The following is a 72,089-nucleotide window of genomic DNA, read 5'->3' as shown; positions in this document are numbered from 1 at the left end:
TCTACAACACTACAATGAGGTAAGTGTTATAGGTACTGTTTCTTCCATTTTTACACATGATTAAACAAAGGCTCAGAGAGTCTCATGGTCTCACAGTTAATGAGAGGGTTAAGATTCAAATCCAAGGCTTTTTTTCTTTTTGACTCCAATAGAGCCCTTTTATCATTATCCCATAGTGCCACTCAGGACCAGCTCTAGTTGCTGTCCATTCATCTGCACATCATAATCCAGACATTTTTCATTCACTTAAATTTTTATTTCATGTCATTTCATTTTTATTTTTTCTATGTGGATAGTTAAAGTTGAAATGGTTTTAATGCTTAAGTACCTCATTTAGAAGGTTCTAAAATGTGCCAAGGCTTAATATGACTAGTACAAGGCCATTTGCAAACAAATCCTTACTAAAAACATGTAAAACATGGAATATGTGATGTGAGCACAATCTTAATTCCTGATGGCTGTAGAAATTCTTAAAATTATAGTTCCACTGGACAATATATATATCAATGGTTTCTCTGATAATAAATTTGATGGAATTTTTTAAAATGATAAGAGTACTATAGTTTTTAATTACTTTTAGTTTCCTAAACTCGTTTCCAGGTCATTTACTCACTTCGATGGAATTTACTGTTTAAAGCTGTTAGTAACACAAATAAAATAATATAACATTATTTCATAATCTTAATACCTATTACCTGGGCAGAATTGTGTCATAATGTAAAATATGACTTTTGACAGAATAACATTCCCATTATGTGTCTTTCAAATATGTATCAAATGTTACTTGTTCAGTCATTTTAGTCATCTATGACATTTAGTGACAGCATTTAGGATTTTCTTGGCAAAATACTGGAATGTTTAGCTATATTCTTCTTTAGCTCATTTTATTGTAGAACTGAGGCAAATAGGGTTAAGTGAGTCATAGATCTAGTAAGTGTCTGAGGCCAGATTTGAATTTAGGAAGATGAGTCTTTGATTCTAAACCTCCCAGGTCACCTAACTGACTAGATTTGACCTAAAGTTTCTGTTTGATAAGGATGGTATTGAAAACAATGAAAACCTTGTCCTGATCTTTAGTATCTTATATTGTTGATATTTAATTTAATATATGTTATTATATATAAAATATAGTACATATAAATATTAATTTAAATAAATAATTTTAAAATACTATATAAATATCAGGTATAATGATATGGATTACAACAAGTCTTTTTCTAAATATGCATATTACAATTTTTCTTTTTTGGGGGAGGGCAAGGCAATCAATGATATTGACTTGCTCAGGATCATACAATTAGTAATTATCAAGTGTCTAAGGCTGGATTTTTACTTCAATTTTCCTGACTCTAGGACCAGTGCTCTATCTACTGGGTCATCTAGCTACCTCCATACCATGTTTAAAATAATTTTATAAATCACTTTTCTTTTCTATAATAGAATCTTCTGCTGTCAGAGAGAGCTCTGCTACTTACTTTTACATATTATTTATTCATTTCCTGCAAGGGATGTAGCAATACATGAGAATTATTCCAGCAATATAACCTATGTGATTACTGCCAAATCTGTTTATCTATGCTTTCCCTCCATCTCTGTTGATAACATGTAGATCTATGCTTAATATGAGCAAACTAAGCCTCTAAGAAAGATACAATAAGCCATGGCAACTTCTCTTACTATCTAATTATAGAATATGATGGGCAAATAAATAAAAGGTAGAATGTGATCAATGGAAAAATAATTTTGAGGAGGGAGAGATCACTGTTTGCTGTGGGGCTCAGGAGAATTCTTCACCAAAAGATGATAATAAATAATGGCCTTGACAAAATTCTGACATATTTTTAAAAAAATGTTTGGAGACCTGCAAAGTTTGTCTTTGTCAGGAATGCTAAATAAAACTCAGCAACATTCAAGATATGAAATATAAAAGAAGAAATTTAGACTCAAACTCATTAGGTAGATAATAAAAGCCTGGCAAACTTCACTTATTCTTTGTTCTCTGTTACAAGTTTATTCACTAGGAACATAATTACTGGGAACATGAAGAAAGCTTTGTTGTCTTAGCTTCCTAAAAATTTATTGAGTGGAATTCCCCCAAAAGGTTTTAGAACTCAGACTGATAATCTGGGATTTGACAATAGTTAAAAAGAATTTTCAAAACCCGAATCAGATTGTTTCTAGGATCCAGAGATTTTTGAGTAAGAGCAAGTATTAGTTTACCCGAGACAATCTCAGCTGAAGTTTTTGCTCAATGCCTGGGTATGGCTGTCATGATATTTGTCTGTATGAACTAAAGGAACTACTCTTCTTTGTGAGAGCATCTTATTATCTCCTGGTCCCAACAGATGATAGCAGGGAATACAGAAGGTACTATTACCTAAGAACAAGCATAACTCTATCATATCACTTGTCTGTGTACAAACATGCAAAAAAAAATGCATGTTTGCCTTTCCATGCTTTTCCCTAGCCATACATATTCTCTGTATTACCTTATCAATTATTCAGTCATAAAGTGAACATTTATGAAGGGCCTACTAAGTGTCAGGCATTGTGCTAGGATGTAAAAATACAAAGACAAAAATGAATTGCTGATGTCAGGAAACTTAAGATTTAGTCTTCCTTTCTATATCACCTTCTATAGAATCTTTATTCTATTAGGAGAAACACTAATGCAGATCACCATTATGGAGATCACAATCCAACCTTGCTTACTAATCCTCTGCACTTTTTATCAATATTGTCTCAAGATTTTGCCAAAGGAAGATTATTCTAGTTGCTGGAGACTTTCTTCAAATTTTACATTAAGGTATACCAGTGAAGTCTTTGTGTTGTTCATCTCTTGTTCTTCATCTTTATCATATGTCCCCATCTTTTTTTCTCACTTTTATTTTGTACTAATTTTGAACTTTGCTACAAATGAGGGGTTTTAAATATTTTTGTGTGTGCAATGGACTCTTCTGGCAGTTTGATAGTGTCTATACAGCATTTAAATCATATTTTTAAAGGCATAAAATAAAATACATATGATTTCTAAGTAAAAAAAAATATTGAAAATAGCCCACAAAATACTTTTAAAGTAAGTTCACAGCCCTAGGTTAGAAACTCTTGATATTAAAGTCTAACTGTACACAGATGACAGATTCAAGATTGATATATTGGTAAAAATATTTTTCCAGCTTGCTTAAATATTATGTATGTGTATATGAGAAAGAAAAAGAGAGAGAGAGAGGAAGAAAGGGATGTTATTCAGTGTTTATTATATCCAGCGTTTATTATATCCAGCATAGAGACAAGAGACAAAAGATTTAGATATGATCCACAATGTTTTGTTTTTTCTCCTTCCTTTGGCCAATCAACATATGTACTAGACATTATGCTAAAGCTGAGAATATAAAAAGAGGCAACTCTTTCTCCCAGTTCCTGCCGTCAAGGAGTTTACAATCGAATTATGGAGACAATATGCAAACAGATAGAAAATTCTATATTATAAATATATATCAAATCACATATATTAAGGTTCATAAAGGATAAATAAGATATAAATAACATAGAAAAGACACTATAGGTAAGATGGGGCAGGTTTTTTTGTAGGAGATAAGATTTTAGTTTGAACTTAAAGAAAGTCAGGTAAGTCTAGGTTTTCTCATTTATTTCTTATTAACCTTATCTAATTCCACCCTTTCATCATTAAAGTCAATGAATATCAAAATATATCTTATTTACTTTTTAGAGTCTAGCCATTTAGCTAGAGAATTTCTCTTCTCTTTTTATGACACAATTCTGCCTAGGTAACATGTCTTAAGATTATAAAATGACCAATTATCCCATAAAGTAGTATTTCTTGTTACTTTGGATATAGGATCCAATCGTTTCTGTCAATCCAATAATCTCCAAGAACTTTTAAGATATTCTCCCCATTTAGGAGAAACTTCTCTTTTTCAATTTATTTTTATCAAAAATATCAAATTTCATATAATGACTTTCTGGTAGCGTATCATTGGTCAAATATTTAATATTTAGAGTGCTGACAGAAAAAGAATACAAATGCAGCAAAAACTATGTGATTCATATCACACTCTCTCCTTTTTTCTGTTTCTCTGGTACTGGCATTTCAGAAACTGAAGGACGCCATACTATATTAATGATGATCTTAGATCTTACTTTGTTTTTTAGGTTGTTATCATCAGAGAATTCAAATGGTCACTATACTAATTTCTGCTCATTTAGGCTGGTTCTTGGAAAACAAACTCAGTCTATTGCCATGATACATAAAAAAAATACGACTTTTTTTTTCTTTTTAGAGGGAGGGAGCAAATGAGGGTGTAAGCAAAGATCTCCTGTAGGAGATAGCACTTGTTTTGAGCTTTAAAATAAGATTATGTACTCTGTAATTGCATTACACCTATGAGGGAGAGAGACTGGGTAAAACCAGGAAGGTTAAATATGGAATATTATATATGCAGAATTGCAAGTAGACCGATTTGTTTGGAATATTGAGTTTGAAGTGTAGTAATGTTTGACAAGTCAGACTGTTAAGGACTTCACATAGTAAAAAGGAGAGTTTTTATTTAATACTAGAAGCAATTGTGAGCTACCATCACATTCTGAGCAATGGATGTATATGGTTATATCTGTATTTTAGGAATATAACTTTGGAATATATGGATGATGAATTAGGAAGAAAATAGGTTTGAATAGGGATACCAGTTAGTAGACTACTTAAATAATTAAAATAAAAGATAATGAGGGACTGAGATAAAATAACAGCCATGGGAATGAAGAGAAAGATCAAAATGGATAAGAGATACCTAGATAAAATTGACCAGACATGGTAAATGTGTGAATATGGTGATTGAGGGAGAGCAAAAATATACTATGACTGAGACTATGAATAGAATGATTATAAAAACAATATTCCCATCAACAGAAATGTAAACTTAGAAAGAGAGATGCATTTTGAGGGAAAGAACATAAATTCTATTTTTCTATGTATGAGTTCTATATAAGTTTGAGATGTTTATGAAATATTTAAATAGAGATGTCTAACATCCACATTGTTAGACTTCTGGAGCTTCTGATAGAAACCAGAGCAGGGTCAGACAATCTGAAAAAACATAAATCTGGGTGAGCAATAATGTTAAGTACTGCAGAGAGCTAAAGAGAGATGAATGTTGAAAAAAGACCATCAAATTTGGAAATTTGGTAATATGAAAGAGAATATTATAAATTGAGCAATGAGAGGTGGGGGAAAACTAGATTAGAGTAAATTTAGGAATGTAAAGGCAGGCAGTGGGTAGGGTAGAAAAAATTTTCTAGAAGTTTGAGAATACATAAGACAGTAACTTGAAGATATAATAGAATCAAGTGAAAACTTATTTATGGAGGGAAAACTGTAGGCAATAGGAAAGGAGTCAAGAGAGAAGAAGCAATTATTGATTAAAGAGAGAGAGAGAGAGAGAGAGAGAGAGAGAATAAGAATAATTGTGGGAGTAGTCTTTCAAAATAAATGAGAGAGTTGGCAATAAATGATATAAGTAGAGAGTGAGATAGACATATTTTTCACCTGATACTGGAGTAAAGAATGAGAGAATGGTGAGTGATGACAACTTGTTTTGACATATAAAGGAAGAGAGAAGAGAGGTCCTGGTAAATGCCCATTTTTCTCAATTAAATTTTTAGTGACGTTCTTTACTAAAATGGAGGTAATGGGTAGTGGTGTGAGAGGTTTGTAAAGAGAAGAGAAAATCGGAAACAGCCATTGCAGGAAATGTGATAATTAATTGGGAAAGATTAAAAAGAAAATCTTTTGACAATAAAGGTGTAATTTTTTGTGATTAATATAAAATTTTCTGTATCCAGTTCAGCTTTTTTTTGCTCAGGGATCTAGAGTGTCCTGAGAAAAGATAGATGTAGACTACCTGCCCTTGAGAGATTAGCCAAAGAATACACATTACACTTTTCAAACTCACAAAGTGAAAATAAAAGATTATAAATGTCTATCTCAGGATTACTATACCATCTCATATGATTAGACAAAGAAATCCCAAAACAAAGAGGCAGTCGAGTCTCTTAAATCCATTCTCAGCCTCTCTTAAGAAGAACACATGCTTTAGCTTCTCAACATTCACAGCCACACAAGACCAGTCAGAATAGGGAGGGGGAAAAAGTGGTCTCTCACCCCATCCTTCCTGGAAGAATCAAGTTGTTCCTAGCAGGTGAAAATTAGAAAAAGGATAGAAACTTGAAACAATATGCTGCCTTACAGTGATTGTCATGGGAAGGTGAGTAGTCAAAGCTCCCAAGAATTTATTGCATCATTCTAAACCATTCCACGCTGAACTATATATTTCCCTAGTCTTCAAAATTTGCTGAAAGAATTAAGCCATGTTCTTTGAGATGGTAACTATAGACACATTTCTAAATATGTTCCATAGGTGCTACCTTACTATAAATTTATGACTTGCATAATCTTATACTCTGAAAATCTCATCAGAATTGTTAGAAGGAAAAAAGTAATATTGTTGCTCATTGCACACATAAGTAATGAAAGCTGTTATCCAAGAAAGCATTTTATGCTTTAATCTGTGGACTAGTACTGTAGGTAACTTGTTTTGGCTGGCAGCCAGCAGGCACTAATTATTGTGCAGCAATGACGAATTGAAAATGCTTTAGTAAAATTTCCTCTTTTTCATGGGATTTTCAATCTGTTAAGAGAAGTTCTGGAATTTGCTTCTTTCTCTAGTCCCTGAGAAAGGTTGGGAAAGCTTAAACTGCTAGAATTTTTCTTTTCAGAATTATAATTTTGATTAAATTCAGAATACCAAATGTGGTAAATATTTTAAAGTTTAAAAAAGAAGAAAAATGGCATATTTGCTCTCTGAAATGCCTACATTTAAATAAATTCAGACAAGAGGAAGCAACAATGGAGAATGAGAATAATGAACAAAGGTTTCATGGGGTGAAAATCCCTGAACCTTTTTAAAAGATAAAAGATATGAGAATAGTTGTGAATTAGAGATCACTACTTAAAAGGTGTTAAAACTGTCCAAGAGATTTAACTAGCTGAGGAAGGTAGGGTCTGGCATTGATGTAGCTTCCTAGTTGCCAAAATACTGAAACAGTTAGAATAAGAGGGACAGGAACTCCTTCATCAAGGTTCTGACTTCAGACTAGCAGCATGAGCCACACTGAGAAGCTATGTTCAATAAGATTAATGTTTTATCCTCATTGAATACAATTTCTTACCCTGAATATTATTCCTTTGCTATAACTAAGTGACTTCTCTGTTGACTGTTAAAGGGGCACCTGAGTGGTAGGATGAGTAGAGTAGTGGGCCTGGAATCAGGAAAACTCGAGTATCTGTCCTCAAATACTTCCTTACTGTGTGACCCTGAGCAAGTTATTTAAACTGTTTGACTTAGTTTCCCTGTCAAATGGGGATAATAATAGTACCTAGGTTGTTGTAAGGATGAAATGAGATAATAATTATAAAGCACCTGGCACATAGAAAACTCTTGTAATATTGGTTCCTATTATTAAGTGGATTATGAGTGTCTCATTTCATTTCATTTCATTACTGAACCAGAGTTATCATTCCAGCTTGGGCCACATTTAGCCTACCAAATGATTTAGCCTCTTCTACTCTGTTTCACATTTAAAAAATGAAAATTTTGCACTAGGTTGCTTCTGAGTTCCCTTTTAACTTTAAATCTATGTTCCTATAAACATCTACTTGAATCCCAGAGAAGCAGGACAGCTTTGAAAGTTACATGGTTGAATTTATTATATTTTTAAAAAGAAAAATAAGCTATTGATAAGAGATTAGTAGTTTTATGTACACTCCTTTTTTTTTTTTATTCTGTATGTATATGGAAAGGCCTATTTTGTTATGTGTATAAGTTCACAAAATTTTTTTTTCATTGTTAGATTTCTTTCTTTTATTCTTTTTTAAATCAATCATTCAATCAGTTAATTATTTTCCCCAATTAAATTTAAAATAATTTTAAAACATGTCTTTCAAACTTTTGAAGTTAAGACTCTCTTTCCCTTATCCCCAATCCCTAATCCCATATGAAGTTATGCAAAACATTTGCATAAAAGTTATGTTGTGAAAGAAAACATAAACTCTTACCCTAAAAAAACTCCCAAAAGCAAAAAATCAAATCCTCAAGAAAAATAGAATAGAAAAAAGAGAGAGAGAGTATATTTCAATCTATATTCAGATGCAATAAATTCCTTCTCTGGTATGGATAAGATTTTTCATCATAACTCCTTCAGGGTTGTTGTGGATCATTATACTGTTGACAATAGCAAAGACATTTACATCTGATGATCCCAGAACATTGCTATTACTTTGTACACAATACATTTCACTTTGAGTTCATGGAGGACTTCCCATGTTTTTCTGAGAACATTCTGTTTATAATTTCACATAGTACAATAATATAGCATCATAATTACAGACAACAATTTATTTAGTCATTTCCCAGTGGATGGATGGCCTCTCAATTTCCAAATTTTTTGCCTTAAGAAGAGTGCTGCTATAAATATTTTTGTATATATAGGTCCTTTTCCTTTTTAAAAAATCTTAGAATTCATGACTACTAGTGGTATTGGTAGATCAAAGGATATGCATGAATTTATAGCTCTTGGCACATAGATAATTTCTTTTGATCATTTATCAATTGAAAAATAGCTCTTGTTTTATTTTATTTTTTTTTATAAATTTTATTCAGTTTCCTCTATGTTTGAGAAATGAAGCCTTAACAGAGAAATTTGCTTTAAAATTCTTTTTACAATTGCTATCGCAAATTATATTCCCCTTGTTTGTTGTAGTCTCTTTTTTACCCTTTCTCTCCTCAAAAGTATTTTACTATTAGCTACTTCCTCCTTCAATATGCTCTTACTTTTATCATCCTCCCCATTCCTGTATCCTATTCTCCCCCTACATTACTTCAGGATAAAATAGATTTCTGTACCCATATTGAATGTGTATATTATTTCCTCTTAGAGCCAATTCTGATGGGAGTAAGGTTCATTCACTCCCCTTCTATTCTCCCTCTTCCCTTCCACTATAAAACTTTTTGCTTGCTTCTTTTTGTGGTAGATAATTTATATTATTCCACTTTTCTATTTTTCTCAGAATATTCCTCTTTCACCCCTTAATTTCATTGATTTTTTTTTTTTTAGATATCATTCCTTCATATTCAACTCACATCCGTGCTCTCTGTCTTTATGTATTACTTCTAACTGCCATAATAATGAGGAAGTTCTAATGAGTTTGAAGTGTCATATTCCCATGTAGGAATGTAGACAGAAAAAAACTTATTAAGTCCCTTATTATATCACTTTCCTGATTTTCTCCTTATGCTTCTCGTCAGTCCTGTATTCGAAAATCAAATTTCCTGTTCAGCTCTGATCTTTTCATCACTAATGCTTAAAAAATCTTCTATTTCACTGAATTTTCACCTTTTTTCCCTGAAGAACTGCACTTAGTTTTGCTGGGTAAGTGATTGTTGGCTTACTCCTAGCTCTATTGCTCTCCAGAATATCATATTCCAAGCTCTCTGATCCTTTAATGTAGAAACTGCTAAAGCTTGTGTTATCCTGACTGTGACTCCGCTATACCTGAATTATTTCTTTCGGATGTTTGCAATACTTTCTCCTTGATTTGGGAGTATAATTTTGGCTATAATATTCCTGAGAGTCTTCTTTCTCAGACCTCTTTCAGGAGGTGATCAGTGGATGCTTTCAATTTTTATTTTACCTTCTAATTCTAGAATATTAGGACATTTTCCTTGATAATTTTTTGAAAGATGAAGTGCAAACTCATTTTTTCATCATGACTTTTCAGGTAGACTAATAATTTTAAAATTATCTCTCCTGGATCTATTTTCCAAGTCAGTTGTTTTTCCAGTGAGATATTCCATAATTTCCCCCTATTTTTTTTCTTTTTTGGAGATTTAGTTTTATTGTATTTTGATTTTTTATAAAGTCATGAGTTTCATTCTCTTAATTTTATTTTTAAAAAATTATTTTCCTCAGTAAGCTTTTTACCTCCTTCCTCATTTGACCAATTTTGCTTTTTAAAGACATTCTTCTCTTCATTAGCTTTTTGTATTTCCTTTTGCACCACTCTCAATTATTTTCCTAGTTTTTCCTTCACTTCTTTTATTGGTTTTCAAAATTCCTTTTGAAACTTTCATGGCTTGAGCCCAATTCTTATTTTTCTTGGAGGCTTTGAATGTAGGAGCTTTGACTTTGTTATCTTCTTCTGAGTGTGTGTTTTGATTCTTTTGTTACTATAGTGACTTTCTATGGTCAGATATTTTTTCAGTTGTCAATTTTCATAGCATATTACTGGGTTTTTAACTCTTTCATAAAGTAGGGCTCTGTTTCCAGGGTGGATGGGTGCAGCTATTTTTGGAGATTCTTCTAGGTTCCTGACCACATGTACTCTTTTCTGCTCTGATATTGTTAGGAGTGTCCCTGCCCCACTGTGGTTATAAGATTTGAGGTGCTAAAGCAAGAGAGTCCTTCTTCAGTATTAATAAAGATATCTCCTGTGAGCTGAGACTTCTGGAAGCTGCTTCCATCTCTATTGCCTATGCCTACTCTTGATATATGGGTTTTCTAAGATCCTCTTACCCTATCAACAAATCTTCCCTATCGACCTTTGTTTTTGGTGTTTTGGGGCTGAGAGATCTAGAAACCATCAATACTGATGGTAATTCCGAGATCCTGCTTTTCTGGGGCTGGGGCTGGGGCTGCACCTGCTGCTGGTCTTCTACCTTGTTGCCACTATTGACCTTCCAAGTCCTCTGGTGTCTTGGGCTGAGAGGTCTGCAAACTAATATAGTATCTCCACTGATTTAGAGGTCCTTAGGCCAGTTTGTGCTTTGCTGGGTTTAGGGTCGGGGCTGGCACTGGGGCTGCATTGTCATGGCTTGCACCAAAATTTCATGCTGGGCTCCCACCCTAGTGCTCCAGACCTTTTTTGCTGATCTTCTAAATTATCTTTGGCTGGCAAATGTTCTATTCTGTCTTTTGTATATTCTGACACTTTAAAATCTCTGAGAAATTTTTTTTGAAAGAAATACTGGTCCACAAAATATCTTGCAGTTTCCCATAACTTGTAATACTCAAAATTCTTAGGTTCATTAAGTAAAATGGAGGAAAGTTAGAAAAGAAATTGATCCAGGACTTGTCTTTTCCTATGGTAGGTGAACCTAGTATTAGCTCTTCCAGGAATAAGATAATTCCTGGTAGTTTGTTAGTTTACTTGGATTATGGTGCCTGTGGATAGCAAAAGTTAAATAAAAATCTAATTATCTTCAAGAACAGAAGAAAGCTTTTCTGATTGCAGTTTATTTCTCTGAAATTATCTCTCATATGGGAGCAGAAGAGCCAACCAGGAGATACTATATGAGCCTATAGGGTATCTGATACCAACTACATCTTTTTGTTTCTTAGTTGTTATTTATGCCATTTGAATTATAATCACTTTTTGTATTGTTTTACAGGCTTTGTTTATTTCACTCTGCATTAGTTTATATTTCTTCCCATACTTTATATTTATAATTTTTGGCATTGTAATATCACACTACATTGATGTTCCATATTCTTTTTTTATTTTTTATTTTTTGCCATTTTCCAATGTTTTGTTTCTTTGATATTTTCTATCTCAAAAATATTGCTAAAATATTTTGGTATATATGGAACATTTCTTTTCTTAATTTTTGTCCTCCTTGCCTAAAAGTGGAAATTCTATATATAGAGTATAGACATTTTAATCACTTTAGTATAAGACCAAGTTTATTTTCTAGAAATTGTGGACTGCAATATACGATAACACCAACAATGTATTAGATATGCCAATATTAGCCCCTTCAACATGGATGATATTTATTTTTTGATCATCTCAAATTTATTTGGCATATGTTAACAGATGTTTTGACTTTATTTCTCTTATTTTTAATTCATGGAACAATCTTTCATCTAAGATTGCAATCAGTGCAATTCTATGAGATAACAAACCCTTTTCAGTGATATTTGATGCAATTTTTTTTTCCAAATGATGACTTCTACTTTGTTTTCGTTTGTGCAAAAGCTTTGTAATAGAAAATTCACCAATTTTGTCTTTTGTGTGTTCCACCAAGCTTTTTGTGAAAAGGTACATGATCATTTTCTCTTTGGACTTTTTTAAGGACACAACATTTTATACTTGGGTTGAAAAAATCTAATAGGCATGTCCATGTTCAGTGACAAAAAAATAAGAGGTGATGCAGTTCCATAAAAAGAACAATAGACTTAATTAAAGAGAAAACTGGGTTCAAATTCTAGCTTAGACAACTATGAATATGGCTTAGATAAGTCATTAAGTATTTCTGAGCCTCTGTTTCCTCATTAGAAAATGTGTATAATAATCCTGAGTCTACCTATCTCTGATTTGTTATGAAAAATCTACTTTTTAAGCTTTAATGTGCTATATAAATTTATGCTATTCTCTCTAATTTTTCTCTTCCTATGTTATATTTCAGCATGAGATATTTGCATAAAGATAATATAGAAATGATTAGCAAATTGAGGTATATTGTATAATAGAGCTTCATTATAGTATGACTGAAATATACCACAATAAAACTACAGCTTCTGAGAAATATCAACTAGACGTGCTAAATGTAGTTAGTTAGGCTATTTGTTACCTAACTCCCAAAACATTGCAATAGTGTTCTGATATATAATATGGCAGAGTTTATAAGCTTTAACAATCAAGCTGCTTCTGTGAAATGAATAGTCTAGGTAACAAGTTATTTCTTTTCTCATTGTATGTGAATATTTTTCTAAAAAACATATATTTAAAATTTTAGTGCCCTTTATGTGGGTACAAATAGGTACTTGGCTAATACAGAATGAATACTGTATTATATTTTTAAAAGTAAATATGTAAAGTCTTTTGTGCAAATAAACCTAGTTTTCTATACTGTAAAGGATCATTGGTTCTTGTAGTGTTATTTAAGTTTCTCATTCTTTTTAGATAGGTAGTTTTAAACATTGGTAATATACTATAAAACATTACCACTACCACCACCACCACAACTATCACCATCACCACTCCTCTTCCTCCTCCTCCTCCTTTTCTTCTTTCTCCTTCTGCTCCTCCTATTATCATCATCAATATTATCATAGCTTTACTTGGGGAAGGTCCAAAAAGTGTGTATGTTTGTGTGTATGTATGTATGTATGTATGTTTTTAAAGAGATATTTTTTTCATAAGGCTTTTAAAGAAAAGGGCTCTTGTGTCTTAAAGAGAAACTGTGTTTTCAGTTCAACAAACTGCAACATATCCACATGTCTACTTTTAACTTATAAATTAGAAAATTTGCTAGTTGTGTTATCATGCTAGTATTTTGTATTCTGAAGCATCAAGAGCAGATGCTGAAAAAGTAGCATTTTTCAATTGGTTTGTGTTTGAATCTGAAATAGAGTATATCTGAAAGGAAATGTAACCACTAGGTGGTGCTCAGTGCCTAAGGCATCAATGAAATGATAAAAGAAAACAGAATCCTCAACTTTATAGAAATGGAGATCTTAAATTAATTTCATTTTCCCCTCTGAATTTGATAAACACCAACAAATATAAACACTTGCATACACGAAGAAAGGTGGAAAAAGAGAATTGGATATGTAATTTAGATTTTGTCAAAGTATATATTAAATTCAATATACTAGTTTCAAAGCTATCCTGCTTATCCATGTCTCCCTCCTTTCTTTATGTTCATTTTATTTTAATTAAAATGCTTTCTATACTATCTTTTCCTTTTTTTTTTTTTGTTTCTTGTTTCCTTTCACTTTCTTTCTTTCATTCTTCATTTCTCTTTGGAAGGAGGAGACATAATTATTAGTAATCTATCTTTTGTGCTTCCACCTTGCCTTCCCACTACCCTTTTATTAGTGTCACATAAGATTTTATCATAATTATTGAAATCTTAGATTGATTTCTATTAATAACATCCATTTATCTGCTGAGAATTGTTACCTTTCTTCCTACTTGTTTGTATGAATTATGTATTCTCTTGGAAATCAAAACTTTATCAGAGAAATTTACTGGAAAGAATGTTCCCTCCTCTGCCTTAAGTGTTCTCCAAATTTTAACTTCATTATTCTTGGTTTTTTCATACTATTTCCTATTTTGTGTCATCAAATTTGCCAATTTTATCTTTTCTGATCCATTTCTTTATTGATGCAGACACATAGACAAATCTCTTCTTTTTAGTTTTACTTATAACTCTATATACCTGTATTTGGAAGAGAAGTGTAAAAGTAGAAATATTTCTCTTGGAACAAAAAAAAATCATTTGAGGTGGGGAAAATGGTAATATTGCAAAAATTGGTTCAGCCACAATTGCACATGCACTAAAAGATGGGGCTATCCAAAGTTTATGACAATGTGGACTTCTGGGGATCAGAGAGCCCATAAGATGGGAACCATGGTGATGTGATCTAGGGAGAATAGATTGGGCGGTGGTTTTGTCATATGACATTGAAGTCTAAAGAAAGACAGTAAAAAAAGATTTGGGGAGGGTAGTCACTGGGAAAGATTTATTCTCTAACTTTTTAAGTTTTAAAAGGAAGCAGTTCTCCCCAGCACATCTCCAAAGATGTCATCAGTACCCTGTTGTAAAGTCTTGTTTCTCTCCATGCTAATTATGGGTCTGGTTTGAAGGATTAACCATGAAGCAAATACCAGCTGGCACTTCTGTACCAATACCATGTTTTGTACTATAGGACCTCCTAGCACTGAAAGCCACTAATAACATATTTATTCTTTATCCATATGACAAACAAATTCCAAATTCCTGCTATTTTTGTCCCTTTGATTCAAAATCACAGGCAAGAGTGCCTTCTTTAGGATAACTTTATAATTTCATCACCACCCACACAGAGTCCATATCTTCCTCAAATTCTATTGTGTCCTCTGGAATTTCTCCTTTACTATTAGTAAACTGTACTAAATCCTAGATTATTATGCCTCATACATTATATTTTCTAACTCTAATGGAAATCTGGCTTTCTCCAGAAGTTCCTATCTTCCTGGCCACTCTCTTCAAATTGGTCTTCTTTCTCTAATATCCTAGATATATTGTAACAGGGTGGCAAGGCCTAGGCTTGTTCCCTGTTCCTCATTGTAAAGTCCTTTGCTACTCTTATTATTTTGAGTTTCATGATATTTGTTATCACACTGTCCAGATCCTTCTTTTAGTCACCCATCAATCTCAGGATTATTATCTCTCCTTTATGAAAGATTCATATCAACCTTCTTCTCAATCCCAGTCCTTGCATTCATATTTAGTTACTTAAATATTCATGTTAAGGTTCCCTTGAACACAATAACTTTTTAGTCTATTGTTTTCTTCAATTCCAATAACCTTCAAATTCATTCTAACTCAGCAACTGATGAGAATGGTCCTATTTTAATCTTATCTTTGCTCTTAAATGTGATATTTCAATGATTTATGATCAAAATTTCCGTTTTCTTTTTATAACTAAGTATTCTCTGTCCTTATGCTTCTGTGACACTGTTCTTCCTCCTTTTATCCTCCTACTGGTGATTATTCTTTCTCGGTATCTTTTGAAGTATCAATATCAATCTTCCATCCAATAAGCCAATCAATCAACAAATATGTGTTAAGCACTATATCCAGGCACTGTACTAAGTATCAGTGTGCGTATGCCTTAACGTTCTGCCATAGGTTTTCTTATTTCCTATTTCTTTATTCAGTATCTACCTCAAAAACTTCATCTACTCTCATGAGTTCAATATCATCTCTATACAGATGACCCTGAAGTCTATATATCCAATCTAAATTTCTCCTGAACTCAATTTTTTTATATCACTGTGTGATTAATATTTCTACCTGATTGTCTTGCTTATATCTATAACTCAATTTGTTAAAAAATAAATTTATGATCTTTCCCCATAGACATATCCTTTCCCCAAGCTTTCTATTTCTGTTATTCCTTCCATTCAATCAGATTAACTTATCTCTTCCTTTTTCCTCATCTTTTTCCTTCAATCAATTGTAAAAGGCAATTTTCACAGTTGTCCTCTTGTCTGTTCACAATTAATATAATTCAAGACCTCAGTGTCTTTCATCTAATTATTCTCTCTACTTTTATTCTCTCTCTTCTCTAATCCATCCTGTAATGATAAATTAATATTTCTGAAACAGCAGCACACATTACTACTCTGCTCTAAAGTGTCCAGTGGATTCTTATTTCCTCTAAAATAAAATGTGGAATCTACAGTTAGGAATTTAAAACTCCTTCCTATCTTGTTAACTTGTGTCTTACTAGTAATCTATCTGCATATGACTTTTTAAAAACTAAACTGGCTTATTTACTATTCTACCAAACTAGTCTATCTATTGCTATGCATCAAATGCACTTTCTTCTCAGAATTCCCAGCTGTCTAAAAGTTTCAACTCAGTTGCTATTTCCTATAAGAACATTTTCCTAATCCTTCTTATTGACTGTATTCTTTTTTCTTCCAAATTAGTTTATCAATATAACAACCACCATCTCCTTGGAGTTCACAGTACTAACTTATATTGCTCTTAGAAGGGTTGATCCCCAGAAAAGTAGTTTCTACTACTTTCAGGGGTTTAGGAGGAACATTGAAGATGGTTTTCCTCCTAAATATCACTTGAAAAGCCTGAATCAGTGTTCTTTTCCTTCAAAATTCACCAAATAAACTCAGTAAATCCTTAAATAAAGGAGTTCATTCTAATGAGATAGAAGAATAGTAAGCCCAAAGCATACCCATTAATACTAGGAGGACCCTTTCCGACAAATACACCAAAATCTAAGAGCAGGGAAGAATGGATATAAAGACAAAGTGCAATGATAATAAGGCACTATAAGGAACCCATAAAACTGGGGAACTGACCATGTGGGAACTGCAGGATCTTGATTTCTTTTCTCTCTCCAGAGGTCCTTCATAACATCTGTTTCAGGCCATGATGTCAGTGCTGGAAAAACACTAGTTTTTCTCAGATTACAATGTGTTCTCAGGACTGATGACTCAGTTTACCTTTTTCCTTCTTGGATGCTGTGTCTCATCTAGATGGACTTAGCTTAAGGTGGGCTAAGTCAAAGGAAGATTCATTTGTGAAAGTCAAACATTAAATATTTATTAAACACTAAACGCTGTGTGAAGTTCTAGGAATACAAAGAAAGGCAAAGGAGCCTCCCTGGCCTTGAGAACTTCATAGTTTAATGGGAGGAGACAACCAATAAGTAAATGTATACAAACATCTATAATACAAGATAAACAGGAAATATTTAACAGAGAAAAGGCACTAGGAAATGTTTCCTGTGCTGGCCTCTAAGCAGAATGCTACTTTTGTTCTGAGCCAGACATTCCCTAGGTAGTAGTTCTTAGATAGGACTTGGAAGGCTGTTGTGGGATGATATTATTGCTATATAATATTGAGCAGACCAACTACTCCTAAGAGTAGCTACCAAATAGGACTAAATAAGTTGTTCTGCTGTTGGGCAGCTGCTGTCAGTCTAGTCCAAGCAGATTGCTTGGCTCCTAGGACCTTCTAGGACCAAGTGAAAGTTCTCTAGGTGGAGAGAGTTCCCTGTTCCTTCATTTTAATATGAAAAGAAAAGATTACCTTAGGAATAGGGACTGATTATGGTAAAAGCAATGATAAAAATAAGATTAAATTTTTAGAACCCAAAATGACTTCAAATTTACAAAACAGTTTTTATCCATTATTGCTTACCTCATAAATTTCTATTTCCAAGGATGGATCCCCACAGAAATCAGGGCAGAAGGGATAAGAAATACAAAGGCTAACCATTGCAAACAAGTGTATCATTTCATAAATGTTCCATTCATGGGAGATGGAGCCTAGATGGCAGAGTACAGGTAGGGATGTACCTAAGCTCTCCTCCAAATCCTTTCATATTCTTTAAATTATGACTGCACAAAATCAGTATCAGAACCCAAAAAAAAGATGTAGTGGAACATTTTTCCAGCTGTAGACAATTTAGAAGGTTAGCAGGAAAGGTCTGTTGGATCAGAATGATTGTCCAATGCAGTTCTGGTGCAGGCCCTGATACTACAGTTCTGACTAGCAAAGCTGGAGGAGGTGTTGAAACCTCTGACTCAGTGGCAGTGGTTTGTAGATCTCCCGTCTAAAGACATCAAAGTTGATTTGGAGGATCAGCAAGAAAGACTTGTTTCCCTAGGAATGAGAGGGCCTTTTGAGACCAGTAAACCAGGAGTCAGCCTTGAGAGTCATAGGATTGGCAAAGGCTGCTAGAGCAGTGGCTGTGGCAGCTTTGGTTGGTAGCAGTGGTGGTGACTTCTGGAGGTCTCAGCCCCCAGACTAAAGAGTAAAATGGTCAGACAGCTGGTCAAAAGGAGATCACTCTACTAACATTGAGGAAGGGCTCTGTTGCTTTAGCACACTAGAATTTATGAACAAGTGGAATGGGGGCCTTCCTCACAGTTCCAGGGCAGGAATGAGTGCTTGTGGTCACTCAAAAATATTTCTTCTTAGATCATAACAGATGACACCTAGAAAGATTTTTGAGAACAGTTGCACAAAACCTCTGAAGCTTTGGACATTACACACTCCCCCCTGGAAACAGAGCCCTACTTTACAAAGAGTAAAAAGTTAAGAAAAATGAGCAAAATCCAGAAAAAGATTCTGAGCACAAAAAGTTGCTATGGTGACAAGAGAGTTCAAAACCCATATTCAGAAGATATAAAAAGTCAAAGCTCCAACATCCAAAACCTCCCCAAAAATAAGAATTTGTCTCAGGCTATGGAGTAACTCAAAAAGGATTTTGAAAATCAAGTAAGACAGGTAGAGGAAAAATTGGGAAGAGAAATGAAAGTGATGCAAAAGAAAATTTAAAAATAATTATTGAAGAGAAGAATTCCTTCAAAAGTAAAATTGGTCAAATGGAGAAAGAGGTACAAAGTTCTGCTTACTGAGGAAAGTAATTCCTTAAAAATGTATATTGAATGGAAGCTAATGATTTCAAAAAATAGAAAACATTATGAAGTACTTTGTTGGGGAAAAAAACAAAACAAAAACAAAACAACTGACCTGGAAAATAGAACCAAGAGAGATAAGATAAAAAATATTAGTCTACCTGAAAGTCATGATTTTAAAAAGAGGTTGGATATCATCTTTCAAGAAACTGTCAAGGAAATTGTCCTGATGTTCTGGAATTGTAAAATATAAATTGATAGAATCTACCAATCACCTTCTGCAAGAGATCCGCAGATGAAAACTCCCAGGAATATTATAGCCAAATTCTGGAACTTCTAAACTAAGGAGAAAGTATTGCAATCACCCAGAAAGAAACAATTCAAGTACAATGAAGTTACAGTCAAGATAATACAAGATTTAGCAGCTTTTACATTAAAAGATTGGAAGACTTTGAATATGATATTCTGAAGAGCAATGAAGAGCTAGGATTACAACCAAGAATCACCTACCTAGCAAAACTGAGGATAATCCTTTAGGGATAAAGGTTAATATTTAATGAAATAAAGGCCTTTCAAGTATTTGTTTTGAAAAGACCAGAGCTGAATAGAAAATCTGACTTTCAATACTGGATTCAGGAGAAGCATACGGAAGTAATCAAGAAAGGGAAATTATAAGGAACTTGATAAGGCTTAACTGTTTACATTCCTACATGGGAATATGATACTTGTAACTCATAAGAATTTTCTCATTATTAGAGCAGAAAAAAAGTGTATATACATAAACATATATATATATATATATATATTATATATATATATATATATATATATACACACACACACACACACACACATACACACATGTATATATTCAAAGGGCATAGATGTGAGTTGAATATGAAGGCATAATTTAGAAAAATGAAATTAAGGGATGAGAGAGGAATATACTGGGAGAAAGCGATAGGGAGAGTTGGAATGGCATAAATTATCTGCCCTAAAAGAGGCAAGAAAAAGTTTTTACAGGAAGAAGGGTAGTGAAGGAGACTGAGTGAACCTTATTCTCATCAGAGTTGGCTCAAAGAGGAAATAACACACACTCAATATAGGTTTAGAAATCTGTGCTATCCTGTAGGAAAGTAGAACAATAGGATATGCAAAGGGCATAAAGGTGATAAAAGAAAGGGCATATTGGTGGAGGGACTGATCAGAAGCAAAACACTTTTGAGGGACAGATTAAAAGGAGAGAGAAAGAAGAGCAAACAGATGTGAATGCAGTTAACAAAACTAATTGTGAAAAAAAAAATTGAAGCAAGTGTCTCTGATGAAGTCCTCATTTCTCAAATGTATAGGGAATTGAGTCAAATTTATAAAAAATAAGAGCCATTGTTCAATTGATATACAATAAAAAGATTTGAACTATGCTCAGCCGACTATAAAATCATGTATATCCTTTGCCCTAACAATATCACCACTAGGCATGGATACCAAAAGAGTTTTTTTTTTTTTTTTTTTTTTTTAAAGGAAAAGGACTTATATGTACAAAAATATTTATAGCTGCACTTTTCTCATAGTAAAGAATGGAAATTGAGGGGATATCTATCCACCAATTGGGGAATGGCTGAATAAATTGTGGTATGGGATTGTGATAGATTATTGTTGTATAATAAAAATTATGAACAGGATAGTCTCAGAAAAACTTGGAAAATCCTCTGTGAATTCAAGCAAAATGAAACGTACTGTATATTTTTCTACAAATGTACTGTGTAGCAATGTTGTGGGATGATCAACTGTGAATGACTTTACTATTCTCAACATTACAATGATTCAAGACTATTCTGAAAGATTTATGATGAATAATGCTATCCATATCTTGAGAAAGAACTGATTGCAGCTGAATATAGATTGAAACATAATTTGTTATTTTTTACTTTTTTCCTGAGGGTTGTGTGTGTGTGTGTGTGTGTGTGTGTGTGTGTGTGTGTGTGCAGAGATTTATGTTTTCTTTTTCCCATAACATGACTTTTATGGAAATGTTTTGCATAACTTCACATGTGCCTTCCCAAAGAGGCAGGGTGGGAAGAAAGGAGGACATTCTGGAACTTAAAGTTTTAAAAACAAATGTAAAAATTTGCTTTACATATTAGTAATTCTAAAAACATTAAATCAAAATTGCAAACTAAAAAAATACCACATCAATATAATAATAAAGAAAATCAACTTGCTAAATATCTGAAGGCTATGAAACCTAGTATTGTTTCTGTTATGAGTGAATAAAGGTCTTCTGAAAAAAGTTATATTCATGAAAGACACAGACTTGCAAGAAGAAAAATGCCCGCAACTAGGAAAATAAAATTCAGAATAGCCTTGAAGAAAAGAGAAATAATGGAGATCAAAGAAAAGGACACTTCTTGGAAAAAAGCTGCAATAAAAGAATGTTGCTAAAAATAAAAGGTTGGAATGTAAATGGAAGGGAAAACTTTACATCTTTCAATTAACCTGGCAAAGAAAGACAGAAGTAAAAAAACAAAGAGATGAAAAATAGATAAAAGCAAGGAAAAAGGGAAGAAAGAAAGGGAGAGAAGGATGAACTAAAGGAAGGGAAAAAGAAGAAAGGGAAGGAGGAAGAAAGGAATGAATAAACAAAGAAATGAGATCTAAGAGAGGGAAGGTAAACAGAATTGAGCAATGGGCAGGTTGAAGTTTATGAGAACTAATTAAGTAGAATTTAATTTAAGTAGAATTGATTATGGACAGCAGACTAAGTTAAAAAAAGTAAAGAAAAATCAATTTGAAAGAAAGAGAAGAAAATGTACTCACAACAATTATAACTTTAAATATAAATATATTAAATGACACAACAAAATGAAATAAAGTAGCTAATGGAATTAAACAATTCTTTATGTTTCTTGTACATGAAACACATCTGAAAAATAATGTTATTTGCAGAATGAAAATGAAAAGCTAGAATAAAATTTATTATGCATCCATCATTGATTAAAAACATGTGACATTTCAAATTATGCTCTTAGATAAGATAAAAATTAAAAATGATAATGTTAAATATATGTGCACCAAATGTTATTTAATCTAAAACCATAAAGGAAAAATAATTGAAATTTTAAAAGACATATTTTTCCAACAATTTTAGGAGACTTTTTCAAAGCCGAACAAAGCTAACAAAAGTGTGTGTGTGTGTGTGTGTGTGTGTGTGTGTGTGTGTGTGTATGAGCTGAAAGACATATGGACTTTTCAAAATGAGAATGTTAAAGAATATTCAATACTCATGATCACATCAAACCTTTATAAAAATAGATCATGCTTTGAAGCATAGAGAAATGATGAATACATGTAAAAATCAGAAACAAAAAATATTTTATAAATAATAATGAAAACAAAAAATTATGATAGGAACACAAGGAAAAGTTACTGATCTAAATGTTACAAATAATATCCTAAATAATGAGTAGAACAATAAAAAAAAAATCAGATAAATACTAAATAAATTCATGAAAGATTGATCACTGTCACACACACAAAAGAAAAAAAACATTATGAGACTTTCTTACAGTCTATGGTAATAATCAATATAACCATAATGTAAAAGTTATATTCAAACAGGAGAGACAAACACAACACAAAGAAATAGTTAATAATTATTGATAATTGATAAAAATATGAGTTTGTAGCAATAAGAGAGTCCAGGAATTTTGAGTAGGTACATAGAAATAATAATATTTGGGCTATATGTCACAGGGCTCAGCACTTGAGTAATGGGGAAGGTCCTATCACACTTTTTTCAGACATTGAATTTAGCTTTCAATGTATACTGTTTGAAAACACAAACAGACCTGATCCCATTCACCTAAGAATCTCCTGATGGTTCAATTCTGGCCAGTCTATATATGTGTACTGTTTTGCATGTCCACAATACATTACAAATTGAAATGCCTAATAAGTCATCACCTGTAGGAACCAGAATATGTTGGGTGAAAGTAGGGAAAAATAGGCAGGAAAAGCATAATTATTATGAAACTGATCAGTGTTTTCTGTATGTTTGTGTGTGTGTGTGTAAATCGTTTTTTGGCAGACTTTCTGATTGTAGGTATAGTGTGTGATTTTCCATTATAGGATCCAATTTATGAATATTATGACATAATTTTGCATTCAATTGGGTAGAAAAAAAAGCTAGGAAAAATACCTGTAATGTTATAAATAATAAGAACAGTCAATACCTACTCTAATGTTTCTGGAAGCTACTTGATGAGAGACCATTGGGAAGTTATCTCATCCCTATAATAGTTTTGGATGCTTAGGACAAAATAAAGAGCCCTAAGAACCGTTGGATAGAATATTCAGTCCAAGGAAGGCCATTCTACTAGATCAGTCCTGCCTCTCTTCACCAGTCACAACAAAGGATGTGTTGGAGTGAGGGTGGGGACAGGAATCAATCCTTTTGAAAGTACCTCCATCAGAAAATTATCAGGAACCTTGGGAGGCCTCAAAGTAAAAAGCCACATTTCAGTCATTTTAATCCTATAGGCATTTGGTGGATGTGGTGAACTTTTCCCAGGAATGTAGGTTATTCTAATATGATAAAAATGTTTTACTAAACCTACTTTTGGCTCTGATTAGATTTTTACGTCTGTTGATTCCTTAAGATCCCTACTGAATTAAGTTTTTTTTTTTCTGCTTCGTATAATTCCATCTGTAATTCAGCTGCTTCCACCAAAGAAGGTTACAAAAGTAATCTCAGCAAGGTGATTTATTTTTAATTTACAATAAGACCTACAGGGTGTATCTGAAGCAGCATGTAAAGATTTTGAGTGTTTTCAAAGTCATTTAGTAGACAGAAGAGAAAATATGATTCTTATATTTGGGGACCACTGTTCATATTTGTTTTTGTTTTTTACTGCTAAGAGTGTGATGGGAAAGAAGGAACTAGAAGGTTGGTTATTAGGGATGGTTCATTGCTACTTTTTATTGAATTGTAGTTGCTTAGCTTGTAAATTGAAAAGGCATTATTTATTTGAGCATGAGAACACACTTGAAACACCTGCCTTCCTGTCAGAGGCCTACCCTTTTTTAATTTCTTTTTTTATTTTTTTTTTTAAAGCAAACAACTTGAATAGCTTTTGGTGAGGAGATGCTGCCAACAGGGAACAAGTGAGATGTCTGTTTCAGGCTGTCTACCAGCTTTTCTTGAGGGATTTACATTAACAGTCACTTGGCAGTGTTGTTTTTGAAAAGTAATTTGAGAAAATGAAATATATGTTTTGAAAATTTTAAAGTTTTTCCTAGTACGAGGACATAATGTGAATTTTTCTTAAATCATTTGACTAAAATATAGATATCTGACACATAGTGTTTCAATTAATATCAGATGATTATTTATTTATCCATTTATTAACTTACTTGAAAATTAGCTTCTTTTCTCCCTAAATTAAAGAACATTTTATAAAGGTCTCTTGTGACATAAGCACTATGAAAGATGCAGTTTACTACAACATTCTTACTGTTCTCATGGAGCTTGTTATTTACCAGTGTTATATGAATATAGAAATTATGACAGTATAAAGTATTGCTGTATTACAAGGTCAGTAAGTTTCTGACAAATATTGAACATTTTGAATAACTTTTTAAAAACATTTCTAGTACTCTTAACATGAAATTAAGGTAAGAACATTGACAGTTGTCTCTTCAAGTCACTGCTTTAGTGACCATTAGCAAAAATCATAGGGCAGCTAAGTGGCTAAATGCATAGAGTACTGTGCTTAAAATCTGAGGGCTGAGGGAGAGAAATCAGGGTCACTTGGCTGCAGGATGAGGAGGAGAGAGGATGGAGACTCTGGACTCCAGAATCCAGGAGGGATCTTTGGCAACAAACCTTGCCTGCCTCCTTCACTTCTCACCCTAGAAGATCAAGAACTTTGATTGTTCCGGACTCTGATTGATAATGAGGCCTTCCATAAAACTAATCTGGACATTATATTTGGAGCCCTATTGTGGACTAAGGACTGTAATTTCAGTGAAGAAGACCTGTGACCAGGAAATAGGGTGAGTATTAAAATAGACAAGCAAGAAACTTTATTAAGGAATAAACTAGTAACTTTTGTTTTCTAGATGAAATGGGGCAGATATTAGGAAAAGAGCCTCCCCCCACCCCAAAGGAGCTCTAGAAAGCATACTTAGACTAATAAAGAGGCAAAGTTTGCTTGTAATCTGGGAGCAGATTGGTGGACTCTTGGAAACATTAGAATGCACGTCCCCTTGGTTCTCCAGGGAAGAAGAAATAGAGGCAGATAATCGGAAACTAGTAGGAGAGCAACTAAATGAATATTACAATGGTAATGGTCCTGATTCAATTTCTAAGGAAACATTCTATATGGACAATTTAATACAATTGGCTTTAAAGAATCCCACTAGTTCTAAAAAAAAAAAAAAGAAAAGAAAAGAAAGAAAAGAAAAGAAAAAAAGAAAGAAAGAAAGAAAAAAAGAAAAGAAAAAAAGAAAAGGAGAACAACCAAACAAGGAAGCATGAGGAGAAAGAAGAGAAGGGGAAAGGGTAATGAAAAAAATGCCAAAAGGCATTGGGAGTTAAGTGAACTTAAAGGGTGTGGTGATTCTCACTCTCACAGCCCAGCTTCAATTCTGCCTATCCTATACCTCTTGGAGGCTCTTGATCCTCACCATCAATTTCACCTTCCTTGGTGGAAGGAGGAGGAGGAATGGGAAGGGCAGTGATATTGCCAGCACCTCCCCCTCCCCCAACCCCCCCAGCAATCACCCTGCCTCCCCTCTCCCACACCTGCCATGACTCAAATGCAAAAGGCATTACTTAAAGCCAAAGAGGAAGGGTAGAATACAGCTGATTTGAGAATAGAAATTTATCCTGTGATTGACCAGCTTAAGGTCAATCTTCAGGTCAAGAAAAAAGAAGATACACTCCTTTTAATCTAGAAATTATCAAAGATATGAAAAAGGCTTGCACTCTTTACAGGTCTACATCATCTTATGTTAAAATGTTATTAGAGAATTTGGCTTTTGAAATTTTAACCCCTAGTGATTGGAAATGTATAGCAGGGACATGTTTAGAACCTGGACTACAAAATTTGTAGTAGCTTTCTGAATATAGTGAACTCTATAGGATGCAAGCCCAGTGAAATAGGAGTTAATATACCAATCACCTGTGACCAACTAACAGGTGTAGGTTCTTATGCAGAAATTTTAGCACAGGTTAATTACCCTTTAGCAGTATATGAGCAAATAGCTTCTGCTACTATTAAAGCATGGGGCACCCTCCCAGGAAGACAAGATAGAGAGGAAGTCTTCAGCAAAATAGAGCAAGGTCCAAATGAACCTTTTGCTGATTTTGTGGGACCTCTGCAAACAGTTGTCATATGAATTATTGATGAAAATGCAGCAACAGAAATTATGATAAGACAACTTGCTAAAGAAAATGCTAATGAGGTTTGTAGAAGAATTATATTATGACTACACAAGGATGCTACTTTAGAGGAGATCATAAGATACTGTGCCACAGTGGGCACAAATACCTTTTATAGCCAGGCTATGATGCAGACTTTCCAAGATCCAAACATGGGAAGACAGGGTCCCTTTTGGCAAGGGACATTCAGAGAGACTCATCAATGCTTTCAATGTGGTAAAATAGGGCATCTGAAAGCTCAATGTTGGCATAGAGACAGAGTGAGAAAACAGGGTGGGAGAACAAGACCCCAAATCCCATATCCAAAATGCAACAGTGGTTTCCATTGGGCATCAAAATGTAGATTGATTCAGGGAAATGAAATGCAGGACCCAACCCCAGGGCCCAATGCAAAAAATACTTGGGGCATGATGGCAGTTGAGTTTACACCAAGAGAGACTTTAGAAGTTCAGTACTCAGACACGACCAATCAGCCATGAAGCAACCTGATGGGAGAAAAGGATTACAATTGGGGAGAATAGAGTTGTATGCAGCTGGGACTACTGAGATACCCTCTGGAGAGATAAAATCTGTCCCTATCTGACCTATGGATCCCTTGCCTCCAGGCACAGTAGGCTTGACCATTTCACCTCCTGAAAGCACTTACAAAACAGTGTTCATTCATAAACTAATGTGGAAAACTGGGGAATGTGTAGCTAATATCCCAGTCACTAATACAGGTAGACAATGTGTGATTTATCCAGGAGAAATAATAGCATCAGGTTTACTGATATAGACTCCTAATAAGCAATCTGGTGATAGTTGCTCAGATTCTGACTCCAAGCAGCAAAATCCAGGAATATTCTAGACAGCAGCTACGACAGCTGACTGACCTATGCTCACTCTCTATATAAATGGCATAACAGTAGAAGGATTGGTAGACATTGGTGCAGATCGTAGTCATTAGAGGTGAAGAAAGGGGGAACTGCAGGTAACCCTTCAGAACTTCTAAATTTAGCTCTTCATACAATTAACTTCTTGATTTTTGATAAAGATGCACTGGCTCTGGTAGACAGCTTTTATAACCCACCAGAAGGGCAATGTCCAGTGTGAGCAGCTCCACTATCTTTAGATAATTGCCAGGTGATGTGGAGAGACCCAGAAAGTGGTGAATGGAAGGGACCAGATAGGTTAACTGCTTGAGGAGAGGGTTTGCTTGTATCTCTACAGATGGAGAAGTAATCAGATGGGTGCCAATGAGACATATTTTTCTTGTCCATCAGAGAGAGACTGAGCAGACTCTTGAAATGAAGAAGAAGACCCAAGAAACATTGGGTATTTCCATCTCTGATTGTGCCCACCACTGAAAGAGCATGGCAATTATGACAATTGACTCATGGACTTCAAAAATTATTAATGAGACTGATACAGGACTTCAAAACCTTCAGGAATCATTGGAATCCCTGAGACATGATAAAATTGTTGCAGGACTTCAAAAACTTTCAGGAATCATTGTATTTCCTGACATGTGAAGAAATGGACAATAGATTGGTTTTGGACTATCTCTTGGTTGTGGAAGGAGGTATATGTGTGATTGTTATTTATATAACCTCCTTCTAGGACTTCTGGAAATCTCTTACATTACCATGTTGATTCATATTGTTTGTTTTATCACTACTTGCATGTACAATTCATGTTTGTTATACCACACTGGGCCTGCACTAGCTGTGGGGAGAATCACTACTAGCCTGTGCTTTATTGCTATGTGCTTGTGTAATACTGCCCATGCTGATAGGTTTGTGTATACCTGTTTCTAGTAATACACTCAGTCTAGAAATCCACTAGCAATAACTAGCTTGACTCCCCGCTTCCCTTTGGTATTTTTCATCTCCCTTTCTGAGAAATTAAGGAGAGCATGATCACCTCCTTTTTGGGGTTCTCAACTCCCTGAGAATTCAGAGAGGGCATGACCACCTCTGTTACAAAACAAAAGAAAGTGGGAGATGTAAAGGGCTGAAACTTTGAAAAGGTGTGTTTTGGAATCATAGGAAATCTATATTATGCAAAAGAAAGAATTGGTCTGGCTTTGACAAGAAATGCTTTTGCAGAATCTATCACTAATATAGGAGCCACATAGTTTCTCATCAGGAAGTTAACAGTGATTCAGAGAATATAATTATGTTCCACCAAGTGTTTATATCCCAATCTCCCCCACTCTCGTGGACTGAATATTTTCCTAAGATTGCTATAATGGAAGATTTGTGAAGAATTATTACTATCCCCCACTATATGTCAATAAATTTAATAATCTAAGTGAAATGGAGGGATATCTATAAAAATATGGATTGCCAAGTTACCAGAAGAAGAAATAAATTATTTAAATAGTCCCTTAAATAAATTTTAGAAAAATAAATAAAACAAGCTACTAATAAACTCCCTAAGAAAAAAATCTCCAGGGCCATATGGATTTACATGTGAATTCTACCAAACATTTAAAGAACAATTAATTCCAATATTACATAAACTACTTGAAAAAATAGGGAAAAAGGTATCCTACCAAAGTCCTTTTATGACACAGATATGGTGCTGATAACTAAACCAGGTAGTGTGAAAATAGAGAAAGAAAATCATTGACCAATTTCCCTAATGAATATTGATGCAATATTCTTTAATAAAATATTAGCAAAAAGATTACAGAAAATCAACCCCAGGATAAAACACTATGACCAAGTAAGATATATATCAGGAATATAGGGCTGGTTCAATATTGGGAAAAGTATTAACATAATTGACTATATCAATAATCAAACTAACAAAAATCATATGATTTTCTCAATAGATGCAGAAAAAGCATTTGATAGAATCCAAAATCCATTTTTATTAAAAACACTAGAGAATACAGGAATAAATGGACTTTTCCTTAAAATGATCAGTAGCATCTATTTAAAACCATCAACAAACAACCTATGTAATGGGGACAAACTAGAACCATTCCCAATAAGATCAGGAGTGAAACAAGGCTGCCCACTATCACCATACTATTCAATTGTATTAGAAATGTTAGCTTTGGCAATAAGAGAAGAAAAAGAGATTAAAGGAATTAGAGTAGGTAATGAGGAGACCAAATTATTACACTTTGAAGATGACATGATGGTATGCTTGGAAAACCCTAGACAATCAACTAAAAAACTACCAGAAATACTTCTCAACTTTAGCAAAGTTGCAGGATACAAAATAAACCCATATAAATCATTAGCATTTTTATATATTACTAAAAAAGTTCAGCAGCAAGAGATACAAAAAGAAATTCCATTCAAATTAATTGTTGATAGTATAAAATATTTGGGAATCTATCTGCCAAGAGAAAGTCGGGAACTATATAAACACAACTACAAACACTTTCCACAAAAATAAAAGTGAAATCTAATCAGTTGGAAAAATATCAAGTGCTCATGAGTAGGCCAAGAAAATATAATAAAAATGACAACACTATCTAAATTAATCTACTTATTTAGTGCCATATCAATCAAACTCCTAAGAAATTATTTTACAGACCTAGAAAAAATAACAAAGTTCATCTGGAAGAACAAAAGGTCAATAATTTCAAGGGAATTAATGAAAAAAAATTCCAATGAAGGTGGCCTAGTTGTGTCAGACCTAAAACTATATAATAAAGCAGCGGCCTTCAAAACCATTTGGCACTAGCTGAGAAATAGAGTTGTCAATAAGTGGAATAGGTTAGGATCAAAGGACAAAACAGTCAACAACTATAGCAATCTATAGTTAGACAAACCCAAAGACCCCAGTTTTGGAAATAAGAACTCACTATTTGACAAAAACTGCTGGGAAAATTGGAAACTAGTGTGGAAGAAATTTGGATTTGGCATACTTAACACCACATATCAAGATAAGATCTAAATGGGCTCATGATTTAGACATAGAGAATGATTTTATAAGCAAATTAGAGAACATAGGATAGTTTACTTCTCAGATTTGTGGAGAAGGAAGAAATTTGTGTCCAAAGAAGAGCTGGAATTCATAATTGAACACCAGATAGATAATTCGGATTATATTAAGTTAAAAAGTTTTTGTACAACCAAACTAATGCAGACAAGATCAGAAGGGAAGCAATAAATTGGGAACTCATTTTTACATTTAAGGGTTCTGATAAAGACCTCATTTCTAAAATATATAGAAAATTGATTCAACTTTATAAAAATTCAAGCCATTCTCCATTTGATAAATAGTCAAAGGATATAAACAATTTGCAGATGAAGAAATTAAAACCATTTCTAATCATGTGAAAAGTTGCTCTAAATTACTATTGATCAGAGAAATGCAAATTAAGACAATTCTGAGACACCACTACACAATGCTGAGATTGATTAAGATGACAGGAAAAGAAAATGATGAACATTGGAGGGAACGTGGGAAAACTGGAACACTAATTCTTTGTTGGTAGACTTGTGAATGGATCCAGCCATTCAGGAAAGCAATTTGAATGTGACTCTTTCCAATAATCTTTCCATGATTAATGCCAGTTCCAATGATTTTGTGATGAAAAGAGCCATCTACACCCAGAGAAATGACTGTGGAAACTGAGTGTGGATCACAACATAACATCCTCACTCTTTTTGCTGTTGTTAGCTTACATTATGTTTTCTTACTCATTTTCTTTCCTTTTTGATCTGATTTTTCTTGTGCAGAATGTTTACACATATTGGATTTAACATATTTTAACATGTATGACATATATTGGATTGCTTGCCATCTGGGAAGGGGATGAGAGGAAGAATGGGCAAATCTGAAACACAAGGCTATGCAATGTTGAGAATTATCCATGTATTTGTTTTGAAAATGAAAAGCTTTAAAATAAATAAAAACAAAAAATAAAAACTATATGGAGAACTATAACAATGTCAAAGAAGAATACAACCAAAAAAAGAAAAAAATATATTGTGAAACTTTTAAAAAATTTTTTCTCCAAATAAGAAGAATGAGAAGCTACTCACTTTTTGGAGGTAGACTGTGTATTCTTACAGGGGATTTTTCACAGACATTGAACATAAAGTTGGATTTTTTGAGTTACTAATGTATTTTGTTCTTTATCTTCTTATTTTTATCTGAAATGGTGATAAAAATGCAACTCTCTAGAAGTAGATTAAGGAAAAAATCTAGGCAATACCAAATTAAAGTTCTCAATAAAATATATTAAAATTAAAAAAAAATTATAGCTATCAATGATCATATTCATGAACATTTCTTTGGGAAAATCCAAAAATAGAAGAATAAGAAAAGGATAAACTATCTTGAAAAATTGATCACCATTTGGAGATCATTGAGTTAAAATATATGATGAAGTTTTTAACAACTTTTTGTTAAAATGTGCTTCACACATCCCTCATCATTGCTTATACAAATCAGAGAAAAACTTTGGTTCTGGACACTGATACTAGTCTAGAAAGATTGAAAACTGTCTCATATGAAGAGAGTGAGGGTCATCAGAACCACTTTGTGTTCGTCAAATAATTAGTTATTTGACAAATATTAAGTGTCTACCATGAATGTACCATAAAGAAATTTTCCCCCGAAACCAGATTTGAATTTATGAAGATGTCTTCTTGATTCCAAGTCCAATTTTCTGCCCATTGAGCCACTTAGGTGCTGTAAATACACATACACACATACGTGTAAAATTCAGATAAAATACATACAAATAAATCTGAGGGAAAAGGGAAACACTGTTGAGGTATCAGAAAAGATCTAATATACTAGAGTTCTGAGAGATGAAAGTAAGGAAAGAATGCATTCTGAGCATTAAGAACAAACAAGACAAACACAGAAATGGGAGATGGGATGCTACATATAAGGAATAATAATGTCAATTTAACTAGAGTATAGTGTGGGGGAAAAGTAAAAAAACCTAAAAAAAAATATGCTGAGATATTTTACAAAGAGTTTTTATTAACATTCAGATGACTTCTTTTTTGTTTCTGAGGCATTAAAATTATTTATATTTATTTATTTTATTTTTTTTAGTAAAATCACTTTGACAATTATGTGGAGATGAAGGGAGAAACTTGAGGTAAAAATAACAATTATGAAGATAACATAATAATCCATGCAAGAGTTAATGAGGATTTTGATTAGTATGATGAGTATAGGTGATGATAAAATGATAGATGTGAGAGATATTGTGAAGATAAAAGCAAACTTTGATAATTGAACAAATATGTGAGGTAAAGAGTCTAGGATAAAATGGAGATTGTGAACATAAATGACTAAATGAATTATGGTTACCCTGGAAGGAAAAGAGAACTTTACAAGGAAATGGATTTCGTGGAAAAATTAATAATTTCACATATGGGCTTATTGAATTTGAGATGTCTATGAGATATATAGTATGAAATGTTAAATAGACATTTAGTGATATGAGACTAGAATCAATACAAATCCTTGGGCTAGATATATAACTCTTTTTATGAATTTTAATATTAAAAAAACTGTATTCAAATTCTCTCCATTTCAACATTTCTCAAATCATTGGAAAGGTAAACAATATGATATCAGCTAGCTATACATATGAAATAATGCCAACATATTTTCACATTAGCCATATTAGAAAGAAAGAAAAGAAGAAAGGAAGAAAGAAAGGAATGAAAGAAGTTAAGAAGAAAGAAAGAAAAAAAGGAAGGAAGAAAGTAGTAAAAAGAAAGTGAGAAAAGTAAACTTCAATTGCACTGAGTTCATTATTTTTTCTCTTTAGAGATGGATAGCATTTCTTATCATGAGTCATCTGAAACAGAAATATAGTTCTAATAGTCATCAGCATAGACATAGTAATTAAACCAGTGGAAAATTTACTGACAGTAAAACTAGCAGTGTTATTTAAAAAATATGTTCTTAACTTTGACTGTCATTGAGAATTCTGAAAATGCAATAGGAAGATGGACTTTTTTCACATAGAAAAGCAGTATAGAATTTGAACTTCCAGCAGAGTCTGTCAACATTGTGAATATTGTTTCTCTCCTGGCCCTAGAGACAATTGGGGTTAGGTGACTTGCCCAGGGTCACACAACCAGGAAATGTTAAGTGATTGAGGTCAAATTTGAACTCAGGTCCTTCTGACTTAAGGGCTGGTGCTCTATCCACTATACCAACTAGCGACCTTGTGAATATTATTTCTTTGAATAAATCCTCTCTGCCACAACTTTTCTTTGTATAATGTGTGGTCCATATAACTGCATATTGAAGGGCATGGAGACAAGAAAAATCTTATATAAATAACTTCATTTTAGAAACTGTCTTCTGTTTTGTTCAAACTCAGGTTCTCCTGACTTCAGGGCTGGTGCTCTATCCACTTCACATTACTTTTTTTTTTGGTTAATGAAAATAAAGTTCTAAATGAGTGATTCCTATTTAGTTGTTCCAGAATCTCTTAGAGGTTAACAAAAATAGTCCAAGGGGTTCAGGATAAAAATTCTTTAGTAGTGTCTTATGCAATAAATAATTGCAGAAATCACACTAGGGTATGAGGACATATTTTGATGGAAGTGGATTTCTTTGACAAAGAGACCTAACTGAGTTTCAATTGATAAATGATTGACAAAAGCAGCTACACCCAAAGAAAGAACACTGGGAAACGAATGTGAACTATCTGCATTTTTGTTTTTCTTCCCGGGTTATTTATACCTTCTGAATCCAATTTTCCCTATGCAACAAGAGAACTGTTCGGTTCTGCAAACATATATTGTATCTAGGATATACTGCAACATATCCAACATATAAAGGACTGCTTGCCATCTAGGGGAGGGGGTGGAGGGAGGGAGGGGAAAAAAATCGGAAAAGAAACGAGTGCAAGGGATAATGTTGTCAATATAAAGTAATCATTAAATAAAAATTAAAAAAAATTCCTTCAAATACAAGTAATTAGGGAAATGTAAATTAAAGCACTGCTAAGGTTCTATTTAACATCCATCTGATTGACAAAGATGACAAACAAGGAAAATGACAATTGCTGAAGAAGTTGGGGGAAAACATTCCAGTGTGATGGGTGAAACTGTGAATTGGTCCAGCCATTCTGGAAAACAATTTGGAGCCAATGTCACAATGTCACTAAACTTCATAGTTTTTGGTCCAGCAATAGAGGAAAAGGACTCATATGTTTAAAAATATTTATAGCAACTTTTTTAATAGTAGAAAATAACTGGAAACTAAAGAAGAGCTCATCTATTGAAGAATGGGTAAAAAAAAATATAACATATAATTAATTAATGGAATTGTATCATAAGAAATTATAAAATAGGCAGCTTCAGAAAAACCTGAGAAGTATGAACTGATGCAGGGTAAACTGAGGAGTGTATTGTTCAACATCAAAAAGAAAATCAGTTTTGAAAATTTAAAATAATGATAAATACCATAATAAAATAACATTAATGAAGCATATTACCCCTCTCATTAAAAGATAATGTTCTCAAAATGTCAAATGAGACATTAATTCTGGACATAACTAATTTGGAAATTTGATGACACATAATTGTTGAGTTTGTTTTCTTTTAGTTCAGTTGGTGGGGAAAAGAGGAAAAAATAAATGCTTAATTGAAAAAAAAAAAAAGAAATCACACTAGGGTTGAACAAATTTTAACCTTCATTTTTTTGCTGCTTGGAAATGTATCTTTGATGTTTATTCTTTTGGTAGGGGAGATATGGAATAGTTGCTCCCTGGAATATGATCCTGTAGGATGTGTCTTTGAGTGATATAACTCTCTAGATTGATTAATTTCTAACTCTTACAGGACTCCCTTTTTATATGAACTATGGAATTTTCAGCAATACAGTTTTTATACTAGAAGACAGAGTGTCACCTTGACACATAAATCTAGGGGCTGGAAGATAGATTCTCACCTTAGTATATAATTACTTCTTTGTGCTGAGGTAGTGTGTCTCATTCTGGCTTCCTCCTCACTAATTCCATGGTTGAACATGGTCCTCCTTTTAAAAGAAGTGGTCTTAAGAGAAAAAAAAATACTAAAACTAAAACTGAGAGATGAAAAGAGAAATTGACTATTTTTTCCTCAAATTACTGCAATTTTTTTCCTAACACATTGGAGATAGTTTAGCCTAAAGTAAACTTCAATTCCCATGTGTGTGACCATAGCAAAAAAAAAATTCTCTGGATAATTTTAAAAACTTAGCTTTCTGTAAAAGGAACCTAAACAATTATAGCTACTTCTGAGGATGGAGAGCAGGGAAGGATTTTCAAAATCTGAAATGGCTCTCAACAGAGGAGATTTCTAAGTGAATATTTTTTGTTTGGTTGGGTATTTTTCCTTCTTTAAGAGGGAGGGCAGAAATCCTTGTCTATGTAATTAGTCCATTAAGAATGGTAAACAGCTTTTAAATTAGTCATGGTCAATTTTGGAAGGATTGAGAGTTTTCACTTAAATGTACTCAAGCTTAATTTAGAGAGTCATTCACATTATCTTTCCACTCTAGTAGTGCATTCAATGCAAAAGAATTATGTACTGGGATAGAAGAATAAAGGGGGAAATCCTTTCTCTGAGAATTAGAGCATACCTATTATATGAAAAGGGAACAATATTCACAAGTAAATCATATAGTTGAAGTAAAGTTTTAAGAAACAGAAACTTTCACATTCTCTTAAATGGGATTGAAGTTGTATTTGGACCAAAAAAAAAAAAAAATGTTCTCCTTTAATTTGATGAGATATGAAGGAGAAAAAAAGAAAAAACTCTTCCCCCTTCACTTTATCCTGTTTGATTAGCATATAATTTGGAGATAATTAGGCCAAGGGATGCAAGGAAGTGCTTTTCTTTCTCAGTCTTTATTTTTCTGAATTTGTTTCTTTGAATGTAAACAGAAAGTGAAAAACTTGACTCCAAAGTTTTGAATGTTATACTTTTAAATACCTAGGGAGAAATTTTAAATTGAAAGACAAGGAGTCTTGAGTTATATATCCCCAATGCAAGGGGAAAAGGAAGAGAGAAATAGAGAAAGATAAAGGGAGAGAGGGAGGGAAGGAAGGGACACAGAGAAAGACTGAGAGAGAGAGAGACAGAGACAGAGACAGAGACAGAGACAGAGACAGAAGCAGAAACAGAAGCAGAAATCTTTGAAGTCAGACACCTATCAAATCTTCACTATAGCTCAAGAAATACCATGAAACGATTTTCAATGTGATAAAAACAAAAAAATTGTCAACCTCTATGGAAATATATGTAGAAACGCAACTTTAATGAATTTTTACCTGAGAAAATTTAAATATTCAGCTTTTTATACACACACACACGTATATTGTAAAAATATAAATGAATTTTGTAAGTTTATGAATATGAACCTGTCCAAACAATATTCTACTATACATACCAAACCTATGATACTTGAATCACTATCATGGTAATTTAGTGTTGATTTTGCAAATAAAATACCTTGCAAAAATTATGAATATTTAGAATGTAATTAAATTGTAAAAAGTTACTTAAATATTATTATAAATTAATTTTTAAATCATTGCTATACTTTTTGAGCAATGCATAGAAATACTGTATTATAAGTACAACAACAACAAAAATAATCTTATTTTAGGGGAAATCTAAATTTCAACTCAACCTTACATAGCTCCATTATTGAAAGATATTATATATATGTATATATAAAAACACATACACATATATACATGTATATGTATACACATGTATATTTAATGTTTAAAATTTATAAATTAGACTTTAATATAGAAAATATATTGAATTATAAAATAGATTTATTAAAATACAAAATTGATTTTTTCTCAACATGAGATTAGATTTAGAAAAACAAATTGCTTTTTATGACTAAATATACTAATGTAGCAAAATTAAAACTCCTCTTATAAATGCAGTTAATATTGTTGAAATCTACAGTTGATTACAACTACATTTTGAATATTGCTCAGAGCTTAAATTAAACTTAGATAATGTAAAATGAATTTATATTGTCATTTTTCTTAAATATCAGAGGAGAAAACTATGAATTATCATTTATTATTTTGGAATAAAATAAAATCTCTTTTAACACATAAAAAAGTCTCTTTTAACACATAACTGCAAAATAATTTTCCTTATTGAAAGGGAGTGATGAATTTAGATTTCTGACCAACCTGAAACTATCTGTAATTTGATGATGTACATTTTAAAAATAAATTTTCTTTATGAGTCAGTCAACTAGCGATCATCAAGAACCTACTATATGCTTGACATTTTGCTAAAGTGAGCGATTTTAGATATTGACTTTTTTTATTTTAAGGTTATTTAGCTCTATTTGTCTTTTCTACTTTCTGAATTCCTTGAAATGTTTATAATAATGACATTTACATAGTGTTACCTTTTTACAAAAAGAAAAGAGATGCATAACATTTATATTGCAATTATTAACATGAAGAATATGACAAAAAGTAAATAGGGAACATGATAAATATTGGGTTTTGAAACAAATCTTCATGACTTTAGTTCTTACCATATTTGCAACACATGCTAACATCAAATACCCAATGAGAAGCTCTAGGTGACTTATAGGAAAATCCAGATAACTTTTTATTTGTTTATATGTGACCAAAGGAATATTATTGAAATAATTGATTATTGTTTCTAAATTATTTGCTATCAATGATCAAATTCATATTATTGATTTTGAATATTTGGATCTCTGGATAGATATTATTTATTTTGACATATATGTTGTATATGTGTATATATTTCTTATGATATGAACCATATTGTAAATTAATATGCTACAAATTCTCTTATTCTATGTCTTAGTTATAAAAGTTTAGGAAATTGAAACAGTGAACTACTATAACAGCTTGGATGTGATTATTTTGTGTGTTTTTTTCAATTACGGTAAGACATCATATCATGGATTAGATATGTTCATTTTCAAGCCTAAAAGATCTCTAACAGTCAGCTAAAAAGAGTGATTAGCCAGAAATATGCTAAAAATAAAATGCTATAATCTTGTAAAATATCTCAGACTAGCTCCTGTTAAACATCATGACTTTCAAATTTGAATACACAGGTATTATTTTTAAATGACTCTTTTTCTCTCTAAAAGTTACTGTTAAAATAGAAATGCAGAATGATTATGTTGATACTGTTTGTTGGCTTCAGAATACTCAAGAGATATCTCAAAGTGAAGAACAGAGAATCTCATGAGAAGCAGACAGTCCACTCACTGGAGTTTCCGAGAGAGGAGGGCCAATTTTTACAGAGGCTGAGAGATAATTTAAATGGTTCAAAGAAAATAAAAATACAGAATAATAATGTTATTAGATCAATGCAGTCCCTATAAACATCACAGACATTATGTGGCTTTGGCCAGTCTTAACAAATATCTTTTTGGTTTTAAGTAGGCTTCAATTTTTTTTTTTTTTTCTGTGTCATCCTAGACTACTCATGTAACCTCTCACACTCATTTCCTCATTTGTAAAATGGAATAATAGTACATATTTCATAGGGTTGCTCTACAGATAAAATGAAAGTGTTTTGTATATCTTAAAATATACCAATTTTAGCTATTTATTATTATTTGTGAAATCTCATTCTTTTGTAATTGTGAATTCCATTTTCTCACTGTTGTTTTCTTTGAAAAGTATCATGAATAAATGATCATATAATAGGAATACAGGTTGCCCTAGTAATACCAAAGGAAAAGAAGATAAAGATAAAAGTACTTTTTATGAACTCAGTGAACACGAAAGGCATTTTAGTGTTACATTACTGCAGATCATGGATGTGAAAACTCCAATGTCTTGCATTCTATTTGATTTAACAACTATATCCTGCTCTAAATTTCAATCAGTGGAATTTTCTGGGAGATGTAAAATATTTTGGGACTGTAAATTTAGCCTGTTGAGTACATTCTACCTTTAATCTTTATTAAAAAGTTTGTGCTAATGTATCACCAATTAAAGCAAGGGAAAAATGCTGAAATTCTACACTACCCAGAATCTCTAAGTGTTAAAAGAAGCTTCTATTAGATATAGATTGACAGAAAAGGTTAGGGAAATGCTTCTATGAAGGGAGAAATGTGATCTTTATTTCCATGTTGTTTTGTTTTTCCTTTTTGAAGTAATTTCCTACTTGTTAGATCATATGCTCTATTTTATCTCTTGAAAGATATGAAAAGTATTATGTGTGAGATAACAACCCCTAATTCAAAATACTCAAGAGATATCTCAAAGTGAAGAACAGATGCTTTATTAGAATCTCATGGGACGCAGGCAGTCCATTCACTGGAGTTTCCGAGAGAGGAGGGCCAATTTTTATAGAGGCTGAGAGATAATTTAAATGGTCAGAGAAAATAAAAATACAGAAACTATTCACCCACTCATCCCGTTAATCCTCCCAAAATCATTGGCAAACTCGACCTTTATTCCTTTATTTGTCTGTGGAATATAGGTGGGCTTTTGTAGCACTAGGGTCTTGGTTAAGCAATACCTGTTTCAAAAACAAAAAACAAAAAACAAAACAAAGAATCTGTTCTGCTTCTAAGATTAATAATCAATTAATTCAGAGGAGTTAGAGCTTTCTAAAATAATTTAAGAAGACCTGGTTTTACCTCAGGCTTTTCTCAATCAGCAAATAGAGATTAGCCACTTCTTGAATATTTCTAGGCCATTAAATAGTCTGATTCTTCTATAAGCAGTTATCTCTTAAATGTTTTCTCTTGGAAAGTCTTTGTTCTTCTTCCCAGAGCCCAATGATTAAATCCTTGGTGCTGAAAAATCCTCAGTTTCCAGTTTCACTCATGGTTAAAGTGTTATAAAGTGTTACAATGTTCCTTACATTCCCGTCTCTTACAATACTTACTCAATCCGATATGGCTGACTTATTACAAATGTTTACTCAAGCTTAGCTGGTCACAATACTTAAACTATTTTAAGTTCTTTATCATGATATTTATCCAAAGAATTTCATTTCCCAAACCCATTAATTTACTTCATACATTAAAATCTTAATGGTAGGTTCAATCTACTTTAGTTAGTGATTTTATGAGAAACCACATAATAGCTCACATATTATATGTATTAATACAATATACATAGTTGTGATATGCAAATATGCATATGAAGTGATTTTATATGTGTATATATAATAATAATAATGATAACAATAATAATAATTTACTGAGCGCTTCCTGGGATCTTTGAAATCCTAAACAACTCATTTAACCTCTCAGTGCTCCCCTCAAATTTCTAAAGTGTTGACTTGCATTTGTAGAAGAAATTTCCTCATCAATAATTCCCTATACTGATGAAAATAGAGATCCAATCCTTAATGCTATTCCAGAACTACTTTAGCATTGAAAAAATGTTGATTCAACATTCATTCTGAGAGATTAATTTGTGACTTTAGGTCCTAAACATACAGAAATGTTTAATATTTATAGATATTTTCTACTTCAGCAAATAATTGCTTTTATGGTAAGTTTCATTGTCATTTGACATTACTAATTTGATGATGATGATATATATATATATATATGTGTGTGTGTGTGTGTGTGTGTATGTGTATATATATGTGTGTGTGTGTGTATATACATATATATATATATACACACATATATAGGTGAACTGACTTTCTTGTAAGGATCATCTATTCTTCTATTATTGCATATTCTAGAAATTTAGTTTTCCTTTATGCTCAAAGATGCTAAAGTGGAAAGGCAAATGGTCTTCACAAAAGTAATAAAACAAGTAACACTTTATTTATGAACCATCTCAAAGAAATAAAAAAACCGCTGCTGATTTCAGAACACCTTTGTCCCATCCCTTTCTCAGAGTGCTGCTTTACCCTTACCAAAGGTAGAATTATGATTTAAACATAGTTCACATTAGAGGCTTTGAATTTCCTTTTATCAGCCCAACATGCTGTTAAAGTTGACCTATCTGTGAGACAAATTGGAAAGACTGAAACATCCAAAGGACTTTTTTTAAAACATAAAATCTTATTTTTTTTCTAACATAATGCCAAATGATATACTTTTGAAATATATTTCTAAATTTTTTTTGCTAATATTTAAATTAATTGAAGTATTCTTTCTAATAAAGCAGATGTAGCTACTATTACTATGAAACTTTTAGAGGGATTTATTCTCATATTTTATATCCTTTGTCTATCAAGAAGCACCTATTCTGCAGAATAAATAGCTATGAAAACTGATAGTTTCCAGATATCACAGCCTTCTCACAGCCTCTACTACATTAAGGTGGCAAAAGATATAATAACAAAATGGAATTCTTGAAACTAAGATAGCTAACATTTTTATGCATAAAAGGGGCTTAAAAGGCTTGATTCCTTCTCTTGTTCTAATTTATAAATAGATAGATAGATAGATAGATAATGTGTGTGTGTGTGTGTGTGTGTGTAGCTCCATTCAATTCTGAAACTACTACTTTGCTTAGTTTCAATTCCACACAACAAGATGCTTCTTCCAATATAAGATCATCACTTCAAATCTCACCACCATTCTATGAACCAAAGCCTTAATTGATGCCATTTCCTTCAGCCTCCTTTCTCCTTTTATTGGAAGGTTGGAAGGTACAGTACCAAATTCCCCTCAAATCTTACTTTATAGAGGGCAGAAAAAGGACTTTCAGTTCATTATATTCTGCATTTGCTGATCTGCCTGATTTTTTTAATTCCATGGAAAAGTTTTCCCCTAATGACCCACCCTTTCCTATTTCTTTTTGTGTGTTTTATCTTCTTTTAGATTTACAATCTAAAAAGGGCAGGGACTGTTTTTCTTTTGTTGTTTTCCTCTTGAGTGTTTGAGCACTTAATAATGTTGATTAAACTGTATTGGTCAAATACTACCTGGGAATTTCATGGCATCCTATATCAGACAATTATCCAATCTATAGATGAAAGTACATAATTACAACCAGGTTTTAAAAGAATATATTGTTTGGTCCCTAACAGATATCATGTCTTTTTTCACTACCTGATTTTTTTTGCCACAACCTTCACTGAGAAGACCAAGCCTTTAAAAGGAACACTTATCAATTTCACTGGAAAAGTCCATTATAAGGCTTTACAAACATCAACAATGCAGTTCTTCATCAGAGCATGTATGGACTCTTGGAAATACTCTTGGAAATAAAATCTTTATATCCTGTCTATAATACTGAATCCCATTAGGAACTAAGAAGAGGAAGCCTAAGATGGACACAAGATCCAACTGGAAACTTTTACTCCCTATAAAGAGGGTGTCTCTTGCCACCCACATCCAGTTCACTGCCAGGTCTTATCTTTTCTGACTCCACATTTCCTCCTCCTTTTACATATTTCTCTTTCACTCTATTCACAGTCACCACTCTAACTTAGGCCCACAGTACTCATTTGGATGAGGAAACTACCCTCCTAATTATATTCTTTCTTTTAAAAAAAATTTTTTTAAAGCTTTTTATTTTCAAAACAAATGTATGGATAATTTTTCAATATCGACTCTTGCATAGCCTTGTGTTTCAGATTTCCCCATTCTTTCCCCCATTCCCTCCCCTAGATGGCAAGCAATCCTATATATGTTATACATATAAAAATATATGTTAAATCCAATATGTGTAAACATTTATACAATTCTCTTGCACAAGAAAAATCAGATCAAAAAGGAAAGAAAATGAGTAAGAAAACAAAATGCAAGCAAATAACAGAAAGAGTGAAAATGCTATGTTGTGATCTATATTCAGTTCTCACAGACCTCTCTCTGGGGACACAAGATCACTGGAGCTGGCATCAGTCATCTCACTGTTGGAAAGAGCCACGTCCATCACAATTGATCATTGTATAGTCTTGTTGCCATGTATAATAAACTTCTGGTTCTGTTCATTTCACTCAGCATCAGTTTATTTAAGTCTCTCCAGGCTTCTCTAAAATCATCCTGCTGGTCGTTTCTTACAGAACAATAATATTCCATAATATTCATGTACCATCACTTATTCAGCCATTCTCCAACAGGTGGGCATTCACTCAGTTTTCAGTTTCTAGCTACTATGAAAAGAGCTGCCACAAACATTTTTGCACATACAGGTCCCTTTCCCTTCTTTGAGATCTCTTTGGGATATAAGCCCAGTAGAAACACTGCTGGATCAAAGGTTATAGTTTGATAACTTTTTGAGCATAGTTCCAAATTGCTCTCCAGAATGGTTGGATCAGTTCACAGCTACAGCAACAATGAATCAGTGTCCCAGTTTTCCCACATTCCCTCCAAAACTTGTCATTATCTTTTCCTGTCATTTTAGCTAATCTGAGAGATGTATAGTGGTATCTCAGAGTTGTCAATTTGCATTTCTGTGATCAATAGTGATTTAGAGAAACTTTTCATATGACTAGCAATGGTTTTAATTTTTCCATCTGAAAATTGTCTGTTCATATTCTTTGATCATTTGTTCTTTCTTTTTTAATCCATCCTCCACATAATTGTCTAAGACATCTTCCTAACACAGGGGTCTGGCCCTGTCACTCTCTACTCTAATGGTTCCTAATTGTCTTTAGATTAAAAAATTAAAACTCTCTAGCTTAGCATTTATAAACCTTTTAAGATGTTTTTCCAGTCTACATCTTCAAAAATTTCCTATTATTTCCCCTATTCTCCATGTACTTTACATACCAGGGAAAACGACCTACTTGTTTTTCCCTGAACTCAGTATTTCATCTCCTAAAACTGCATAGGCTGACCCAATTCCCATAATACATTTCCTTTTTACAGAAACCTCTTCAAATCCTTGGCTTCTTTCAAGGCTCACTTCAAATGCCTCCACCTACACATAACATTTATTGGTCTGCCTCACTGTAACTTCTCTTTTTCCTCACAGTATGTATATACATGCAACAACACACAAATACAAAGTGTATTTCCAGTAGAGTATAGGTCCTTTGAGGACAAAAACATTAGTCTTTTTTGTTTGTTTGTTTGTTTCTGGTTAATTCAGTATTTATATAGGATAAACATAACAAAAAATTTTTAAATTGAATTGAATAAATTGGTATTTGAAAAACTAGAGACTTTTTTAACCACAATATTCTAGCAATATTTTAGGAAATATTGATATATTGAAATACTAAATTTCATGGGATAGAAGCATTTCAAATCTTTTTGCTAGATGTGTCCAGATCTAAATGTATGTCCTTAAAAGACTCCTTTTGGATTAAAATCTTAAAAGCACAGACTCATTCTTAGTAATGAGATATGAAGAAAAACAGGAGTGTAAAAATTGGGTAGGGAAAAACATGGTTTTCTCTCCTTCCCTATCCCTTAAAAAATTAATAATTATTTCTAAAATGCATCAGTCTTTCCTAGTTTCTCTGAAAGAAATTGTATTTTAAAGTGTGCTATGTAAGGTCATAAGACCTACATTATTCCTTCTGTGGTGCATCAAGGATTTGTAGCAGCTGGTGAACAGGTGCATCACACAGTAATTGTAAAGTGATAGCACCAAGAGAAAATCTGCTTAGGAAAATGAATAATAGCATTTGGTATCCAATTCAGTCTCTAGATTTTATTCATGGTTATGTTGTTTTCTAAAACATATCTAAATTTTATGTAATGGAATCAAAGTTCCTGCTGGGAGAGGGAAGAAGAGTTAAACTTGGTAAGATGGAGAGATTTAGTAAATCACAGAAAAGAGACAAAATTACATCTTTCTCAGTGGTATTAAAGAATAAATGGTTTCTGCTGAAATCACTACTCAAGGTTAGTTAGGAATCAGTAATACATTTGAAAGAATTAAAATATGTACACGTATATGTATATGTGAGTATTTTGTCTACAAAATGATATGACTAAACCAAAGAATTATATATTGAGCTGACAACTGAATGTGTGATTAAAGAACTCCATAAATTTGTAGAATTTGGGGGTACTTTCTTATGAAATAGGAATGGTGGGGGTTACATATTTACTTGGACTAGTTTCAGTGATACATATTCTCTGGACTTATTTTGGTTCCTTAATTCCCATAAATTTGGATTGGGGGAATGATTCATTTAAATGATTGTCAATTAGATAGGAAAAAAATTACTTATTGCATAGACTTTAAAAGGAAAAAATCTAAAAAGAAAAACTCCAAATTTATCTTCTCTGCTTTCCAGCATGTGAGTTGGGACTCTGACAACTCATCATTGTACATACTAAGAGACAGAGGAGGGGATATGGAGGTTACAAGTTGGTGGCAGGTATACCAGCTACATAGAAGTGGTATTGAGAACATCAGCTTTCTTAGCTCAGACTGAAATTGTATCTCAAGTCCACAAATGTCATTTTGAATTGTGTTTCTTTCCCTTAGGGCAACTAACCAAAGAGCAATCCAGTTTTGGGAATTACCTTATGAATTTGAGAAAGTTTTTGGGTATGGAATAGCAGTAGAAGCTACTATGATGCAGAAGCATCTATACCATTTTCAGAAGAAAGGGCTACTTCCAGGGGTGTAAGCTATTTATACCTGGTTAGCTAGAAGATTTGGATCTTATGTGGCTCCCATATCTGGTTTTGGTACTAGGATCAAGTGGACTCAGGTTCATTCCTGTGAGATCGTGACTTCTAAAAGAGAGAATCAGGTTTTTGTTTTACATTCTCTGATTCATAATTTCTCCCCTCTGCAATTCTGACCCAAATCGTATGGGTTTATATTGAACTAATGTCTAAAACTTCCCCAAAAAGGACCTAGGCAGGGTCAATTTTAGAAAAGCTACTCCATATGAAAGGTATTAAGTCTCAATTATAGGGTACTGTTTCTTACTTCAGAAAATAAATACATAAAATACAAAAGACTCATAAGCACACATTTGTCACATATTTAAAATATAACAGTGATACATCATTCCTAATATCCTACTCACCACAGTGACTCCTCAAAATTTTTCAACCATCTTCAAGCCTTTAATCACACACACACACACACACACACACACACACACACACACACACACACATTTTCAGCTAAAAATCTTGCCTTATAGTTCACTAAAAACAAACAAAAAACAAAACAAAACAAAAAAAACAAAGGAATCACTATTCTCCCTTCTTTCTCATATCATATAGCTTTATACTTTATGCCTTTCTTCATCCCTGTGTTAGCCAAAGTAGTGAACCTCCTTGTTGCCAGGGCAGACTCCTCTGTCTGAATAAGTTATTCCATTCTTCTCCATATATTATCCTCTCTTTCTCTCTCATATCTATTTTCTGAAGGTCTTCGATCTCTCCTTGCCTACAGAATATTTTTCTACTACTTGCAAACAAAACCACATTTCTGCCATCTTTGAAAGCTCCTCATTTGATCCCCTAAAGGGCACTATCTGTCCTTTCTTTTGTGGCTAAATTCCTTGATATCATCTATAATCATTACCTACACTATCTTTTCTCTCACACTCTTCTTGGGTCTCTACAGTCTCACTTTTGATCTCATCATTCAAATGAAACTTCTCGCTGCAAAGTAACCAGTGACCTTGTAAAAGTCATATCTAATAGCCCTTTAATAGACCTCATCATTCTTGATCTTTCTGCAGTCTGACACTGTCAACCAACCATCTTCTCCTTGTTTTTCTTTGTTTCTGTGATGCTATACTGTTGTGATCTAGTTCAGATGGATCTGAATCGGTCCCTGTTCGGGCGCCAAAATGTGGTGAGCTTTTTCTTCTCAAAACACAGCCAGGTGATAAAAGTTCAGATCTTTTATTATCTCCAATATAGCCCGGTTAGCTTAGAGACCTATCTCTCTGCTTGGTTCCAAGAGCTCTCTCCGAATGTCTTTAAATCCAAAGGTCTGGTCCTTCAGCCTCTGCCTCTGCTTTCTTCAGCCTCCAGCCAGCTCCACTCTTCATGTCATTCCAGTGAAATCTCGACTTGTAGCTTCTTCACTCTGAAGAACTTCCTTGACTGGCCCATTGAAGCTCTATTTATGCCCCTTCAAGAGAGGGATTGTGGGTTTTCTCCCATAGTGCTCTCTGGCCCAAAGAGCTTCAAGGGAGGTGTGAACTCATTGAACTCCAATGAGTAAAGGTGTGAACACAAGCCTTGTATTAATTAGTTCTACTTAGTACCTTGTTTCAGGTTCTGCCCAAAACATCTTCTTGTAAGATTAGATCAACTCTAATTAGTTAGCAGTTAGTAAGGATTCCAACACTATACTAGTTAGTCTTAACTGTCTCAGAACACTTCTTTTCAAGGCCATTTCCTCTCCTGAATTTTCATTGAGATTATAGCTGCTAATTGTAGATGTCCCTTAAGGCTTTGTCCTGGGCCTTCCTCTATACGATTACACCTTCCTTCCTTCCTTCCTTCCTCCCTCCCTCTCTCCCTCCCTCTCTTCCTTCCTCCTTTCTTCCTTCTTCCCACCCTTCCTTCTTCCTTTCCTTCCTTCTTCCCACCCTTCCTCCCTTCTTTCCTTCTTTTCTTCTTTCTTCCTTCCTTCCTTCCTTCCTTCCTTCCTTCCTTCCTTCCTTCCTTCCTTCCTTCCTTCCTTCCTTCCTTCCTTCTTTCTCCTTTTTTCCTTGTTTCTCTTTCCTTCCTTTCCTCTCTCCTTGTTTTTCTTCCTCCTTCCTTCCTTCTTTCTTTCCTTCCTTTCTTCCTTTTTCATATACATATGTATATGTGTGTGTATGTGTACATGTATGTTTGTGATAGTTCTCTCTCTCTCTCTCTCTCTCTCTCTCTCTCTCTCTCTCTCTTTTTTGCTACTTTGTTTGGTAATATTATCAGCTTGATAATTGAACTTGATGTCCTATAGACACCTTAAACTCAGTATATCTAAAAAAAAAAAAAAAAAAAAAGCCTCCCCTCTTCCTATCATTCCATACTGTTAGCTGGCCAGACACCCAGATTCTCAACTTAGGTGAAGTCTTTACCTCTTCATTCTCTTTCGATATTCTCTCTATAGTTAAACTATTTATTCTGTTTTTTTTTTTTTTTGTAATACCTCTCACATATACTTTCTTGTCTTCTTTGACACTTCCACTATTCTAATCCTTACCCTCATAACCTTACACCCAGACTATTGCAGGAATTTGCTACTTAGGTTTCCCCCTTCAAGTCTCTTCCCCATTCCAATCTTTCTTTTCATCAAATGTCAAATTAATTTTCCTAAAGCTCAACTCTGACTATGTCACCTCCCTATTCACTTACTTGCAGTAGCTTCCTATGACTTCAGTATCAAATATAAAATCTACTATTTGGCTTTTAGAATCCTAGGTAACCCCTTCTTATCTTTTTAGTATAATCTTTGATTCACTGGTAGTCCTCCCTGCTATTTCTCACACAAGACAATCCATCTCTTAATTCCAAGCGTTTTTACTGACTTTCTTTCATTTTGAGAATTCTTTTCTTGTTCATTTTCACTGCCTGGCTTGCTTCAAGTATCAGTTAAAGTCTTGCTTTCTACAAGATATTTTCCCCAATACCCTTTAATTCTAGTACTGTTCTGTTGTTGATTATTTCCATTTTATACTGTATGTACTTTGTACATAGTTGCCCATGCATGGTTTCATCCATTAGACTACAAGTTTCTAGAAAGTGGAAACATTTTTTATTTGTTTGCCTTTCTTTGTGTCTCTAGTATTTGGCATGCTACCTGGCATATAATATTTAAGAAATGGAAGTTGACTGATTTATAACAGGATGCTCCAAAATTTTAGTGCTACTCAAAGCTTCAATAGATTATTTAAAACTCAATGATTTATTTAAACTCTAATAACTTTTCAAAATGTAACGTTTTAAAATGGCACTATGACTTTTGGGACACCTTGTAGATTCTTAGGGAAATTAAGTATTCAAAAGATTCATATGAACCTATATAAATCCAAAAACACATTAACTATCATTTCTATTATACTCTTCTGAGAGAAAAGACTATCAACAGACTTGTGGGAATGCTGAATCAAATTTAATTTCCTCTTTGTCTACATTGTTGAAGTAGCTAATATGTGGATGTATCTTGACTCTTTTGGAGATTTGATTGCATTCTTGTCTCCCTAGTTATTGTGACCTGATTGGATTCTTGTTCCTTCTTTGTTTGTTCTTTCTTCATGTTCCTGGATCTTTCAAGTTAAGCTGTCAACATGCTGAAAAAACCCTATGACTTTGACTATTTGTAAGCTCTATTTGCTTCTTCTCTAGAAATATCTAAGTGCTCCAAAGCAGTTTGTCTGAAATAATTCTTTCCCCTAGCATTAAAGTCACAGAAAATCCTGAAGTAAAGATATTAGAAAATATCTAATGAATTTCTTGTTTCTCTGAGTTCAATTCTAGAACACCACAATAGAGGAAATAGTGCAATAAAGCAAGTCACACAAATTTTGGGGTTTCCCAGTGCATATAAAAATTACATTTATACTATATTGTAGGCTATTAACTGAACTAATATTAAGTCTAAAAATGTACATACTTTAATTAAATATTTTCTTGCTAAAAATGTTAACCATCATCTTAACCTTCAGTAAATCAAGTTTTTATATTTTTGCGGGTGGAGAGTTTTGACTCAGTATTGGTGGCTACTGACTGATCAGGGTGGTTATTACTGTGAGTTGGGATGGATTGACTCTTTCACTTGAATATTTAGAGGCTATTGTAGAATTATTAGTTGGCTTAATTTTAATATTGTGTCTTGAGAGGGAAAGTCCTGGGGGGGGTTGAGGGGGAATGGTCAGTCAGTAGAATAGTCAGAACACACATGCACATTTATTAATTTAATTTTTTGCCTATATAAACATGATGTATAGCTCTCCAAAACAATTACAACAGAAACATAAAAGATTTCTCACCACAGATCACCATAACAGGTAAAATAATAATGAAAAAATAAAACATTGCAAGAATTATCAAAATGTAACACAGAGACATAGTATGATTCTATGTTGTTGAAAAAAATGCTTCTGATACAGTTTCCATAAATCTTAATTTGTTAAAAAAAACATATACACAACAATATTTGCAAAGAATAATAAAAACATGTTGTTCCTGTAATAGAAAATAAATAATAGAAAAAATAGAAAACAAGAAATTTCATTATCACTCATGTGTGATTAGTCATCCTGATTCAATGATGTATGATGCTCTAGTTATTATAAATCACCAATTCTGATAAATGTTCATTTTTCACCTAAATAAACAGGCAAATGAATAGAAACTGGAGATTTTAATCCAATCAGTTTGTTGCTTCTGCTATAAAATGGTAGCAGAAGATTTGATGGGTGACTTGACCTCATCTCAGCAAAGTAATATATGAATATTACATTCCAGCCTTTTCTATTAATGCATTACTCCAATGCTTAATCTTGACATGAGTGACCATGAATTTTCAAAGACTATAGCAATGGAGCAAAAGCTTAGGCAGATCCAATCAAGCAACAAAAGCTTTAAGTATAAACTAAGTGATGAATTGTATATAAATCATCTGAAGCCCAGATTATCTAAGTGTGAAGAGACTTATCACCAGAAGCTTTTGCCATTAGCTATGAAGTTTTGACCATAACATTTCCTGAAAATCATCTACCTAGATTTTGAAGTTACATACTGAACTGGTAGAATCCGTCTATGACTTCATAAATGTTTTGAGGTGTAAAAGCATGTCTAACATTCATAGATTCTCTTCAGAGAATCACCACTTTTGACTGGTCATTAGAGATAGGAAGATACGGGGATAGCAGTTGAATTGCTATATAGAATATAGCCTTGGAGTATGTCACTGGCTAAGGGCTCAAAGATCAAATTGCTCCATTTCCCAAGTCTCTGAGTACTTTACCTTTACACACATGAGAATAGCCTAGATTAGCTTTCCCATGGTTCTCATCTTTCATTTTGTTAAAAATCTCCCAAATTCTATCTCATATTGTTTATTCCAGGATTAACAATATTAACTATGTAGGTTTATCAAATGACTCATTGGTTATTACATTAAGGTTCTTATCTCCACAACTTAGATCATAGGATCATAGATGAACAGCTGAATGGATCCTTAGAAGTCATCAAATCCCATCATTTCCTTCATTGCAAAAAAGGAAACAGACTCAGGGAAGTTAAGAGTTTTGTTCAAAAAACACTGAAATCATGACTAGGTCATTAGGTCTCCTAATCAAGGTCTCACATTAGGTCTCCTAATCAAGCATTCAAACAAGGAATTATATAATTATATTTCAAAGTTTGGAATCAATTTTCTGAATGAAATACAAAATTTGGGACATATCATAAATCTCCTGAGAAGCTGATTAGAGCTTCTCTAATAAAGTTCTTACCTCTTTATGTCAGAGATTATAGTTTTTTCTCCAGGTTGGAGTTCTTTACTCCACTTACTCCAAAAGATCTACTATGCTCAGAGGATTTTTTAAAAACTATGTTCAACAAGACTATCTAGTATATAACCATTAATAAGGTCATAAAAAGGAAAGGGGTCAGTGCATGGGTGATTCCTCACCATGTTTCCTGTAGAGATATCTTCCATTTCTAGCTTATTGGCAGGCTAAGAGTATGATGGTCCCTGAAGCACTCTTTGATGGATGAACCTATGCTAGTACCTGTAGAAATTCAAAACACTTTATAATCTAAAGTTCCATGCAGTCTGCTTCCAATTTCTTCCTCTGACTCTCTTCTAATGCTTTTTATATAAAGCAGTCATTTACTAAATCAATCAAGAAATTTAAAAATGTCTTGTAAGAAAAAAGCACAAATAAAACTAGTCCAACCTTTGTGAGGCCTTACATTGGATATTGTTCCCTCCATGTTAATTTTTCTCTGAGAGCAACTGAATACACTAGAAACCAACAAATTCTAGATCACCTTTTGTCTCCCTTCATTTTTGCTAATGACAAAATGACTCCAGAATTTACTTTTTTGAAAGGTAGCTCATGAATCATTAATAATAATAATGTTTAACATTTATATAGTAATTACTATGTGCCAGTACTGGGCTAAGTGCTTTACGATTATTATCTCATTTAATCTTCAAAAACCTTTTATCACATTTTTACAGTTGAAGAAACTGAGGCAAATAAAGGTAAAGTGATTTAGCCTAAGTCATACAGATAGTAAGAATCTGAAACCAGATTTTAATTCAGATCTTCCTGATTCCAGGACCACATCTATCTGCAATAATAGAAATTTAGGACTTGAACTAAAATGTTTTGGTAAGAATTTATTTTAAATTGAAAAAAACAATCCTCTTGTCTTTTTTCCCAAACCACTGCGCATTTATTTTATATATCTTCTGTGGTTTCTTATGGGTAAACAATGTATCCACCCAGTAGAAAATAAATTATTTTACAGTAGGAACTGATTTATTTTTGTATGTGCATCCCAAGTCTCTAGCATAGTGCTTAGTGGAGCCACATAGTAGGAATTTGATAGATAGTTCTTTGATGATTTGTAAAATTATCAAATCTATAATTATCATTTTATGATATGCATGAGAAAATTATAATGGTTGAGGACACTGAATTTATAATTAAGATCTTTAGTGACATTAAAAGTCAGGGACAACCTTTAAGCATCTATTAGTAATTTTAAAAAAGAAAAATCACCTGTTCAGTTACCACTTAACATTCAAAGCATTGCATTTGCTTTGAATTGAAATGAGTCCACTTGATCTTATGCTATGATTTTTTTTAACATATGTACCTTGCATTTTTGTTTCTAATATGCAATGGCATATCACTGGAACTTATACCTTATGGTATTTTTAGACATCTTAGTAATTGTCTTAAATATCTTTTTATTTCCTATAGCAAATACATTTCTGTCCATATGACAGGTGTTTTATAAAGTCTATAGAACTGAAAACTATTTTACTGATTTTATACTCCATATTTTATTGAAGATCAATGGGGATGAGGTTATATTTTCTTTTAAAAATCAATATCTAATTTAGATTATATTGTTGTGTGCCAACAGTATTGCACATAGTCTAATCTGAATAGTTAACGACCCAGATTTTTATTATCAGTCAATTTATCTGAATACTTAACGATCCAGGTATTTATCATCAGTCAGTTTATATTTCCCAATACTAAAAATGGTCTATTACACATTTTACACAGAATAACCCATAAACATCTAAAAATCAACATGCCCAAATAGAAGTCAATTATTTTTCTTCCAAAAAGAAGAAAATTCCTTTTTCATTTTTCCCTATTTCTAGTTTCCTAGGTTCAAAAGATTACTATTAACTTAAGTGTCCTTTTCTCAAAGCTTAGCCTTTTTGTGTAGCTTTTTACAATAATAATTACACTCTTATCCTTGATATTCTCTTATCACTATTTTTCATGATATTAATTTCTCATGATATTTCTCCTTGACCATTCTTGTCTGTTCTCTTTTGCTGGATTTTCATCTAAGTCACACCTAAAAAACCAGGGATGTGCTGGTAAATTTTTAAAAAAAACCCGTTCTTACCTTCCCAAAATCCACTCATGACACACTTTTAGGTTTAATTTATATTATTAATATTTTCTCCATCACTTTCTTAAATCTAGGCAATCAATGAAATAATAAATCAAGTCCTGAGTTGTGGTGTTTGTTGATTTCTGACATGTCAAGGCTCACTCTGAAAATTTTAAAATCTACTCTCACAAACAATACAAATTAAGTTTAGCAAGCCCTAATACTAAACATGAATGTTCCATAAGGTTTCTTCCAGGGCACTCTATACCATTTCACGTAGTGATCTCATCAGCTGCTATAGTTAAATTATTATTTCTATGCAGAGGATTCTCACACTTATTTTTCCAGCTTTAATATCTCTGGTGACTTCTGTTTTCATATTTCCAGACATTTCAAATGAGATGTCTCATAGAAATCTTAGACTCAATATATACAAAACTAAATTAATTATCTTCTCCCAAAAGCTCCTGTGTTCATAATTTTCCTAATTTCATAATAATCTTCCCCTTCACCCAGGCTTATAACATAGACATTGTCCTTAAATCCTCATACTCTGCTCCAAACCCATATCCAATGTGTTATGGCATCCTATCAATTCTACCTTCATATTATCTCTCCTATAGGACTCTTCTTTCCTCTGATACTATCCCCACTTAAACTATTACAATAGTCTGCTGGATGATTTCCCTGAAAAGGACAGGTTAGATAATGTCAGTCCTTAGTCAACTGCCTCCAATGGCTCCCTATTATCTTCAGGAGCAAATATAAAAACTTTTGCTTTAAAATTTTTTTTAATTATTTAACCTCTTCCTAACTTTCTAATCTTCTTGTACTCTTTCTAAGACTCAATCAATTGCTACACCAATTTCTTACATGACCAACTCCATGTCATACTATCTCATCTAGGAACTTTGCTGCTCATTGATTAAAATTCACCTTTTCTTACATATTCTGAGACTCACCATGGCACTTCTTGGAATAACTATCTCCCTTGCATGCTATCACATTCAGGCCCTCACGCTTTCTAACTCTAATTCTAAGAAAATATGATTAGATAATACTCCCATTCTTGGAAACGATTTGTCATTAATTAATTGCCTTTTGATTCCTGTCACTATTGCCTTGGATATCTCTATTCAAACCACTGCTCTCTAGCCACCATTTCTCCTGGTAGGATGCCTTCCCCTATTATAATGTAATTTCTATGACGGATGAGACTATTTTGATCCCTTGAATTTGCATTCCTACTCATCATTAAACACATTGCCTAATACATAGTAAATACTTCATAACATTAATTAATTCATTCACTCATTTATTAACTCACACTTTGCTTCGTTAAATAACTTATGAAGCTTTCTTTGAGTTGGAATTTCCTGCAACTCTTTCAATTTTAAGAACCAAATTATTTGTAATCATCATCTTTTCTTGAGTATTTTTCATAGTCTAACAAGTTATTGCCTTGGATACTTCCCTCCTTCCCCTTTCCAGAAAACCTCTAGTATTTCAAATATTTGCTAAATTAATAGCTTTCTGTGATTTTTTTGAATGAATGAAAGAAAAAGGAATTTGAGAGTTTACTGCCAAGTTCTATGACTTCTAGTTCTAGTTACAAATATAAGAAAGCAAGACAGTCCTTGCCCACAATTAGTTTATACTACTGGTGGATTAAGTCCACAATTCAATTATACATTTTCCTCTTCTGTTGAGTCCCTGACCCCTTTATTATTAAGAGATCATTAGTGGAGTCAATAGAGCAATGGGCCTAGGGTCAGGAAGTCCTAAATTCAAATCCAGCCTCAAATACTTACTATTTGTATGACTCTCAGCAAGTCCCTCTATTTGTCTCAGTTTTCTCTCTCAAAAAATAAGGATAAAATTAGCATTTAATTTTCATGGTTGTTGTGAGGATCAAACTATAAAATATATAAAAATAAAATATATATAACTATAAAATATCTAGCTATGCTTGACACATATAAAAATGCTTAATTATTATTACTGGGGGAAACACATAAATTGGGCAATGCTAGCCAGAGAAGAGTATTTTGATAGTACTGATTTTATACTTCTGTCCCGAGGTAGAATACAAAAGTGGAGAGGGGGTATATATACAGCAGAATGGAATGAAACTAATTTAGGATGAAATGGTTTGTATGGGTTCAGTCTGGAAATGGTAGATATTCACTGATTAAAACCAGAGGTCATTTGAACTTGAGATGACTGGATAAGAGATGACAAATAGAGTAAAGAAGCATAACACTGTGAAGATAGTTTGGTTGCCAGCATACATGTGATTCCTTTAATATAGCACTTAACATATTAGTGAAACTTTTGAATAAAATTATCATAAATGTCAATGATATTTCTGGGTTCTATTTTTGGTTATTAGTTGTTTGTTTAAATAGCTCAAGGTTATATTGCTTTAGTTGTAAGCCTCATCCTTCTCATTATAATAATAATTCTTGGTCTTGACTTATTCTGATTTTTGCTCTGATAAGCCATTTGGCTGACTATATAGCTTCTGTATTATCTATTTTTAAAAGAGGCTCCAAAGTAAATTTTTTTTTAAAAGGAAAGTAAATTAATTTGCTAAATAAATTAATAATGGAATATTTAAACTAATTAAGAAAATAAACTTATTTCAAGTGCCCTCAAGCTTTCAGGAATAATGAATATACTTATTTACCTATAATTGTTTTGTTAATTGTGAAGCCTTCTTTTCTCTACACGGAAGGTAGTGTCCCCAAAGACCTCTAATAGACAAAACTTTGTTAAACTAGTTTCAATTATTCGGTGTATTTTGAAAAAATAAAACTGTATTATTTAAATTGTTCTTTAAGTTGGATTTATTGTTAAATGGAAAAAGGACGTAGTTAAGAAGTTTTTATGCTTTGACTAATAGTGGCAATACAAAAGTCTATGATTTGATTTAATATTAGATATATAAATGTGTTTTGCATGACCACATATATAACTTTATCAAATTGTTTACCTTCTCAATGAGTAAAGAAAGGAAGTAGGGAAGAGAGAATTTGGAATTCAATATTTTAAAAAATGAATATTAAAATTGTTTTTATATGTTATTAGGAAAAAATAAACATTTAAAAAAAGAACAGAAAATGACTCAGTAAAGTAGAGCTCTTTAATATGTATCAACTTGGAGAGCTTAGAGAACTGCATATGATGCATAGAATACATTTTTACTTATTAAATGTTGAAGGTTTTCCTCCTGGATATTCTAAGATAAATAGTATACCTTAATTAAGAATAAAATTTAAAAGAAAATGTAAAGGAAAATGTTGGAATCTTTACAAACTGCTAACTAATTAGAGTTGATCTAATCTTACAAGAAGATGTTTTGGGCCAGAACCTGAAACAAGGTACTCCTCGTCAAAGACAGCCAAGAGAGGAAGGTAATGAAGAAGACAAAGAGAAACAAGTGAAGGAGACTTTTTGCAGTACTTTCAGTTCATGCTGGCACAAGAACTAATGGACAATGGATTCCTTATGGACTATTTCTAGGACTTATGGACATTTGTAAATTTTCAGGATGATTCATGTTATTTGTTACATTACTACTAGCCTGTGTTATATTGCTATGTACTATTGTAAATTATTCATCTCACACCACTGTAGTTGGTGGCTGGGCTCCTGTACTTCCCCCACTGAGACCAAGCTGGTCTGAAAGACTCGCCAGAAAGCTGGCCGAGCCCCAAGTGAAGGAGACAAGAGATTCATTCCATCTTTGTGCTGGCTGGAGGCTGAAGAAAGCAGAGGCAGAGGCTAACGGACAGAACCTTTGGATTTGGAGATATTCGGAGGGCTCTAAGCTAAACCGGCTATGTTTTGAGAAGAACAAGAACTCCAACATTTGAACTACCACAGGAAAATAAAAGAGGGAAAAAAAGAGATGTGTCCATCAAATTGGGGTCAAGGGATATAGTATAGTATTCAGGTATCTTAGTCATATTATATGAGAAGAATATTAAGAGGGAAAAAACTAAAGTGCCATGTACAGTGTGATGGAAAACTTAACAACAAGGGATCAGGAAAGAAGACTTAGGTGACTGTGAGGATTGACCTGCTGCTAACAGTAACAGATGGGAATGCCTACATATTTTATTTTTTTAATTGAAAAAAATTTGAGTTTCAAATGTTTTTCTCTCTTCCCATGCTAGCAAGCAATCTAATATATTATATATTCATTTTAAAACATATTTCCATATCAGTCATTTTGGGAAAGGGAACTATCACAAGAAAGACAGAACAAAAAAAAAAAAAAAAAACTAAAAATAGTATGCTTTAATCCATGTTGAGTGCCTATAGCTTTTCCTCTGCATATAAATGGCTTTTTCAATTCAGAGTTTATTGTAATTGTCTTGGATCACTGAATTACTGAAAAAAGCAAAGTTTACCATTGTTGAACATCACGCAATCTTGCTGTTGCCGTGTACAATGTTTTCCTGGTTCTGCTCATTTTACTCAGCATCAGTTAATGTAAATCTTTCCAGGCTTTTCTGAAATTAGGTTGTTTATAATTTCTTATAAAGTAATAAATAGTATGTTTTATATTCATATGCCCTATTAATTCAGTTATTCCCCAATTGGTTGACATCTACTCATTTTCTAATTTTTTGTCACTACAAAAAGGGCTGCTACAAACATTTTTGTGCATATTTGTCCTTTCCCCTTTTTTATGATATTTTTGGGATACAAACCCTTTAAGTGTCACTGTTGGAGCTAAGACTATGGATCTAAGAATAAACAATAAGAATGTTTATATATATTTGGGCATAATTCAAAATTGTTTTCCAGAATGGCTGGATTAATTCACAACTATATCAACAATGCATTAGTATCCCAGTTTTTCCACATCCCCTCCAATATTAAGCATTCTCTTTTCCTGTCATTTTAGCTAATCTGATAGGTGTGAAATCATACCTCAGGGTTGTTTTGTATTCCTCTAATCAATAGTGATTTAGAGAATTTCTTTCATGTGATTATAGATAGCTTTTTTACCTTCTTTTCCATTTGATTAATTCCATTTTAAAACTTTTAGTTGTAATTTTAAAGGAACTGTTTTCTTCAGCGAATTCTTGTCCTTCATTTTCCAAGTTGTTGACTCTTTCTTACATAAGTCTCATTTCTTTTCCCAATTTTTCTTCTACCTCTCTTATTTGACTTTTAAAATCCTTTATGAATTTTTCCAAAAGACTCTTAGGGCTTGAGACCCATTCATATCACTTTGTTGAGCTTTTGTATGTAGTCATTTTGTTCTTTCCTATCATTATACTAGTTTTCTATAGTCAAGGTTGTTTTCTTTTGTTTCCCTCTGTTTCTCTCTTTTCTTTCTATTTTCTTTCCTTTCCCCCCCACTATTTGGTGACTTTTAGAGTCCTCCTCTGCTTTTGGGGCACAAGGGTACACTATCCAAAATTTCTGATGCATTTTTGAGCTTTGGCTTTGAACTCTACTCCTCTGTCTCTTGAAGTGCCTCCATATTTCACCACTAATTGTCTTGCCTATGTAATGGGGATTTCCTATGTACCCAGTTACAAGTTTAGTAATTTTCATTTAGGCAAGAAATACAAGGGGCTTTTTCTAAATTAGTAAACTTTCCTAGTCACTGTTCCTTTGTGATGAATAAGAAATGCAGTCCAAACCTCTGACACCTGCAAGATTGTAAGATGATCAACAATGGCAAATGTAGCTTTTTTCAGATCCAAAAGAATAAATGTAAAAATAATATATTTTGATCCACGTTAAGTCTCTATAGGTTTTTTCTCTGCATGGAGGTGGCTTTTTTTTCATTCAAAGTTTATTGAAATTGTCTTTTTAAATGGGGCCAGCAATAATAATCAGGTATAAGGGCAGGGACCCAGAGCTCTGTGGTCTATGTCAATAGGGATATGCATCCCAGTTAAACTGTGCTTGTTTATAGGACTGAAGAGTTTGTGAGATGCATGCTTGTGTATCCATGATTAATAATTTCCTTGATTTGTGAACACCAAATATATGTGAGTGTGTGTGTGTGTGTATATATATATATATACATATATATATATATATATATATATGTATATATATATATATATAAAAATTTTTTTTAGTATTGTACTTAATATTTCCTCATAGTGACATTTGAGAGACTTTAAAATGAATAATACCAATTCATTAAATGAAAAAAAAGACAGAACATCCCAGATAAATGGAAAGGTATAAGAAAAGCATGAATATAAGGAAGTGGGGGACATATTTTGGTAACACCTTTTTTTTTTTTTTTCTACAATGTAATACAAGGAGAGAGCCACAATATGCAATCAGGCTTGAAAGGTAAGAAAGTACCAGATAGGCAGAGGCCTCGAGTGCCAGACAGATGACTTTGAACTTTACTTAGAAGGTAATAAGAGGTATTGAAGCTTTTAGAAAATGAGAAGGATGTGTTCAAAACTAGAAACATAATATCAATAGTGAGGAAGATAAAAGTCTTGATTCTTCTTAACATCAGTTTTTTAATTTCTCTTCTATACTAATAGTTTTCAAAATATGGTCTAGGGAGTCCTATTGGTCCCCAAGATATTTTTAGGGAGACCACATGAACAAAACTATTTTTATAATAATACTAAAAAATCACCTTTTTGATTTTTATTCTTTCATAAGTGCAATGGAGGTTTCCAGACACTATGTGATCTGTGAATTAATGATTTAGCTGCAAACTTGATGATTAAGTTAATATCTCATCTGCATAATTGGACTTTTGTTTTATAAATGGGATGAAACTACAGACATGGCTAGACTTGTTTTTTTGCTTTTATTATTCAGCATTAGTGCCAAGTAATTATCAGAGAAGATCCTATTTAATATGAATTCTTGGCCACAAACACAAGTGATACTGAAATGCTCAAAGCATTGAATGTGTATGTGTTTATCTATATTTATATGCATGTATATATATATATATGTATATATATATACACACATATACATACACATATGTATGTATGTGTTTAGGTATATATGTATATTTGTATGTCTATACACGCACACACACACACATACACACAATGTATGTATGTAATGTAAACCTAATGGTTTATCCCAGAACTCTATTGATATTGCACTGATGGTGCAAAAGTTATGGTAGGTAAAATTGTTAATATTGTAGAACCAATCAATGGCACCAACTGTACCAGAAGTCAGTATATTCTTCACTTCCACACACTTGAAGCAATTTTTTTTGCCAGTTTCATTTAATATTGTCCATGATGCAGCAAGTAAAATACTAATTGAATTTAGTCTGAGACCTTGAATACATATCTCTTTGTGCTATTTTGGGTAAGCAAATTGGAAGTACGTGTACCTCAAGTCTCTTGTTTATAGTAAGAAGTACATTGATTATCTTGAAAGAAAGCATTTGTATAGCTGAGTTCCAAGCTGAACAAGTTGCTCTTTTTCCTCAAACTTGAAAGAACATCTGAAAGACTATAGATATTCAGAGTTGGACACTTAGAAAATGCTTTTTCAAAAAAAAATGAGCCAAGTATATTTATGACTAGGGAAAGCAGCTGAGAGTTTTTGTTGTCAATGAATGAAAGTCAAGCTTTTGACTGAAAATTAAAATTTTAGAAAACTTTTATCGTCCATTATAAACTTGACAGAGTGAAGTCAGGACATTTAACCCTTCCTAACTGTGCAATCCTGGGCAAGTCACTTAACCCCAAATGCCTCAGCAAAAGAAATAAAATACAAAAATAAACTTAACAGAGTCTCTCTCTCTCTCTCTCTCTCTCTCTCTCTCTCTCTCTCTCTCTCTCTCTCTCTGTATGTGTGGTTTTTTTGTTTTGTTTTGTTTTTGCTGAAGCAATTAGGATTGAGTGTGACCAGGGACACACAGCTAGGAAGTGTTAAGTGTCTGAAGTCAGATTTGAACTCAGCTTCTCCTGACTTCAGGACTGGTGCTCTATCCACTACACCAACTAGCTGCCCCTTATTTCAATATTTTTTATGAAATTAAATATAATATTAGGAACTGTGATTTTTAATATTGCATAGTGAAATGTGTCAATAACATAGAAAACCAATATTTTCCAAATGACCAATACATGATGTTACATAAGCCTGTGTGGATAAGAAATTCATTCAAACTACAAGATAAATCAATGGATTTTTAATGTAGCAGGATATGAAGAATTTATTGATATAATTTTAGATTTCAAATTTTATCTTACCTTCAAAAAACTACTAATTGTTGATGTTGGTGTAATAGCAAAAGAAGAATATTGAAAATTACCTGCAAAAGTTATTAAAATAATCTTTTCTTTATCAAGTATTCCTCTGTGTGAAGCCAGAATTTTTCCCCTTATGCTTAAAACCAAATAATCTAATACAGCAGCCTGGAATGCAAAACCTGACTTTCTCCAATTAACCCAAACATTAAAGAGAATTGCAATAAAGAAATGCCACTATCTTCACTTTTTTGTTTTGGCAAATATATTTTTCATAAAATGTTATTTTGTCAATATGCAATGGCTTTATTATTGTTACCTTAAAATAGATCAATACATATTTTGAATGTTATCAGATATAACCCCCATAAACAAAAATCTTTGGTTCAAAACAACTTGAGTATGTAAAGATCCTGGGAGTAAAAATTGCTGCTTTATACAACTGCCAAAATGGTACCCCTAAAACACAGATTTAACCATGTCACTTAAAACCCAATAAATTCCATTAACTTCCTATTTCCTCTAGGATCAAATAAAAAAATCCTGTCTGGAATGTAAAGTCCTTCAAAACCTGGCTCTAATCTGTCCTGTTAGACTTTGATATTAATTATTCCTTTTGAAAGTCTTACTAGTTTAGCCAAACTGGCCTTTTTAGTATTCTTCACAAATGGCATTGAATTTTCTTTTTCTGAGCCTTTCACTGCCTATCCACATGTCTGATTCCCTGTTTTATGTCTAAGCTCACATCAGTGTCAATTACTTGATGATTAGCCCTTTCCTTATTCTCCCACTATATTCAGTTCTGATTATCATATTTTAGTAAACTGGTAAACTGGATTTCATTTGCAAAAGGACAACCAAGGTTAGGAATGAAGGAACTGAAGGAATCAAAGATTGATTCCAGGAAATAGGAATATTTGTACTGGAGAAGAGAAAATTTAAGCAGGGCAAAATAACTGTTTCCAAGTATTTGATATACTTAGTCATATGGAAATTAAATAAGACTTGTACTACTTGGCCACAGAGAAGCAGAACAAATACCAACAGTACTATTGCAAATAAGGAAAATTTACTTTGATGTATTAAAAGATTTTCAATTAAAGATTTCTTAAAGTGAGTGAGCTGAATCAAACAAGGAGATGGTACAAAGAAATTCTTATTCAGGTCTGTGTTGAATTAGATGGACCCTGAGTCCTTTTGAACTCTGAGTTTCTGTAATACTCTTCTCCCACTATTCTTTTAAGAAATTTTATCACAGTGAATTGCTCAAAAGTATCAACTAGAAGAATATCATGGCATTTGGGATCAGTAGACAGATAAGCATCATATATTACTAGAGAGTGTAATAGAAAATTATTTGGTAGCTGATAAACTAGAAAAATTATTTATAGGAGGCTCTTAAGAGTTTTCTTTTTTATTTTTTTAATCAGACATGATCTCATTGCCAAATGCTTTCTTTGACTATATACACGTAATCAATTACACAAAATGAGTATACTCAATTATATTTTCTTTTAAGTTATATAAATGTACCATTGTATATTTTCTTCTTGTAAGTTATATAAAGTACTATTGTTCTAATACATATATTATAAAAGTTATGTAAAATATAATTTACAATAGACACAGATAAATAGAACATTTATTATGTGTCAGGTATAGTGTTAATTTTTGGAAAAATAGATAAATACAAACAAAAAGGCAATCTCTTCCTTACAGGGAACTTGCTGCATTCTGTTTGGAGGAAAGAATAACACATAAAAAGAAATTTGGGTGGGAAAAAAAGAAAAATTAAAGATGAAATAATGTTTAATTCTAAAGACAACACTGAAGAAGATGTTGATATGAACTATCTTGAGCTTTAGAAACATGACTTTGGCAACTGTATTGAGGATGTATTGGAGTAGGGAGAGACCTGAAGTAGAGAAAAAATAAAAATCTGTTATAATAGTTTAGGTTATGATATCCTGAACTAAGGGGGGGGGCAACCAACATTTATTGAGTCCTTCATTGTGGGCTGAACATTGAGGTAAAGCATCTGTGTGAGTGTAGAGGAATTACTGGAGATGGAGTAGAGATGAAAATAGCAAGATCTGATATTGTGGCTATGTGGGATGGTGGGATGTGGGATGGGATGTTGACTTAAGAATGACACTAAAGTCCTGCACCTAGGTGATTCAAAAGATGGCACTCTACTTGAAAGAAAGAAGATTCAGAATTGGTGTAACTTTGAAGGAAATGAAATGTGTAATACAATCTATGTTGTTGTTTTCAGTCATTCAGTCATGTCCAATTTTTAGTGAACCCATGGATCATAGCATCAGGCCCTTCTATACTCCCACTCTCTCCTAAGGTCTGAACAATCTCATGCTTATTGCAGATATGATACTATATCTCCCTCTTATCTTCTGCTGTCCCCTTCTTCAGTATTTGATCTAGTATGTAGAAGGATGAAATATGAAGAGACTAGTATGAAGAAGAGCACTGGAATCGGGGTTAGTTTGATATGGGGTCACATTTATCCTGTGCAATTCACTCTACCACACAAAATGAAGAGGAATGTGGCTATTAGTTATTAGTCATAGTCTAAGGTTACATTTACCTATTGATGTATATCTTCTGTAACCATGGGGGAGAAATGTGGGTTTATTGAGTGGGAGACAGAGATTTGGTGTTGCAAAGCTGCCATTAGGTTTTGTCTAGGGTCTAACTCCTTGAGGGAGCAATATTTATATTAAAGTCATGAGAGGTCCACAGTGACAAAGAGAGGAATGATGAATGCAGATTGGGGAAATGTTAAAGAGAGGCTATATAGAGAGAGTAATAAAAAAATGAAGTGATGCAGTTTTCTTGTAGAGAAGTCTGTGTTTGGCTATGATAGGGAGGATGAAAAATATTCCAAAAATATTCCAAAATTCCAACTGACTTAATGGCATATCACTTGGAATACCTGATATTGCCCCCCTGGGGCCATGACACTTTAGAGATCAATAGTGAAGTTACATCCCTGTGACATTTTAAAGAGTTAACCCAAGGCATTAAGGGGTTAAGTAATTTGCTGAAGGACACTCTACTGAAGTTTCAAGACTTATACTGAAATCTTACTCTTTCCAAATTTATGTCTCTTTTCACTGTACCTTAGACCAAAGCTTCTTAAACTATTGATTGCCATCCCATATGGGATCTTGTAACTGAATGTGGAGGTCATGCAATTATGATTTATTATCAGTAAATGTTTGATTTGTATATCTATTTTATATACCTATATACCCAAGATTATGTAAAAATTTCTCAGGAGAAAGGACGTCACTAGTGGAAAAAGTTTAAGAAGCCCTGCCTTATATTTTGAAAATGCATTATTTTTTTTTATCTCTTCTATGCATACAAATTTTCTTTGGAATGTGTTTATGAGGTAATGGAAGGTTGTTGGGAATTTTATTTATGTATACCAAAAAAAAGTGTAAATGTAAAGAGTATTGGATTGAGTTAGTTGGCAAGAGGAAAAATTTTGACTAACATTTACTATTTGATTTTGAAAAAAATCACTTCACCTGTATAGACCTCATTTTTCTCATATTCAGACAGCAGAGGGCTCTTCTCAGAGTCAACTAGGTCTGACTACATTCCTGAATCAAATACTAACTAGTTGTGATCATGAGCAAGTCATTTGATTACTGCCTGTCTCAGTCTCCTTCTCTGTAAAATAGGTTAGTTTGAACTGAAGGAATTTGTCTTAGTTTTACTCTAGAAAAGCGAAATGCTTCACGATTATCTCATTAAACTTTCACCTTTTCTGGTTCTTTACCAAATAATGATGTATGGGCAACAATGAAAATAATTGAGAAATTTGGAATAAGAAGAATTCTTTGCTGACCTGCTTATTTATCATAAACCCTAAAGGGACTTAATTTCTGAATACATTCTCAAAGTTAGGTAAAATCTAATAGGCCATGTGAATTTTCACTGCTGTAGTTAAGAGTATGCAAGTATATTCTCTTTTCAGGGAAACGCATGTTCATGGCAAGACTTTTTCATTCATAATCATAATTGTCTATTGAAAGTTTTAAATCTTATATTCCTATATTATATGTATATAACTCCACCTATTTATCTCACACAAAGCAATGTGAAATATTTTGCAGATAACAGAAGTTCAATGTACATTTTAAAATTATAGATTATTAAAACTGAAATGGAATTTACAAATTATCAAATGCAACCTGTTTAATTGGGTTGGGGTGTGGAACAGGAAAAATTTATTTGAAAATCTCTAGTTAATTAAGTTCCCCTCAGTTTCCTTGATCTGGTAATAGAAAAAAAAAAAAAAAAGAGGCGTTAAAGAAGTCTAATTTGCATCTTGTAAAGGGTGGATCCGTTTCAGATTTCTAGTAGATGCTTTTAACTTTGTAAAGGACACATCTTCACTGGCTCACATCTTTAAAGTGATCTATTCATAGTTTTAAAAGGATGTTTTAACTGTGAGTGGCCCCTTAATATTTTGTAACAGTGTTGCTCCTTTAGCACTTATGAAAAAAGTTACTCCCCAAAAGCTATAAGAAATTAGTCTTGCAATGAAGAAAACTCAGTAAGATCTGAGTTCTTGATCACTTTTTCATTTCTAATAGAGTACATAAAAAGAGAATAAAAGAGAAAACTTACTCTCATCTAAATACCCCATCAGCAATTATTCCTTGAAGTAAAGAACTCTCCCATAAGAGGTTTGGCCTAAGGAGTAGGCTTCTTTTGTGGAAAATTCTGGTAGTCAGGAATCTTGGAATTTAGGGGTGAAGCTACAGAAAGAAACAGATAGGAATCCTGGCTTGGCTAGCAGAGACACTGAGTCTGGAAGGTGAAAAATGAGAACATTACTAGGAGAGAGGACACATTGGAACCTTCAAGGACATAAATGTGAATTCCTTGGCCAATGAGTTATATGTGTATTTATGCATTTCTACTACCATATGCTATCCTTGTATCCACTTGTTCCATTGATGTTATGTATATTGTCAAGATAGTAAACTTCATGTTTATATGATAATGTTTTTATGCTCTTGTTCTTGCTGTGCCATTTTAGTCCACTCTCTTTTGGGGGCTATTTGTATTAGCTATCTTACTATTGAAAGTAAAAACCATAAAGCTCATGAATTACAATTTTAAAAAGATGATTCAAAGATTACTCTGATCTTAATGCAATTATCTCTTCAATGGCACAACCTGAAAATTTTTTTTCCACACATACAAAAATGATTTTATTTTTCTGTCTTAAAATGAGCAAACTCACTACACCATTTATCTCTTTTTCTGGTACAATACAAATAACAATGTACATCTTAAATTTCATTGGTAATGAATAAGGATATTACCTTCTCTTTTTAATTCAGCAAGAAATAATGAAAATAACTTCATATCAACAATTCAGCAGTGCCATACCTACATCTGGAAGACAAAACAGTCTTTAAAAAATACTTAAAAATATTTGAAATGCCATGTCATTTGGACTGCGTCTGGTATCTGCTCTTTTAAATTTATATGTTTTAAGGACATTCTTGTTGGATTGTGGAAACTTGCATGTGTAGGTCTAATAAAAATTAACATTAAGGCTATAAAGATATGTTAAAATAGTAATTGTTCTTTTTTATTCAAGGCATTTTTTCTTCAAGACAATATGATCACTGTCCAGCAGGAGTATGTGATCAGTTGGTTACATACATACATACACACACACACACACACACACACACACACACACATATATATATATAATATGTATATATTATATATATATATTTTTTTTTTTGCTGAGGCAATTAGGGTTAAGTGACTTGCCCAGGTTACACAGCTAGGAAGTGTTAAGTATCTGACACCAAATTTGAACTCAGGTCCTCCTGACTTCACTTTGTCAAGTTTATAGTGAAGGATAAAAAGTTTTCTAAAATTTTAATTTTCAGTCAAAAGCTTTGATCCTTTTATTTATTTATTTATTTCATTTATTTGGTCCTCCTGACTTCAGGGCTGGTATTCTCTCCACTGTACCACTGAGCTGCCCGAGAATATTTCTTAAACAGAGAAGAGGTATATTTGAGTCTTCAGGAAGAATATCAACGCACTCTGTACCTGAGTAGGTTCTTTTTCCTTCCTGACATATTTAATAAAGTGAAGGCCCTGGTTCTTCTACAATGTGACTCTGAGCTTTGAGAACCATGATGACTGATGAAGGGTTTCATCATAGAACTTTGAAGGTGATACTGGAGAAACTAAAAGATCTGGATGAGAGGCAAGTGTAACATCCCTGGTTTGAATATGGCATTCTTCCAGTGTGATGATGAATGTGTTTTATGTGGCACCAAGTGGAGAAGAAGCTTTGTTCATATTCTCTACACTGGGGATGAATACCTGTCATTATGATGGACGAATTTTCGGACCGTAAGAACTTGCTGCATTAAGAGGTCACAGTAGAGGTGAAGTTCAGACATTTTGGTTTTCAGAGATTCATCGGTTTCACTTATTTTTCCTTTTTCATTCTAGCATCAGTCAAATAAGTTTTCATACTGCTCAGAGAGAACAGCTATCTCTGCCTCTACATCTTTCATATAGAAATAAATTCTTCTCTCCTGAAATGATTAATTCCCTTCTTGCATTGTCTGTTGGATGGACTTTTAATTTCATTTTCGTGCCTCCTTTGCTCCCTTTGCACACATCGTACTGTGAATCATAATAGGATAATGTCTCTATCTAAAACAAACCCGGGAGATTGCCAACTTGTGAGATAATTGGTCCAGACCTCCTCCATCCTTCACAGCCTTGTGCTTCACATCCTCTCCGTGGAGCCCCGGGCTCGGTCTCCTCCTCTTGGGGCGCCGCAGCTTTGGCTCCGACTGAACCTCCCCCCAGCCAGCTACTTCAGCTAGAACGAGAGCCGCAGCGATCAAAGTCGGTTCTCTCAAGGGGGATCCTGGCCCTGGGAAGGTCAGCGCAGCCCCAGGCCCTGGCAGTTGTGACTGGACAGCTTGCAGAGGCTGGTGGGCTGTGGGAAAGCCTGAGCCTGAGTTTGCGCCCACGGCAGCTGCCGAGTTCTGTGAGCCTGGCTGCCCTGACCCCTTCTTCCCTCTCCTGCTTCCCTCTTCCCTTCCCTACTTCCTTCCAAGCTGCAATTTTGAATTAGAAGTAGTATCCCTATTTTTCTCATATTTTTAAAATTTTTAATTCTCATAATTTTAGTTTAAAAATAAACTTAGAAACGAATTGAAGGGGCAGATAGGTAATGCAGTGATCAAAGCATAAGCTCTGGAATCAGGAGGACTTGTATCAAATTCAATCTCAGAAATTAATTTTGTGACCCTAAGCAAGTCCCTTAACCTCAATTTCCTCTTTCCCAAAGTGTATCGAGAGGTTTGCCGTGAAAAAACTTCTAGATTGGCTATTCCATAGTTGTGGGAGACAAATAGACCATAACTCCAATTAAAAATTATGATTTTGCCTTGGGAGAGTCAAGAGAGACAACCTTTGGCCAGGAGTAAGTCTCCACCATTTTGATTGATAAAGAAGACCATAACCTGTAATATAAAGTAACTTAACTTCACATTTTTTTAATAATCAGTATTGGATTTATAAATCTTGAAAATGATGTTACAAAGTATGGTTAGATTTCAGAAAGACATTTTTACCATCCTCATGATATTGTTGTAGACAAAATGAGATGTGAATTTAACAGTATTAGTGTGAAAGACTTAAAATTCATTGTATGACTTCACCCAAAGAATACTAAATAATTAATGACCACCTAACTGTAAGATTTCAGTAGATTACTTATCCTTGGCTTTTTTCTGTTCAACATTCATCAAAAAATGTTGCCAAACATACATTTTTATCAAATTCTATAAGCTACCAAGGTGAGAGGGATCACCAATAAATTAATAGTACTAAATATAGGATGCCAAAAGATTCTGGCTGACAACCAATGGGCCAAGTAATTTCCTCTTCAATCTATTTTCTTGCTATCTTTTGTGTTTCCTTTATCTTCATTTCTGAGTTTATGAGACCTTCCCAGTGCAGGAAGCTATTACTTGTGAAAAAGTTTGCAACATTGGTGTCACAAAAATAGGTTAGGCTTGCAGTTTGATGGAGACAGACTGAAAAGCCTAAATTTGTAATAATTTTGATCTTGGGAGTGTAATTATGAATATGAATGACTAGTTATAGAGAGATAAAACTAATAATGGACTGAGGTTGGGTATCCCAGTCCTGCAGTAGGGAGGTTACAATCTACTATGTAACTGTGTACTATGTTTCCATAACTGTTTCAAGCCCTTACACCACAATTAGAGATACAAGGAAATGCATAGGATGAAATCAACCATTGTTCCTCCCAGTTCCCCACAATGTATCATTCGTTTCCCCTTTCCCACTCTTAGCATTCCTTTTGGATGGATGAGTGGCCCTAACCAGAAAAAAAAAGTCTTATCATTTGTCCCTTTGCCTCTCTAGTTTTTACCTTTCAAGTTTCCTCAGAAGCATGAATCTAAGGAAGGAAATTGTTAAGCTTCTATTACGAAAATGCTTGACAAAAAATGAAGTCAATATATTACTGTTAATAGGGCTGGGGGCAAACACTGACATCTCTGTCCTAAAAATATATTTTCTTCCTTCAATCATTCTCTCCATCATTTTCTAAAACTTTTTAAAAAGTTGCTTCTATAGCAGAAAATTTTCTCCTCCAGTTCTGATTTAGCAACTATTTTCTGTCTTCCTGAGCTAGGAGTCCTCCCAAGGCTTTCAGTAGCACACAAAGCAGAGAGCTCAAGCCTTGTCATAAAGATTGTTAGAAGAATTTTTAAAAAAGGAAAGAAAAAAGAAAAGATTAATAGGGGAAGCAAATCAACACACCAATTCCATCAGATAATACATATAATATTCTAAACCTGTGAAATGATAATATTCTTAATTCTTCTCCAGAGTCAAATTTGCCTATTATAATTAAATAACATTGAATTTTATTTTACTGTTTATTTCTTTCTGTTTGTCCTTCTGTAGTTATGGAACATCTGGTTTTCTTTGTTAGGCTTACTTCACTCTGCCTAAGTTTAAGTACTCTCCCCATACTTCTCTTAATTTTTCATATTCCTTATTTCTTAAGATGCAATAATTGTGTACCATTAAATTAATGAAGCACAAATTATTTAATGTTTCCCCAACTAGAGGACATTTCCTGTGTTTCAAGTTACTTGGTATTACAAAAGGAAATGCTATTAATATTTTGGTGTATATTGGAACCTCATTTATATCTCTGATATATTTACATATATTTACATCTTATTGGAGATAGTAGAGTCTCTGGAAATGAAGATATAAATATTTTGGTATCTTTGTCAGCATAATTCAAAATGGTTTTCAAGAATGATTGTATTCATTTATAGCTCTATTAACAGTAAATGAAAGTATTTTTCTATCTACAACCTCTCCAGTATTACAGCTTTTTATCTTTCATCATTTTTGCCTCTTTTCTGGTTGTGAAATTATACTTAACTGGGGTTTTTGTTTGCATTTCTTATAATATTAGTGATTTGGAGAAATATTTTATACATTGAGTGTGCAGTTCTTAAATTAACCTGTAATTCTTTTTCAGAACTGTTATTCTAAGTCTGACTATCGTTGAGTATGCCTTTTATATTGTGTCTTATATATTTCTGGTAGTTTGTCTTAAATATATAATTTTCCCCTTGGCTAACTTTCATAAACACTGATATAATGGGTACAAATCTTAGAGAACTAGCTGTATGAGGAACAAATGAGGTACTGTTTTTTAATCACTTTATAAAGTCTAATATTTTAAATAAAGTTAATAACCAAAGGTTTTCCACCTCTCCTTTGAGCCTCTTCTTTTTGGCAGGGATGATCTCTTTTTTATCTTCAACTGTTGATTATATGCATTTTTATGACCCTTTTCAAGCTTCACTTCCTCCCCAATACACATCACTGCCACCCTTAGAAGTCAATTTTTCCTTCTTCT

General features: G+C 33.1%; 1 pseudogene; it reads right to left on the bottom strand.

The window, feature by feature from the left end:
• Positions 1 to 39,813: 39,813 nt before the first annotated feature.
• On the bottom strand, positions 39,814 to 68,873 carry LOC127544749 (pleckstrin homology domain-containing family A member 3-like; annotated as a pseudogene).
• Between the last annotated feature and the right edge of the window lie 3,216 nt (positions 68,874 to 72,089).

Source organism: Antechinus flavipes, chromosome 1 (assembly GCF_016432865.1).
Source record: "Antechinus flavipes isolate AdamAnt ecotype Samford, QLD, Australia chromosome 1, AdamAnt_v2, whole genome shotgun sequence".
NCBI lineage: Eukaryota > Metazoa > Chordata > Mammalia > Dasyuromorphia > Dasyuridae > Antechinus > Antechinus flavipes.
This window is presented reverse-complemented; position numbering and strand designations above follow the sequence as displayed.